Source organism: Dromiciops gliroides, chromosome 2 (assembly GCF_019393635.1).
Source record: "Dromiciops gliroides isolate mDroGli1 chromosome 2, mDroGli1.pri, whole genome shotgun sequence".
In the NCBI taxonomy this organism is placed as follows: Eukaryota; Metazoa; Chordata; class Mammalia; order Microbiotheria; family Microbiotheriidae; genus Dromiciops; species Dromiciops gliroides.
In genome coordinates, this window is record NC_057862.1 from 372132176 (window position 1) to 372204264 (window position 72089).

Sequence of the window (72089 nt, forward strand, 5' to 3'; positions counted from 1 at the left end):
GACTGTCAAAGTATCAAGTTCAACCCCCTTATGGAGCCAGAGAAGCAGTTTGACTTGGGAGATAAAAAGCTGACCTCAGTTCAAGTCCTATTTCCTGCACACTGCTGTGTAACCCTAGATAAGTTACTTAATTTCTCAGTAAGCCAGGCAACTTTCTTTTAAGACCATAAGTTGCAGGTATAGGATATGCATTGGTAGAGAAATTTTCTTATACTAATGAGATCATAAATCCAGTTTTTAAAAAAAGGTATATACCTATAAGTATACATATTGTCTCCCTCAGATACAAGGTAAACTCCTTGAGGGCAGAGACTATTTTTGACTTTTTCTCATGGCACAAAGTAGGTTCTTACTAAAAGTTTGTGGGGTGATAGTAACAAGTGAATAGATGACTTTGAGTTAGTCACTCCGCCTTTCTGGACTTCAGTTTCCTTCTCTGTAAAAAGAAGGTGTTGAATTTCCTTTTTGTTTTTTTTAATTTTAAATTATTTTTTAGAGGTTGAATTTCTTTTTTTTTTTTAAAGCTCCCTAATGGAAATGGTGAGGTTGAATTTCTAAGGGACCTTCCAATTCTAATAATAGCTAGCATTTACAATTTACATAGCACTCTAAGTTTTGCAGTGTTTTTCAAATATTTCCTTTAATCTGCACCTCAACACTGTAAACTAGGTGTTATTATCTCTACTTAACATAAGAGGAAACTGAGGTTTTCATATTACTCTCCTTTATGAACATTATGTTCCTACCAAATCAGCTTTTCTTTTTCTTTTCTTTTTTTTTTTTGCAGGGCAATGGGGTTTAAGTGACTTGCCCAGGGTCACACAGCTAGTAAGTGTTAAGTGTCTGAGGTTGGATTTGAACTCAGGTCCTCCTGAATTCAGGGCCGGTGCTTTATCCACTGCGCCACCTAGCTGCCCCGTTCCTACCAAATCAAACTACCAAACAATAAAATCCATCTGTAGCCTCCATGCTTTCTCACAGGGGCATCTAGCCTCCATGGCTGAAATATAAGCATCTCTTCTTCTTTAAAAAAAAAAAAAACAACACTGGGGGTGGAGCCAAGATGGCAGAGGAGAGGCTGTGACTCCCACAAGCTCCAGATAAACCCATCCACTCACTCCTGAATAATGCCTTAAAAAACCAAAACAAAACAAAAAACCCAACAAAACTCAGAGTAACCTTATGCACATAAGAACTGAGTGAGACTATTTTTCAGCAAAAGAAGGCAATTGTGATCGCCTGCTGATCAGACTGAACAGCTCAGCATACAATCCAGACCCAGCCAGGAACAGACAGTGCTCCCAGTGGGCCTCAGAGAATTCAGCACCAGTGGCTTTTTCTGAGGCTCTGATTGTGGACTGGTGAAGGGGTTTGGCAGTAGACCGGCTTGAAGGGGAGGCAGTCTCTGTTGGTGTTGGGGTGAAGAGCCCTGGTTCTGAACCAGTGGGCTGAATCGAGTGGTGGTGACCCAGTCGGGGAGGAGCATGGCACACCAAGCTTCAGAACATAGAGAATCAGAATTTAATCAGACTTCTGTTTCCGGGTCAAAGACAAAGCAGCTGTTACTCACAGGCCAGGCAGGTTGAGAAGAAGCCCAATCACCCCCTGGGCCACGTTGTAGCTCGGAACAGTGTGTTCTGTAAATATCACTACACTTTTTTTTTTTTTTTTAGTGAGACAATTGGGGTTAAGTGACTTGCCCAGGGTCACACAGCTAGTAAGTGTAAAGTGTCTGAGGCCGGATTTGAACTCAGGTACTACTGACTCCAGGCCAGTGCCTTATTAATTTTGAATTTTTAATGCTTTTTTAATTTCTTTTTTTTTTACACAGCTAGTAAGTGACACGTGTCTGCAGCCATATTTGAACTCAGGTCCTCCTGAATCCAGGGCCGGTGCTTTATTCACTGTGCCATCTAGCCGCCCCCAATAGTACTACACTTTAAGAAGGAGTTAAAAGTTGAGAAATAGGTGGCCAAGGTGAGCAGGCAGAGAAAGCAGCAGACCATTAGAAACTTCTTTGGGGGAAAGGTAGACCAGAATTCACCCTCAGAAGAAGATAATAAAAAAGTCAAAGCTCTAACATCCACAAGTATTTTTTTTGGGGGGGGGCAGGGCAGTGAGGGTTAAGTGACTTGCCCAGGGTCACAGAGCTAGTAAGTGTCAAGTATCTGAGGCTGGATTTGAACTCAGGTACTCCTGAATCCAGAACTGGTGCTTTATCCACTGCGCCACCTAGCTGCCCCCAAAGCTCTAACATCTAAAGCTTCCAAGAAAAATATGAATTGATCTCAGGCCATGGAAGCACTCAAAAGGGACTCTGAAGAGAAAGTAGGAGAGATAGAAGGAAGAGTTAGAGAGATGGAAGAAAGAATGGAAAGAGAAATGAGAGCAATACAGGAAAGTCATGAGAAAAAAGTCAACAGTTTGAAAAGCCAAATGGGAAAGGAAATAGAAAAGCTCTCTCAAGAAAATAATTGCCTAAGAATTAGGATTGAACAAATGGAAGCTAGTGACTTTATGAGAAACCAAGACACATTAAAGCAAATCCAACTGAATAAAAAAATAGAGGGCAGGGGCAGCTAGGTGGCGCAGTGGATAAAGCACCGGCCCTGGATTCAGAAGTACCTGAGTTCAAATCCGGCCTCAGACACTTGACACTTACTAGCTGTGTGACCCTGGGCAAGCCATTTAACCCCTATTGCCCCACCAAAAAAAAAAAAAAATAGAGGGCAATATGAAACATCTCCTTGGAAAAACAGCTGACCTGGAAAACAGATCCAGGAGAGATAATTTGAAAATCACTGGACTACCTGAAAACCATGACCAAAATAAGAGCTTAGACACCATCCTCCAAGAGATTGTCAGGGGAAATTGTCCTGATATTCTAGAAGCAGAAGGTAAATTAGAAATTGAAAGAATTTACCAATTACCTCCTGAAAGAGATCCCAAAAGGAAAACCTCCAGGAATATTATAGCCAAATTCTAGAGCTCCCAGGTCAAGGAGAAAATATTGCAAGTAGATAGAAAAAAGGAATTCTAATACTGTGGAGCTACAGTAAGGATAAAACAAGATCTAGCAGCATCTATATTAAAAGACTGGAGGGCATGGAATATGATATTCCAGAGGGCAAAGGAACTGGGACTACAGCCAAGAATCACATACCCAGCAAAACTGAGTATAACTTTTCAGGGGGGAAAATGGGACTTGAATGAAAAAGAGTACTTTTAGGCATTCGTGATGAAAAGACCTGAACTGAATAGAAAATTTGACTTTCAAATACAAGACCCTTGAGAAGCATAAAAAGGTAAACAGGAAAAATAAATCATGAGGGATATTAAAAGATTAAACTGTTTATATTCCTACATGGGAAGATAATACTTCTAACTCATAAGATCTTTCTCAGTATTAAGGCAGCTGAAAGGAATAAGAGGGCACAGATGTGAATTGATTATGAAGGGATGATATCTGTAAAGCATTTATTTTTTTGTTTATCCTTGTTTTTTGTGGAACAGGCAGAGTGGGGTGGCTTATGTCTGGGGATGGATATGGGTTCTGGGCCTCCTGGGTCCAGGACTGGTGCTTTGTCTACTGTGTCACCTAGCTGACCCATGATGACATCTTCAAAATAAAGTTAAGGGGTAAGAGGAATGCACTGGAAGGAAGGGAAGGGGAGAGGTGGATTGGGGAAAAGTAGTTCATATAAAAGTTATAAGAAAAAGCTTATGGAATAGAGGGTAAGATAGGGAAATAGCAGGGGAGTGGGCGAACCTAACTCTCATCAAAATTGGCTCAGAGAGGGAATAATTTACACACTCAAGAGGGGATAGTAGTATATCTTCCCCTGTGGGAAAGTGGGAAGGGAAGGGGATAAGGGGGTGGGGAGAAGCAATGGAAGGAAGAGCAGATTAGGGGAGGGGGCACTAAGAAGCAAAATACTTTCAAGGAAGGATAGGGTGATGGAACATAGATAATAGAGTAAATATCAAGGGGAGGGATTAAGATGGAGGGTAATACAGTTAACAATAGTAACCGTGAAAGAAATGATGAGCAGGATGCTATCAGAAGGACGTATGAAAAATGCAAACCATCAACCAAGATAGAACCGATGGTATCTGAATACAGATTGAAGTATAATTTTATTTGCTAGCTCTCTTTCTAAAGGTATTTTGTCTATTTTCTTTCACAACCTGACTAATGAGAAAATGTTTTGCATAACTGCACATGTATGACATATTGAATTGCTGGATTTCATAGGGAGGGATGAGAGGGGAGGGAAGAAGAAAATTCAGAACACAAAGTTTTAAAAAATCAATGTGAAAAGTAATGATGGGCGAGGGAGGGGAAAAATTTAAAACTAGAAATCTTATAAAAACAAATGTTGAAAACTATCTCTACATGTAACTGGAAAATAATAAAATACTTTCAATATTTAAAAAAAAAAAGAAAAGTAATGATGAGCAGGGGGGAGTTCAGAAAGACCTGGAAGGACTTACATGAACTGATGCTGACTGAGAGGAGCAGAACCAGGAGAACATCGTGTACAGTAACAGCAGCATTGTGTGATGAACAATGGTGACAGATTTGCCTCTTTTTAGCAGTGCAATGGTCCAAAACAATTTCAAAGAATTTCATTATAGAAAATGTTCTCAACATCCAGAAAAAAGAACTATGGTTTAGGAATGCAGATTAAACCATGCTGTTTCTACTTTGGGGCTGGGTTTTTTTATTGTTTTTTGAGGTACTTCCCTTGTGCTCTGACTCTTCTGTCACAATATGACTAATGCAGAAATATGTTTAATGTGATTGTACATATATAACCTATATTAGATTCCTTTCTGTCATGGGGAGGAGGGAGGGAAGGGAGAGTGGGATAAAAATTTGGAACTGAAAATCCTATGAAAACAAATGTTGAAAACTATCCTTATATGTAACTGGAAAATAATAAAATACTAAACAAAAAAACAAAAACAAAAAACCAATACCCTTAACTATGCCCAAAGGGCTATAGAACTATGCATACCTTTGATCCAGCAATAACACTGCTAGGTTTATATCCCAAAGACATCCCAAAAAAGAGAAAAAAAAACCTATTTGTACAAAAATATTTATAGCAGCTCTTTTTGTGTTGGCTAAGAATTGGAAATCAAAGGAATGTCCATCAATTGGGAAATGACTAAACAAGCTGTGGTATATGATGATGGAATATTATTGTGCTATAAGAAATGACAAGCAAGATGATTTCAGAAAGATATGGAAAGACTTGTATGAATTGCTGTCTAGTGAAGTGATCAGAACCAAGAGAACATTGTGCACAGAGACAATAATATTGTTTGATGAAGAATTGTGAATGACTTAACTATTCTCAACAATACAATGATCTAAGACAATCCCAAAGGACTAATGATGAAACATACCATCCATCTCCAAAGAAAGAACTGATATTGATTGAATACACACTGAAGCATGCTATTTTTCACTTTCTTTCATTTGGGTTTTCTTATACAAAATGACTAATATGGTAATGTTTTACATATCTGTACATGTATAACCTATATCTGATTGCTTACTGCCTCTGGGAGTGGGGAGAAGAGGGAGGGAAGGAGGGATAAACTTTGGAACTCAAAACTTTAAATAAAAATGTTTATTGTTTAAAAACAAAATCCAAAAGCCCTTATCTTCCTTGAAGGCTTTGTTCAGGTGTTGCCTCCTTAAAATTTTCACTAGGGTTTCTTCCCTCCTTTATTGAAATGGGAATGGATGGTCCAGGAATCTAGATGATACCACTCTGTTAATGAATATAGGCTCCTGGGGAAGGCTGAGTCCCAGGGATTGTTTTTGGCCTTGGTACAAGTCCTCTGCATGTCCCAGAGCAGCCCTTCTGTATTCTCTCCCACACTCTTAAGGCTAACCCGTAAGTGTAAACCAGGTGCAAGAATTAGTTATGAATCATCAGTCAGTCATCATCAATGATGCCTTCACCCCTGCCAACTAGGAGTGTTGCTGCAGTTCCTGGTTTGGCCCAGGAATTCATTGTTGCTCCTCCATTTCTTCTGCGTGGTGCGTTCCTTGGGGCCTTGTGGCTCCTCATGGACAGCACAAGCTTCCCTTCATGGAACTGAACCCATGAGTGTCCAACTGGTTTATATATTTCCAACTTCCTACCCTTTTGTTTTTTCCATCTTCATTTCCAGACTGAACTCTGTGTTTTTTAAAAGGCCAAGGCCAAGGGTATATGGGCATAGACACATATGCATATGTATGTGTATGTACATATACACAGACATATGTTCCATGGACAAAACACTTCATCTCTTAGCTCCATGCCTTCTCTTCGGCTGGCCCCTATGCCTATAACACTACTTCCTCTATGACTATTGAGCTTGCTGGATTCCTTTAAATCAAAACTAAAATCCTACTTTATCCAGGAAATCTTCCCCAACCCCTCTTTTTTTTTTTTTTTTTTTTTGGTGAGGCAATTGGGGTTAAGTGACTTGCCCAGGGTCACACAGCTAGTAAGTGTTAAGTGTCTGAGGCTGAATTTGAATTCAGGTCCTCCTGACTCCAGGGCCGGTGCTCTATCCACTGCACTACCTAGCTGCCCCCCCAACCCCTCTTAATTCCAGAACCTTCACTCTGTAAATTATTTCCTATTTATCCTGCATATAGGTTGCTTTATATATATATTTATTTGCATGTTGTTCCTTCCAGTTAGATTGTAAGCTCCTTGAGGGCAAGGACTATCTTTTGCTTCTTTTTGTATGAACAGTACCTAGTAGGCATTTAATAAATATTTATTAATTTATTATATATGTACATATGAAAACACCTATATATCTATGTATATATATGCATATATGTATGTACATGTATCTCAAGTGTATGAACTAGCTCTGAATGTTGTCAAAAGGACCACAAATACCTATAGCAAGGATGCTTGTTATTTTCAGCTCCTCCTTGGTCCAGGAATTTCTCAGGTTGGTCCTATTTATTTAGCCTCAATTCCTCCACACACAGTTCCTTAGAGCAGTGGTGTCAAACAAATAGAAACAGGGACACTAAAGATACATAAGGATCCCTTTTGGCACATATTGACTTTAAAAATTACATATTAACATCTATATCTTAAGTGATATTTATCTAAAACCAGCAGTGAGCATTATCTGTAAGGGAGATAAGCTAGAAGCCTTCCCAATACAATCAGGGGTGAAGCAAGGATGCCCATTATCATCTCTATTATTTAATATTGTACTAGAAATGTTAGCTATTGCAATAAGAGAAGAAAAAGAAATTAAAGGAATTAGAATAAGTATTGAGAAAACAAAACTATCACTCTTTGCAGATGATATGTTATACTTAGAAAATCCTAGAGAATCAACTAAAAAACTACTTGAAATTATTAACAACTTTAGCAAAGTTGCAGGACACAAAATAAACCCATAAAAATCATCATAATTTCTACATATTACCAACAAAGTCCAGCAATAACAAATAGAGAAATTCCATTTAAAATAACTGTGAACAATATAAAATACTTGGGAGTCTACCTGCCAAGATAAACCCAGGAACCACATGACTAGAACTATAAAACACTTTTCACACAAACATTATCTATATCTAATTACATATTTATATATTTTGTTAGATATTTCCCAATTACATTTTTTGGGGGTCAGGGCAATGAGGGTTAAGTGACTTGCCCAGGGTCACACAGCTAGTAAGTGTAGTAACTGTCAAGTATCTGAGGCCTGATTTGAACTCAGATCCTCCTGACTCCAGGGCCAGTGCTCTATCCACTGGGCCACCTAGCTGCACCCCACCAATTACTTTTTTTTTTTTTTTGCTGGGCAATGGGGGTTAAGTGACTTGCCCAGGGTCACACAGCTAGTAAGTCAAGTGTCTGAGGCTGGACTTGAACTCAGGTACTCCTGAATCCAAGGCCGGTGCTTTATCCACTGCGCCACCTAGCTGCCCCCCAATTACATTTTAATCTGGTTCTGGCTATGCTCTCAGGAGTGCCCCCTGGCATTCTGTTTGACATCTATGCCCTAGAGAAGCAGTTCAGATATACAAGTCCAGGTGCTAGGAGTCATCAATCAACAATTATCATTATTGTCCACATGTCAAGAAGACATAAATATCTTAACAAAAGACCACTTCAGAGGCAGCTAGGTGGCACAGTAGATAGAGCATTGGCCCTGGAGTCAGACATTTGACACTTACTAGCTCTGTGACCCTGGTCAAATTACTTAACCCTCATTGCCCCGCAAAAAAAAAAAAGACCATTTCAGTGAGGAATGAGGATGTAGGAAAAGTTCTTTTTTTCTTCTTAAATTTTAATTAAATTTTATTTTATTAAATTTTATTTCAGTTTTGAATTCTCCCCCTCCCCCACACACTGAGAAGGCAAGAGTTACAATATCCATTATACATATGAAGTCATGAAAAACATTTCCAGATTAGCCATGTTCTAAAAAAACAAAAAAGAAAGGAAAAAAACATACTTTAACTTGCATGCAGAGTCCATGTTTCATCATGAGTCCTTTAGAGTTGTGGTAGATCATTGCACTGATCAGTTATTCAATCTTTCATATATTGTTATTATTTACATTGTTCTCCTGGTTCTGTTCATTTGTAGTTCATGTAAGTCTTCCCAGGTTTTTACAAAACCATCCCCTTCTTCCTTCCTTCCTTCAGCAAGCAGGGTTAAGTGACTTACCCAGGGTCACATAGCTAGTAAGTGTCTAAGGCTGGATTTGAACTCAGGTCCTCCTGATTCTAGGGGCAGTGCTCTATCCACTGTACCACCTACCTGCCTCTTCCTTCATCATTTCTTGCAACTCAATAGTGTTCCATCACATTCGTGTTCAGCCATTCCACAGCTGACAGGCATCCCCTCAGTTTCTAACTCTTTGTGACCACAAGAAAAGGTGATATAAATATTTTGTACAGATCAGTCCTTTCCCTTTCCCTTTGATCTCTTTGGTATATAGACCTAGTAGCGGTATTGCTGGGTCAAAGGATATGTACAGTTTTATAGCTTTTGTGGCATAGTTCCAAATTGTTTTTCAAACTGGTTGGACCAGTTCACAGTTCTACCAATAGTGCATCAGTGCACCTATTTTACCACATCCTATCCAGCATTTGTCATTTTCCGTTTTTGTCATGTTACACAATCTAATATTTATGAGGTAATACCTCAAAGTTGTTCTAATTTGCATCTCTGATCACTGGTGATTTGGAGCATTTTTCATATGATTATTAACAGCTTTGAATTCTTCCTCATTAATTGAAGAATGCCTCTTTTTCTCATAAATTTGGTTCAGTTCCCTCTTTATTTAAGAAACAAGACCTTAATCAGAGAAACTTGCAAAAAAATTTCCCCAGTCACTATTTTCTTCTCATTTACCTTCATTGGTTTTGTTTGTACAAAAACTTTTAAATTTTATGTAATCAAAATTATTGATTTTACCTCCTGTGTCTTGTTTGGCCATGAATTCTTCCCCCATCCATAGATCTGACAAGTAATTTCTTCCAGGAGAGGAGTTTTTAATTTTGTGTGTGTCACTAGGCCTCTTTGGAACTCTGGTAAAGTCTGTGTGCTCTTTTTGTACTTTAAAAATGCATAAACAGGATAGAGCACCAGTCCTGGAGTTAGGAGTACCTGAGTTCAAATCTGGCCTCAGACACTTAACACTTACTAGCTGTGTGACCCTGGGCAAGTCACTTAACCCCAATTGTCTCACCAAAAAAAATGCATAAACAAGATTACAATGGAAAACAATTACATTGAAATATAGTTGTCTGGGGGTGGCTAGGTGGCACAGTGGATAAAGCACCGGCCCTGGATTCAGGAGTTCCTGAGTTCAAATCCGGTTTCAGACACTTGATACTTACTGGCTGTGTGACCCTGGGCAAATCCCTTAACCCTAATTGCCCTGCAAAAAAAAAAACCCAAAACAAAACAAAACAAAAAGTTGAAGGAAGGGCGACTAGGTGGCATAGTGGGTCCTGCCCTGGAGTCAGGAGGAACTAAGTTCAAATCCAACCTCAGTCACTTATTAGCTATGTGACCCTGGGTAAGTCACTTAATTCCAATTGCCTCAAAGGGAAAAAAAAAATTGAAGGACCTCAGATTAAGAATCCCTAAAGCCTGATCACTTAAAGCTGAGTATACACTCTAGCTATAGACATGATACTATTATTACTCCTAAATACTTATCTGTATACAGGTAACATGCCCCAGTAATCTTTAAAATAGAAATTCCCCAGCTATATGGCACAGTGGATAGAGCACCGGCCCTGGATTCAGAAGGACCTGAGTTCAAATCCAGCCTCAGACACTTAACACTTACTAACTGTGTGACCCTGGGCAAGTCACTTAACCCCAATTGCCTCACACACAAAAAAAAGGAATTCCCCTTTTTTTTTTAAACTAGCACCTAGCACAGTGTCTTGTATATAACAGGTACTTAATAAATAATAGTTAAATTGAATTGGAAAATAGTTAATTATCCTGGAAATAAGGATAGCAATTCCCATTTTTTCTATATTGAGAACTTTCCTTACAACTGTGTGAGGAAAATAGTACAAGAATTACTATCCCATTTTACATATGAGAAAACAGAAGTTCAGAGAAGGGAAATGATTTGTCCAGGGTCCAGAGTCCTACAGCTGAGCCAAAAATGGAAACCCATATCTCATTTTGAGGGCTTGTGGTAAAGCAGAAAGCACACTGGATTTTTGGTGGTGGGCTCCAGTATCCAGGAATTCACACAAATATCTACCTTAAATGTCTGACTTTGGGAATCATTTCCTTTATAAGAGCCTCACATTTCTTATCTGTAAAATAGGAATGATAATTTGTTGCAATACACAGACTACAAGAAAAATATACGAGCTGTTATTATTTTCAGAAAACCGGAAAGCAGGGAGGGGGGAAGACTGAAGAAACTCTTCCCAGGAGAGCCAGGTCCTCATTCCTCTCCAGGTTGCATACCTAACTCCTTGGACTTTCTATACTATGCGTCCCCACCTTGCTTTTCAACCTTCCTATTTTTATGTCTCATTTACATTTTTAGACTGCACTTGAGGACAGGGATGGTCTTTCTGCTGGTATTCCTAGTGCCTGGCACATAGTAAGTACTTAATAATACATGCTTGTTTACTGGACTGGACTGCTCACCCTTCCGGCTTTGGTTGCTTCCCTGCTACCCTGGATTGCCTCCAAGTTGGGGGGAATTCAGCATGTGTAATGCATGCCAATGGCTGGGAATCACAGAGAATGTAACGCTCGTGCACAGCTGAGGAGAGGTAGGGCGGGGCGGAGTGGCGCATGCGCCCAGTCATTCGATTGCTAGGCTTGCCTCCAGCTGGGCCGCAGAGGGGGCGGAGCATGGCTGGGTGCGCGCGCAACGTCCAACAACGGCGGCGAAACTGAGGCTAGCGGCGGCGGTGGTCTGGGAGGTTGCCCCTACCCAGGACAGGACGGTAGCGCGCGCGCGCGCTCGTGCGTGTGACCATGGGGCGTCTTCATTTCACGCGGGACCCCATCCCGGAGTCCGTAGGGAGTGATATGCTGCACTTGAACCAGCTCAGCGCGGAGGTGCGCGCGGCGCGGCCTGGGGGTGGGGGAGGGGGGCCCGGCCGGGCTGCCGGGGGGGGGGGGGGGTTGGGGGGGAGGAGGGAGAGGGGGGCGGGGCCGGTCCCGTCCTGGGTCTCGGGATGTGCTTCTTCCGCGTGCCTGGACTAATTTTATTAAGCGCTCGGGGTTCGCCGTCTTCGGCCCGCGGGTTCCCTTCCACGCATCACTAGGCAAGTCGCTTGCCCTCTCTGGGCTTTGGGGAGCCTCATTTGTAAAATGAGATGGGGTGAACTAGCGTCCTTCTATCCCCGAATCTTTGAGCCTATGAAGCCCAGAAAAAACAACCAAAGCCAAGGAGATTTTAGGGGTGGGAGGAGCGGGGGGAGCAGTGGGCGACCAAAGGGAGATCAGTGTAAGGAGTGACCTCTTTATTGATGTTGTGGGGCGACTGGAGTGACTTCAGAGATGGGGAAGTGCAGCCCGGGGTTAGGGGCCGGGTGCAATTGAACAGATAGAAAGTGTGGGGGAGCTTCTTGGGAGTGAACCCCATCCAGGCCAAGACCGACCTGGTAAGTCAAGGGTGGGTGCCCTGCCTCTCCTTTCCCGAATTTAGCTTTGGTGTAAAAGAGAATCATCTAAGAGGAAGGATCTGTTTGACTTAAGGTAATGTTTCTTACAGGCAGCCAGGTGGCAGCAGTGGAGAGTGCTGGATTCGAGTCTAGAAGACCCCAATTCATGCTCAGACAGTTAGCTAGCTGGATGAGCTTGGGCAAGTCACTTGACCTCTGCCTGCCTCAGTTTCTTCATTTGTAAAATGGAAATGATACTAGCCACAGGGTTGCTGTGAGGATCAAATGTGATAGTATTTGCAAAGCATTTTGCAAGTCTTGTATCCTGGACCCCCTTTGGCAGTTGAATGAAACCTATGGACCCCTTCTAAGAAGAATGTTTTTAAATCCATAACGTAGAGTTACAAAGGAAGCCTATTACATTAAAATACAGTTATGGGGCAGCTAGGTGGCGCAGTGGATAAAGCACTGGCCTTGAATTCAGGAGGACCTGAGTTCAAATCCAGCCTCAGACACTTGACACAACTAGCTGTGTGACCCTGGGCAAGTCACTTAACCCCCATTGCCCTTAAAAAAAGTTAAATTAAAAAAAATGCAGTTATGTAGAGATTTGGAACTCAAAATTTAAATATAACAGTGATCAAGTTGAAAGAAAAAAATGATTGCAGGCATGGAGTTAAGAACTGATAACTTACGGATGTCTAAAACCCCAGCATCCCTTGAAGTTCCAGGATTCTAACTCGTTTTGTGAGTTTCATGAACAGAAGCAGCTTTGATTGATTGAAAGGCCTATGGTTAGGGGAATTCTACCTTCAAATCCATCCCTATTCCCCCATGTTAGTTTTGTGGCCATTGGCAAGTCATTTAAATTATCTGAACCTCAGTTTCCCTCCCTGTAAAGTGGATGTGATAATACCTTTAGTTCTGTACTTAAGGGGATGTTTGTAACAAATGAGATGTCAACTTTATTATTATTATTACTGCATAACCTTTGTCAGCGATTTACACACAGTGGGGTATGGAATAAAAGTTACATTGTGATCCATCAGTAAATACCTCAATATTCTGTTAGTGGGATGTTGTGCTTCCCACTTTTCTGATTAAGCCTTTCTAGAAAAATTAAGATGATATTAAGATAATAAGGACAAGGTGAATTCTGTGTAAACTACAAAATACACCCAAGCACTAAATATGAAAATAAACTATATATCTAACAGACAATCAAAACTTAAGAACCAAATACCTTTTTAAAGTGAACACTTGGGGTGGCTAGGTGGCGCAGTGGATAAAGCACCGGCCCTGGAGTCAGGAGTACCTGAGTTCAAATCCGGCCTCAGACACTTAACACTAGCTGTGTGACCCTGGGCAAGTCACTTAACCCCAATTGCCTCACTAAAAAAAAAAAAAAAAAGTCTAAAGTGAACACTTTAGGGGGCAGCTAGGTTTCTCATTGGATAAAGCAGCAGCCCTGGATTCAGGAGGACTTGAGTTCAAATTTGGCCTCTAACACTTGACACTAGCTGTGTGACCCTGGGCAAGTTACTTAACCCTCATTGGCCCACAAAAAAAAATACTTAAAAAAATTAACACTTTATTAATATCTTTTTTAAAACATCATTCATTTTTGAATATACTACCATACCAACTCACCCAGTGAATCTTCCCTTGTAACAAAAACAGTTAAGCAAAACCTATTTACGTGGTGACTGCATCAGATAGTATATTCAACATCAGTCAGCAAGCATTTAATAAGGGCCTACTATTTGCCAGGCATTGCTCCATGTTACATTTATAAATACAAAAACAGTCCCTTCCCTCAAGGAGTTTACATCCAATGAAAATATGACCTATTCACCAAAAATATATATATTATAATGTATTTTATATAAATTATATCTAAATTATATTATATATTATATTATATATAAATTATATATAATATAATTTATTATATAATATAATATAAATATATTATATTTATATAATATTATATAAATATAAATAATATAATTAATGTATTTATATAATTATATAATTAATATAATAATTAATATAATGTATTATATATAAATGTATAATCTGTATTCATATTATATAATATCTCTATACATAAACATTGGATTTATATTGTATTATTTATAATTATAAATATATTAGAATATTTTTGTGAATATGTCATATATACATATATAAAAATTTTGGAGGGTGCAGGGGGACTAACATCTAGGAGAATTAGGAAAGGTCTCTTGAGGAGGTGGGACTTGAGCTGAGCTTCTGTACTCATAAACCCCACCCACCACTTCCTACCCCCCTTCCAGGAAAGAAAATAAGTTGCAATTGCTTATTTTCTCTGGGACTAAGATTGGTTATTACAGTTATAACACATTTGACTTTGTTAGTGTTCTTTTCGTTTACATTACTGTAGTCATTGTTTTCTTGCTTTTGTGTATAGTCATATAAATCTTACTATGTTTCTCTGAATTTGTCATTGTACCCTACAGAGCAGTAATAATTTATTGGTTTTTCATAATTTGTTCAACATTTCTGTACATCCATCTCTAGTCTCCTCTGAGTTTCTGCAAAAAATGCCTACTGACTATCGGACATTTCAACCTACCTGCCTCATTGGCATCTCAAATATAACATGTCTAAAATAACTCATATTTACTTGTAAAATTAATTTTTTCCCAATCAACAAGCATTCATTTTCTCATTCCTGACACTTCCCCAATGATGGAAAAAAGAATGACAAAACCCTTATGCAAATATGAGTAGTCAAGCAAAACAAGCTTCCACATTGGCTGAGCCCCCAAATTCTACATTTTGAATCTCTCATTTCTCTTGCAGGAAACTCTTATTTTTTCCTCCCAACCCACTCCATTTCCAGATTTCCATTTCTTTCGAATGTATTTTCATCCTTCTACTCATCCAGGTTTTTAACCTTAGAATCATTTTCCACTCCTCACTCTCTTCATTCTACATATCCAATTTATTGACAAGTCTATCTTCACCACATTTCTCATGCATTCTTTCTTTCTATTTACAGTGTCTTCACCTTACTTCAAATCTCCATCAACTCTTGCCAGAGTGACTGCACTAGCTTCCTTGCCTTAAATCCCTCTTTTCCAATCTGACCTCTACCAGGCCACCTAAGCTATTTTTCCTAAAGACTGGTGTGATAATGTTACTCCCATCCTTTGTTACTTGTAGGGTCAGATAAAAACTCTGTTTGGCATTTAAAGTTCTTCATCACCTTGTTACAAACTGTCTTTCTAGACTTATTGCACATTATTTCCCCAGCACACTAGGATCTGACCAAACTGGCTGCCTTGTTATTCCTGATACAGGACACCCTATCTCCCATCTCTGTGCCTTCGCTGATTTCCTCCTGTTGTAATAAACAATCTCCTCAACTCTTGTCAACCTAGTTTCCTTCAAAGCTTAGTTCAGATGCCACATTCTACACGAGGTCTTTCCTGACACCCCTCACCACCATTACCTAGTAGAAGCTAGTATGTATATACATACATACATACATACATACATGTATATGTATTTGTATAAATTGCTATCTTTATGTGCACTTCTCTCTTGATAGGACATTAGCTACTGGAGGGCAGACTTTTTCACTTTTGTTTTTGTATTCCCACTTCCTATTACTGTACCTGATGTATAGTACGCGGTTAATAAATGCTTATTGGTATAAATATTTTGGCACCAAAAAAACCCCCAGGTATTTTCTGTCTTTGACGCCCTTAGGATATATAACTAGCAGTGGGTCAAAGGGTATGAATAGTTTAATGACTCTTCTCCCATAATTCCAAATAGTTTACCAGAGGTTGGACCAATTCATATGTCCACAAACCTTAATTTTTTAAAGTAATATTTTATTTTTCCCCCAGTTATATGTAAAGACAATTTTTAACATAAATTTTTTTTTTTAAATTTCAGTGAGGCAGTTGGGGTTAAGTGACTTGCCCAGTGTCACACAGCTAGTGTCAAGTGTCTGAGGCCGCATTTGAACTCAGGTACTCCTGACTCCAGGGCCAGTGCTCTATCCACTGCACCACCTAGCTGCCCCCTTTAACATTAATTTTAGAAATTTGAGTCCCAAATTTTCTTTCTCCCTCCTTCATTTCTCCCCTCCCTAAAATTGTAAGCAATTTTATATAAAACCTTAAGTCTTAATGTAGAAAGTTGCCCTGGTATTACTGCCCTGGGGTTGGCTCCGGAGTTGGCTTTATTTTGGGGCCCGAAGCCTATCCCTTGAGGGAGCAAATACATCAAGGCTGTAAATTTTAAAGTTCAACTTTTTGTCTTTCATTCTACAAATACTTATTGAGTACTTAACCTGTGATGGCTCTGTGCTTACCCTTTAAAGGAGATGAATATGGAGAAGTCTGACCCTACCCACAAGGAGTTTGTGGTCTATCGGGGAGATAATACAAATGATAATTGTCTTATTAGCTTAATATATTATTGTATGTGAGTCTCTCCACCACCCATTGAGATAAATAATGCAAGTGTTATAAGCCTCATTTTACCGGTGGGACTGCAGCAGCACGCGTCCCACTGCTAGTAATTAAGCAATAAACTTTTCTTTTTGGTGCTATTGTGTACTGGTGCCTTGCTGGGTTACTGAAAGGGAAAAAAAAAAAAAGCAAAAAAATCAGTTCCTGCCCTCGAAGATCTTACATTCTAATGAATGAACCCTTGGGTGGTTGGAAGAAAAAAAAACATTTATTGAGTTCTTAACTAAATTCAAAACACTGTTTAGCTCCAGGAAAACAAAAAAAGATCCTTGTTCTTCAGGACTAAGCTCTTATTCCAAAGAAAGACACAACTCAAATTTAGGAAGGAGTTTTAGAATCAAGTCCCTTGGTCCTTAAGTTACTGAAGCCAAGCAGGTGGCGATTCATTTTCATTGGTGTAATTTAAAAAAAAATTTTTTTTTCAAATTTTCGACAAGTGTAAAATCGAGTGTTTACATACACAGAGCAGAACATAAACAGAAAATTCTATATGAAACCATGAATCTCCATTTCATACTGATGGCTTTTTTAATCATAAAAGTATTTTATTATTTTCCAGTTACATGTAAAGATAAGTTTTCAACATTGTTTTTGTAAGATTTCTAGTTTCAAATTTTTCTCTCTCCTTCCCTCCCACTCCAAGACAGCAAGCTATCTGATATAGGTTATATGTGTACAATAACATTAAACATATTTCTACATTAGTCATTATAAGAGAAGAATCAGAGCAAAAAGGAAAATCCTCAAAAAAGAAAAACAACAGCACCAAAACCAAAAGAAATAGTATGTGTTCAATCTGCATCCGTATTCCACAGTTTTTTGGGTTTTTTTTCTGGATTTGTAGAGCATTTTCCATCATGAGTCCTTTGGAACTATCTCGTACTGTTGTATTGCTGAGAAGAATCAAGTCTATCACAGTTGATCAACACACAATGTTGTTGATACTGTGTATAATGTTCTCCTGGTTCTGCTCATCTCACTCATCAACTGATGGCTTTTTTTTAAATGTATGTAATAAATTGTGCAAGTTACTTTCAAAACTGCCCAGCTTGGCTGTGCTTCCTTCTCTTTGCATTTTAAAAAATGCTACAATAGCCCCATTTTTTTCTTTTGTCCTCCCTGTCTCCCTTCCTTCCCCAACACTGCCCTTTCCATTAACGGAGAAACTAAGGAAGGGAAAAACCTTTGTAACAAATAAAGTCCAGCAAACCAAACCCATTCTGTGGCCATGACCAGAAAAGTATGTCTCTTTCTGCACCTTCTGCCTGTCACCTCTCTTACAGGGGATGAGGTCTTAAGACTTTGAAGTTTATTTTTCTTTACAGTGTTGTTGTCCTTGTATAAAGTGTTCTTTTTACTTGGATCAGTTCTTTATATCCTGGATTCTCTGAAATTCTCTTTTGTCATATCTTATATTCCATTATGTTCTTGTACCACAAATTTAGTCATTCCCCAGTTGCTAAGAAACCATCTAGGGTAACCCCTGAGATTCTTGTTCTTCCCTTGGTCCACTCCCCACCCCCAGGCCATTTACATTGATAAAACTGTTTCTGATGTTGCCTTATTTGGCGGTGCCAAGAACTTTGGTGAGATTTCACGCACACCCCCACCCCTCCCCTCCCTTTTGGTCTACTTTGGCTCTGGCTGCTTAAGAGCTCGGGGCTGCAGTAGTACCTGCACAGGTAGTTTGCATGTCCTGAAGGCTTTACTCTCCACAATGATGGCTGGATTGGGGGGGTGGGGTGACAGGGGCTAGGCTGAATCTGAAAAGGTCTCCTGAAGGTGGTGTGTGAGCCAAGTCTAAAAGAAAGCCCCATGAGTCCCCAGAATTCAAGCCTTTCTTTTTCTTTTCTTTCTTTTTTTCTTTTTTTTTTTGGCGGGGCATTGAGGGTTAAGTCACTTGCCCAGGGTCACACAGCTAATAAGTGTCAAGTGTCTGAGGTCGGATTTGAACTCAGGTCCTCCTGAATCCAGGGCCAGTGCTCTATCCACTGTGCCACCTAGCTGACCCTAAAAGGACACTTAATTTCAATAAAAGTAAGGGATAGGGCAGCATGATCATAGCCTTCAGATATTGGACTTTCATTTGGAAAAGAGACTTATTCTACTAGGCTTTCAAAGCTCTTCACCCCCTGGCCCCTTCCCAGCTCTTCCTTTTCCCATATTCTTCTTTTTTTTTTTTTTGGTGGTGATGCAATTAGGGTTAAGTGACTTGCCCAGGGTCACATAGCTAGTAAGTGTCTGAGGTGAAATTTGAACTCAGGTTCTCCTGACTCCCAGGCTGGTGCTCTATCCACTGTGCCACCTAGCTGCCCCCTTTCACATTCCCTTTGCCCTCCTTGCTGTTCTGTATAGGATACTCCATCTCCCATCTCTGATCATTTTCATTAGCCCACCCCCATGCCTGGAAAACTCTCCCTTGTCTTCTCTGCTCCCTAACTACCGTCTTCCTGTCTGGTCTCAGTAAAAAGTTTCATTTTTTGCAAGAGGCCTTTTCCAGTCCTTAATTTTAGTGTCTTCCCTCTGAGATGACCCCCAGTTTATCCTGTATCTATCTTGTTTGTACATCGTTCTTTGCCTCGTTCTCTCCCCCGCTCCCTCCCCTTCTCCTCTAGAGCAGAGACTGTTTTGTTGTTCAGAGCTTTGCACAGTATCTGGCACATAGCGGGTGCCTAATACATGTTGGTTGACTGACCTACTAGGTGGCTGTTTGCTAGGTTAATTTCAGATCAGCACCAAAAAAAAAATCTTACCAAGTTATAGAATTGTCCGAAAATGCAACAGTATTAGAGTTGACCATCACCAAAAGTCTTTAGGCAAAGGTCATTTGTCCATGTTGTGGTTAGAATTGGACCGGAGTGCCCCAAGAATCTTCTAGCTTTGAAGTTCTCTTATCCATTTGATAGTCATATATTAAGGGTCTGTGCTATCAGCTGTGTTGTGGGATAGAAGAAGTCCAGGATCAGTGCCCAAGGAGCCTGAAGTCTAATGGAAAATAACAGTGCTTTATATTCATTTGTCATCTCATTTAATCCTCATATTCTTGTGAAGTAATGATTACAAGTAGCATTATAGCCCTATTTTATGGATGAAGAAATTGAGACTCAGACGTTTCTGTGGCTTGCCAATCATTGGGCATACAACTCATGCCAGGAGGTATTCAGACCTGGGTCTCTGCTGACTGTCTCATGCACACAGATGGAGAAGCACTGTGAAATCAATTGGAAAAGATTGCTTTCAGCTGGGGTGGATCAAAGGGAAATATAGATTTATAGCTGGAAGGAAGCCTGCAGAGGTTAAGGACCAAGATGGTTTCTGAAGTTCTTTGTCTTTAAATATGTGATCCTATAATCCTAATGGGTCTCCTGCCCCAGGATTTGAATTTAGATCCTCTCATTTGATGTAAATCCAGCACTCTTTGTAATACTCTATGCTAGAAGAAACCTAGATCCTCTCATTTGATTTAAATCCGGCATTCTTTGTAATACTCTATGCTAGAAGAAACCTAGATCCTCTCCTTTGATTTAAATCCAGCACTCTTTGTAATACTCTATGCTAGAAGAAACCTAGATCCTCTCCTTTGATTTAAATCCAGCACTCTTTGCAGTCCTTTATGCTGGAAGGCACTTGGAACCCTTCTTGAAGGAGGTGGCATTGAAGCTGGGTCTTGCAGTAGAACAATAGAAATCCTGGTATCGCAGCCTAGAGCAGAATGGAGATTGAATCTTCACCTCAGTTCACAGCTTTATGTGGCAGCAAATGCCGTGTCAATACTTCCTGGTGCTGATGAGCTATTTTAAAAAATAACGTTCCTTCAGTGAACTGGATGCAAGTGGTAATTTGTTGTTGGGAAGAGATTTCAGGGTGTTGGAGGCAAAGGCTGGTTTGGGAAGTGAGCCAGGAGGAGGAGGGGGAGGAAGAGGTTGGTTGTTTGGGGCTGCAAGTGCTCTGAGGTCTTGCCTTGTTCTTCACTTTTAAGATTCTGCAGCCCTGAGTGGAGTTGAATCAGGAGTTTGACTCAGTAGATGAATGTACTGAAACTCTCGCTTTCATTTTCACAGCAGTTTGCAACGCTGACCGAAGTGATTTTCTACTTTTTGGTTCAACCCAAGGAGGTAAGGTCCTTTACTTGCTGACCAGAAGTGTTTGACTGGCAAGCTGTTGTTCTGGACAGCCTGGAAAGAAACAAAGGACTTTACCTCTTGGCTGAGAGGTGATGGGCTGGGCTTCATAACCTGGGAGTCTGGGGATAGAATTACATCTTTATTTCGATGCATTTGATTTCCTTTGCAATCTTATGTATTTTATCTTAAGCAATTAAAAGCAGGATTCTGAGGAGGGCTTCACTAAACTGCTGAGGGAGTACATCACAAAAAACAGTGAAGAATTAGAAGCTTAGAATGAGACCTACATTTTCAGATGTGGCTAGTGTTTCATTAAACCACATTTATTTGTTACAAAGGAGGGCTTTTTTTAGGGGGCAATCATTGAGTAGTAACAGAGAAAGAAGAGAGGAAAGAAGGTAGCATCAGTCAAACATTTCAAAACACAAAAGAAAAAAGTACAGAAGGGGACATAAGTAATTTTGGTACCACCTTTTAACATAGACTTTAAAAACAAGTTGTACATAATAGTAGCATGTGATAGTAGTTCATGATTTCGTTAACAAGCTTCTTTTTTGTTCATTGTATATTGAAGTGTTTGTGTTTGGTTATAATAAAAATAATTTTTTTAAATGTTAAGCGGTATGTTTGTGTTCTTCCTGCGCTACAGGTTGAAACATTCCTGGCTAAACTGTCTGATTTTGCTGCCACCAATCAGATCAGCCTTGGGCCCTTAAAGAATATAGTGAAAAGCCTTCTCCTAGTGCCTAATGGTGAGTGAATGAATATTGTTGGTCCTTGATGCTTTTGTTATTGATGTTACTATTCACTCTTTCATGTTGGAAATTTAAGACTATTCTCTCTCCCATAACATTCATATATTCTTTAGACTTCTGATTTTTTGAAAAATATATAAATTAAGCATTTATTTTCTATCCCTTTTACTTTCCCTGTTCTTCAGTTGAATGAAAAAGAAAAGAAAAAACAAACCCTCATAACAAATACAGTCAAGCAAAACTACTTCTCGTATTTGCCATATCTAAACATTCGTAGTTCTCATTCTTCATCTTGAATTCTTCCCTTCTCTATTAAGAGGTTGGTAACATGCTTTCTCATTGGTCCTCTTTAGTGGTGACTAGCCATTGTATTAATGAGAGTTCTTGAACCATTCTGTAATGATTGGAATGACGCCACCTACTGGAGACTTGCTGTGGAGACCTCCACCATGAGGAAAATGCCTCAGAGGCATTGTGGCTTTTCCTTGGCGTCAGGAAATGACGCTCATGGGTGCTGTCTATCAAGTCTACCAGCCAATCAACTGGAGGAGCCTCCTATGGTCTGGGAGGAGACAGGAAGGAGGAAAGGGAGCCTGCGCAGAGAGCGCTGGCCTTTTTGGCTTCCGGACTTGATGGTGGTGGCGGCAGAGGACTTCACAGGAGATTTGAGGAAAGATAGGAATGCCAGACTGTTAGAATTCTGTTCTCAATCTTTTTCTTTCTATTTTCCAATAAACCCTTAAAAACCTAAACTCGTTTTATCAGTGATTTTTAGTCAGTTTCCCCCAAACTGGGGGAACACATTAGAATCCACATTTAGAATCTTAAATTACACAATTCAGAATTGTGTCTTTACAGTATTGTTGTCATTGTATAAATTGTTCTACTGGCTTTGCTTAATTCACTCAATATTGCTTCATACAGTGTTCCCTGGTTTATTTGAAACTATCCTTTTCATCCATTCTTTTTGTTATTGTTGTTGTTTTTTAGTGAGGCAATTGGGGTTAAGTGACTTGCCCAGGGTCACACAGCTAGTAAGTGTTAAGTGTCTGAGGCCAGATTTGAACTCAGGTACTCCTGACTCCAGGGCTGGTGCTCTATCCACTGCACCACCTAGCTGCCCCCCCCCCCCAGGGTTCTTTATCCTATGCCAGGCTCCCTCTTCCCTCTCTCAAACTCCCCTGCATAGCACCCCTCTGGCTTTCATACCACAGTTCAGGTCCAAAGATCTCTAGTCAGGTGTAATCCTGGAGGAGCTTTTCTATCCCCAGCACCTAGCACATAGTAGGTGCTTTGTAAATGTTTGCTGAACAAATGACTTTTCTACTTCCGTCCACACTTATCGGTATTGTTTCATCATTTAATCATGTGGTTTTTCTTTTGCTACCTGTTTCACAGGTGTCTGTCTTGTATGCTTCTTGGGACCAGGAATTGTTTGGGTTACTCCACAGTAGAAGCTCAGTAAATATTGGTTGAGTTGAAATGAATTGAATGGAGGGGAAGGAAAAGCAGAACAGGACCTCCCTCCCCACCACTAGACCGTGTTATGTGTTTATTAGTTGAGATTTGTTCGTGACACTCAAAGATGACTCATTGGTGCAAGTGAACTTTGGCACTCACTCAATCAGCAAGGATTTAAGTGCCTCCTATATGCCAGCACTGTGATAGGCCCTGGGGATGCAAAGATAAAGACAGCCCCTGCCCTTAAGGAGCTTACATTCTATTGGCTTGGAAATAGGAGGACTAAGTCGCTCTCAGGAGGAGTACCCATCAGCCCTCTGCTCAGAACTCTTTAGTGACTTGTATTGTCACTCTCTTGGGTATCTAGGTAGCTCTCTCCCTGCCTTTCTGACCATGTTGTCTTCATTCATGAGCTCTGCAGGCCTGTTAGCTCAGCTAACTGCCTTTTCCTCTCCCACTTCTGTGCCTTTTTTTTTTTCATTGTTCTTTATGCCCTAAATAGTCTCCTTTTTTTTCTTTGGTGGATCTCTTTTATTTCACTAAAACACAACTGAAATGCCTTCTTCAGAAGGGTTCCTTCTCCTCTCTTCCGTACCTTTGTCTTTGGACCTCACAAAGCATTTTGTATTTATTTTACCATATAATGTTGTGGGTTATAGTTTCTGTTTTGTTCTTCTCCCCATTAGGCTATGACATTCATGAAGGCAGGATTCCTGTCATATCCAAGTAGAGACACTGTAGCCCTGAGCACAGTGCCCTGTACTCTGTTAGAACTTAGGAAGTGTTGGGTGAAGGCACAATTACATGGTCTGAACAGTTCAACCACCGGTCTCCTCAGAGTAAGGCCAACATATCAAATGAACTGCTCATTGTTGTAAGGGAGAAGGTTATTCATGCCTTCATCTGAGCCTGCCTGTAACTGACATTTTCTCAGGTTTTTATGTAAAAGTCTTAGTTGGTAGGAATATCCTTGACTTTCAGCAGATTCAAGCAGTATCATTTCTAGCCTTTCTTCCTGTTCCTTAACTCTCTCTTTACTGGCATTCTGACCGGGTCCCTTTTCCTATTTCCTTCCTTCCTTCCTTCCTTCCTTCCTTCCTTCCTTCCTTCCTTCCTTCCTTCCTTCCTTCCTTCCTTCCTTCCTTCCTTCCTTCCTTCCTTCCTTCCCTCCTTCCCTCCTTCCCTCCTTCCCTCCTTCCCTCCTTCCCTCCTTCCCTCCTTCCCTCCTTCCTTCCTTCCTTCCTTCCTTCCTTCCTTCCTTCCTTCCTTCCTTCCTTCCTTCCTTCCTTCCTTCCTTCCTTCCTTCCATCCATCCATTGGGGTTAAATGACTTGCCCAGGGTCACACAGCTAGTAAGTGTTAAGTGTCTGAGGCTAGATTTGAACTCAGGTCCTCCTGAATCCAGGGCCGGTGCTCTATCCACTGTGCCACCTAGCTGCCCCCCCACCATTTTCTCCCCCCAAAACCTGACTTTACTTTTTCTATTAGTCCCCTAAGCTTTAAAAAAAAAGGGAATTGATTTTAACTCTTCATTCTCCCTTCCCTCAAGTGGTTACCAAGTCCTATCAATTCTTCCTTCATAATATCTTCCTTTTTCCATCCCCCTGCAGCTACCCCAGGTCAGGCCCTTAATCATGTCAGTATTGCTGCAATAGTCTTGACATTCACCAAACACTGGGCACCTGCTCTATATAAGGCACAGTATTAAGTGCTCATGGAGCCACTGAGACAAGACCAGTTCCTTCTCTGAAGAAGCTCTTGATCCGACAATGGAGGTGAGATAGCTACAAATAACTATAATACAAAATAGATTAGAAGTGTGTGTGGGGAGGAAGTTGGTCAGGACATCTTTGATCAGTCAAGGTTGTTCTCCCTTCCCCACCCCATGCCCTCCACTTGATGAAATCACAGAAAGGTCAGGTAACAAAGACAAGATGGATGAGATATTAATTAGTGCCTTGAACAAAGTACAAAGAAGGATTGTTGTTTTGTTATCTTTTAGAAAATCAGGGTATTCTTACTTGGTGGAATTAAAAGGGTAGCTTGCTATTAGCTGGACTTTTAAAAGGCAGCTTGTTAGCCTTCAAGATAGTCTGGGCAGGATGTCTATATAAGAAGTGTAACTCCTGGCAATGAAGAGGAGAGGAGAACTAGCTATGCAGGAAGAATTGAGTGGGGATTGATACCGAATGCCAGTGTGTGGGGAGAGTTCTCTTTTCTCTTCCTCCTCACCCTTCCTTTTGTGAGGGCTCTGGTGGAGAGTGGAGCTAAAAATGTGCTCTCCCTTTGATAGATAGATGAATCTAGGCCTTTCTCTCTCTCTTCACCAAATTCTTATTCTCCTTAATAAATGCCTAAAAGTCCAAACTCTTTTTTTTTTTTTAAGGGAGGCAGTTGGGGTTAAGTGACTTGCCCAAGGTCACACAGCTAGTAAGTGTTAAGTGTCTGAGGCCGGATTTGAACTCAGGTCCTCCTGACTCCAGGGCCGGTGCTCTATCCACTGCGCCACCTAGCTGCCCCAAAGTCTAAACTCTTGCTAAAGCTTATAATTTATTGGCGAACCACTCATTAGATATTTTAGACAGACTAGCTAGAATTTTAGCCCCTTACACTTTGGACATGGCACTTTAAAGCAGAGCTAGTTGCCTGGTAGGTGAAAGTGCAGTGAGAAAGGAGCAGGCCCAAGGAGTCAAAAGAAAGTCATTAGGAGCAGCTCTGAAGAGCACAATCCCTGTGACTGAGAAGAAAGCCTGCTGTAGCTGCAGCAAAGTCAGGTGGGCAAGAGTGGAGCTGTGGACAGGAAGAAGCCCGGTGTGGCCAGCTGAGTGACCGGGGCAGCAGAGGGGCTGCACCCAGTGTGTGGATATCCAGAGGAAAGGAAGGGGGCGTGCAAATTAAATAAGGAAGACTTGGCAACTAATTAGATGTGAAACATAAGGAATGATTAGGTATTGAAGGTAATAACTTCAGGATTTGGCATTGGCTGACTAATAGGAGTGTGGTGCTGTTAGAATAAATATGAAAGTTAAGATGAAGGGGGAGCAGATTTTGGGGAAAAGAAGGTAACTTGGGGAGCTAGGTGGTACAGTGGATAGAGCACTGGCCCTGGAGTCAGGAGGATCTGAATTCAAATGTGACCTCAGACACTTAACACTTACTGGCTGTGTGACCCTGTACAAGTCACTTAACCCCAATTGCCTCACCAAAAAAAACAAAAAGAGAGAAAAGAAGGTAACTTAGAGTTTAGATACATTGAATGAGAAGTGCTGGGAGGATATCAAAGTATAGCTGTCCAGCAGACAGTTGGGAATTTGAGTGTGGTGCTTATGAATAAGAAGGGTCATGGCTAGAGGAGTAGATTTGAAATTCATCTTTAAGAGGCAGCTAGGTGGCACAGCAGATAGAGCACCAGCCCTGGAATCATGGCATGAATTCATGAATCATGAGTTCAAATATGGCCTCAGACACTTATTAGCTGTGTGATCCTGGGCAACTCACTACTTAATCCCTATTGCCTCCCCAAAAGTCCAACAGAACAAAAGACCTCAAATTTATCTTCATAGGGTAATTGTTGAAGCCATAGGGAGTAGATGAGGTTACTGAGGAGGGAAAAAGTAAAAAGAGAAGAAAAACAAAACTTTCATTTGGGGAGGGAAAATATAATTAGGCTATAGGAGCAGTTAGATAGAAGAGGAAATCTTGGAGAACCTGGTGTCACAGCATCCAAGAGAGGAGAAAAAGTATTCCAAAAGGGAGTGAGTGGCCAGTAGTGTCAGATGCTGCTGAAGGTTCAAAGATGAGGATTGAAAAGAAACCACTGGGGCAACTAGGTGGCACAGTGGATAAAGCACCAGCTCTGGATTCAGGAGGACCTGAGTTCAAATCTGGCCTCAGACACTTGACATTAGCTGCATGACCCTAGGCAAGTCACTTAACCCTCATTGTCCCACCAAAAAAAAAAGGGTAACTGAAAAGAGACCACTGGCTTTGGTGATACAGTGTTGGCAACTTTGGAGAGAATCATTTCAGTAATCCTGAGGGTTCAAAACCATATGGCAAAGAACTGAAGAATGAGGAGCTAATGAAGAAATGGAGGATAGAACTGGGACATTAGGTTGAGGTACATACCAAGGTCAAGTGAAGGGTTTTCAGCATAGCGGAGACCTGAACCTACCATAGTAGGTAAAGTAGGCTGGGAAAACCCATAATTGGTCTCCCACCTCCTGTCTTTCCCTTTCTAATCCTTCTTATATATAAATACCTCATCAGTTGTCTTAAAATATTCCTTTTATCATGTTGCTTCCCTGCTTAGAAAGTTCTCAGTGGCTTCCTGTTGTCTTAGAGCAGCATTTCTCAAACCTTTTGATCTCAGGACCCCTTTACACTCTTAAAAATTGCCGAGGCCCCTTTTCCACAAGAGCTTTTATTTATGTGAGTTATATTGACTAATATTTACTGCATTAAAAATTAAAGTACCTAGGGCAGCTAGGTGACGCAGTGGATGAAGAATTGGCCCTGGATTCAGGAGGGCCTGAGTTCAAATCCAGCCTCAGACACTTGACACTTACTAGCTGTGTGACTCTGGGCAAGTCACTTAACCCCCATTGTCTCCCCCCCCCCCCCCCCCCCCCGCCCAAAAAAAAGGGAAAAAATTAAAGTACCTTAGTACTATTATGAAAGTAGTTTTGTCCTCACTGACCCCTAAAAGGGTCTGGGTGACTCCCAGGGATCCTGGATCACACTTTGAGAACTGCCACCCTACAGGATCAAGATCAGACTTCTTTCTTTCTCTTCCCTATGCTTCGGTGATGCTGTTGTCTCCTAGTTCTCCTACCATTTGTCCAACTGTTCCTTCTCAGTCACCTTTGCTTCTTCATTTTCCACTCCCTTAGTGTAGGTGTCTCCTATGGCTTTATCAGGGTCTTCTTCTCTAGACTCCCTGCTGTTAAAGGCTAAAATTCTAGCTATACTGTCTAAAATATCTCATGAGTGGTTGCCAATAAATTAAAAGCTTTAGCAAGAGTTAGACTTTTAAGCATTTATTAAGGAGAATAAAAATTTGGTAAAGAGAGAGAGGAAGGCCTAAATTCATCTATCTATTAAAGGGAGAGCGCATTTCTAGCTCCTCCACTGGAGTCCTCAGGAAAAAGAGCGGGTCAGAGCGCCAGGCTCCCCCTTCTTCCTCCCACCAGCAAACACACTTCCTGACGCCAAAGAAAAGACACATGGTCTTGCCCTCAGAGATGTTCACCTCATGGCAGAGCTTTTCTACAGTAAGTCTCCAGCAGATGGCATCATTCCAATTGTTACACTGCTTGACCTCATCCAATTTCATTTGTTCAGTCATCACTTACCTCTTCTGCACATGACTCCCAAAGTTACACACCTGATGTTAGTGTTTCCCTCTGACTTCTGGCACCCTAGACAAGACCAGAGAGATGTACCTCAAACTTCATGTGTCTAAAATAGAAGTGATTCCTTTTCTCCCCACATCGATCTCCGCACTTGAAATTTCCCTCTTTCTTATGGAAGGCATCACCATGCTTCTGAGGACACAGCTTCAAAGTCTCAGAGACATGTTTTTTGACCCTTCTCCCTCACCACCTGGTATCCAGTCACTTGCCAGGGCCTGTTGATTTTAACTCCATAACACATCTGAGACCTGTCTCTTCTACCCTTAAGAAGCCACTAGGATGACCTTCACCATCTCTTTCCTGGACTGCTGTAATAGCCCAGACTTTTTTCCACTGCCCCACAGAAGAAGACATGGCCTATTGTTTTTGGTTTTTTATTTTATGATATATCTTTTCTTTCTGGTTAGATAAAGTTCCCCACACCATCTCATACCTTTTTATATCCTTAACACTTAGCCCACAGTCCTGTAGAAAGAGCAGCAGCTGTGTAACCTTGGGCAAGTCACTTATACATTCTTTTCCTGTTCCTGTTCCTGTTCCTGTATTAAATGGGGATGTGCTGTTTTTTGGGTTTTTTTATACAAAATATTTACACAGTATTTGTACTATTGGAAACCTTTTCCGCTATTATTGGCCATTCAGTTAAGGGTTTGTTGAGGGTCCTCAGAGTTGAGACTGCTGTTGTAGAGGTCTTTGCTGCTATAGGAAGCTTTAGGGGGTAAGATATTCATTCAGCAGAGTTATTAGTTCCTGTGTGCTAGTCATTATCGTGGGGTGAGGTATTCAAAGACAGAGAGAAACATTACATCAATAACTTTTCAAAAGCAGTTCCTTCTAAAACTCACTCCTCAACATCGACTTAGGGGTTACGCACCTTTTCGTTTGCAAGGAAAAGTCTTAGGCAAGTGTATGAAGAGGGCCAGACACATTCAATCATCATTTTTTACTTCACCCAGAAGTTAAGAGGTGTCCAGGCTGTGTCTGTCACAATCCTAGGAGCTGAGAAGCAAAGACCAAAATAGAATTGTGCACCTGACCTCAAGGAGGTTATATTGGCCTCGGGGGTGGGGTTGATAGGGGAAGGACTTTTGCAAAGATAAGTATCTGGGGAGCAGCTAGATAAAGCACCTGCCCTGGATTCAAAAGGACCTGAGTTCAAATCCTGCCTCAGACAATACTAGCTGTGTGGCCTGTATTGCCCCCACCCCCACCCCCCAAAAAAGATACGCAAATGCAAAATAAATATAAAGGGTCTCCTGGGTGGGGTGAGGTGGGGTGGGGTGGTGGGAATTAGGGAAGGTCTTACAAAGGAGGTGGCCCTACAGCTGAACCTAGAAGGGAAACAAGGTTGTAAGAGGCCTAAGTAGATACTAAACTGTGTGGTATCACTAGACAATCTTTTTAGTACATATTTATTGAATTCTTGAAACTGGATCTTCTATCTTTCTCCCCCTTCTTCCTCTGGTGTTTTTTCACAATAGCCTTACATTGGCGTCCTTCTTCCCTTGTGACACTAAACAAGCTTATGGAGATGGATGGCCCAGTATTTGCTAACTTTCCATCAAATTTTAGCAAAAGCAAAATCTTTGCTGTTCCCTTAGCTTCCCTCTGGCCCCTCACACTGGTACCAGGAGTTCTGACCAAAATGGCTCTGTCTTTGAAAAATAATCTCCTAGGGCTTTTCAGTAATGGCTCATATTAGCAGTCTCTTCTGTTAATTCATCTCCCACAGCCTAATGAGATTAGTGAGACAAGTATTACTGGCCCTGTATCACAGATGTGAAAACTTGAGGCTCCTACAGGTTAAATCATACAGCAAGTTAGAACTGGAACTCAACCCATATTGTCTTGATTCCTAGGCCAGTGTTCAGTGTTCTAGATCTTTCTGAAATCATCTTGCTTGTCATTTCTTATAGCACAATACTATTGCATCACCATCATAAACCACAGCCTGTTTAGCCATTCCCCAATTGATGGGCATTCCTTTGATTTCCAATTCTTAGCCACCACAAAAAGAACTGCTATAAATATATTTGTACAAATACATCTTTTTCTCTTTTTGGGGATGTCTTTGGGATATAAAACTAGCAGTGGTATTGCTGGATCAAAGGGTATGCTCAGTTCTATAGCCCTTTGGGCATAGTTTCCTTTCTGTTTTAGTCACATCGACCACCTATTACTGTGAGCATTGAACTAGGCTTCCTATCTTCTTGCTTTGAGCAAGGACCCACAGAATTTTCTGCGCTCATTGTTTTAGCAGAGGGTAAAAGTACCATGGATGAGGTTGATCCCTGAATTTTTTCACAATGGCTCAGTCTAGGGACCTTCCTTCTCTAATGATAATAAATGAGGTCCTGAGAAATAACCTTTCCTAGTGTTCCTGACCAAAAAAGCAAAGCTCAAATGAGAAAGTCTTGGTCCCAAAGCCTGTAACTCCAGCTCAAACCTATTCATAACTCCCCTCCACCCTCCCATGTCTTGGTCAGACACCAAGCCTTTTTGGCCCAGGCACTTCTCAAACAAAGCTGTCCCCTCAGGGAGGGGGCCTAAGAGAAGATCCTCTGCACACTTAGAGATTTAACCTCGACAGTGTTCCTCCCTCCTTCAAAAGATCTCTCCCTCAGACTCCTATTTTAATCTTATATGTCTATTGTAATTTAGTATGTAGTCTCTTTATCTAGCTCAGAGGTGGTGTGGCATAGTGGATAGAGAGGGAAATAGGAAGACTTGAGTTCAGGTGCTGCCTCTGACAAATTCTTGCTTTGTGACCTTGGGCACGTCACTGCCTTGTAGATGCTTCAGACAGCTCTCTAAGTTCCAGATCAGGGACTGACCAACATTGTTAGAAAGTATTTCCAAACCTGGGAGCCAGCTTTGCCAGTGAAATCCCATTTTTAGTCCTTGTACTTATTTGGAGGTGTGCATGGCTTAATCCCCTCCTAGACTGTTAGCTCCATGAAGGCAGGGGTTTTCTTTGTATACCTATATGTAGCTTCCATCACAGTGTAGCACACACAGTGAGGGCTCTGTTCAATGAATGGATGATGAATGAAGGGCAGAAAGTATTGGAGGCCCAGGAATTTAGTGCAGACCTCAACTATCCCCCTACCTTCTACCATCCTGCCAATGCACCTGACCCTGTATGGAGGGAACCCAGAAGTCCCTCTCCACTTAGACCCTTAGGTGCACCACCCCCACCCCAGTGGTGGTGGGCTGCTTCTATGAGACAGATACTCCAATGCATCCTCAAGATTTCTGAGCCTTTCCAGCCATCTTGTAGCTTAAGGGCTTTGGGCTAGCTCCCCTACATGCCCTATCTTCCCCATTTATAGTGTGAACTTCTTGAGAGCCAAGACTGTTAATTTGCTCTTTGTTATCTCTAGAGCTTACTTAGTACAGTGCTTCACACATACTATTTTTTAAGTTCATTTTAATAAACCCTTTGCAAAGGCAAATTTCAGGAATTATGAAAGATTCCTTGGGCCCTACAGAGTAGCCCCACTGGAGCCAGTGTCTTGGAGTTCAGATGGGATTGTTGGCTGACTCTTGAGACTGCCCAGGCTGCCCAAATGCTCATAGCACTTCCTGATATTTCGCCTTTCTCCACTTGGGACTTCCTTGTCTTGTCAGATTTTTGAGATGAAAGATTTCCTCTCTTTGTTTAAATGGTTTCTGTTCAGGTGTTTGCGGCCATAGGCATGGCAAGTGTTGGAGAAGTAAGGTGAGGAGGCAGTTTGGGGCCCAAAAGAGCTTATACCTTTACTTCTTGTTTTGTAATCCTCTTCTCGAGGTTTGGGAAGAGGCCAGTGGTAAAGTGGTAAAGGCCAGACATTTATTTGTGACTCTTCTACTGTAGGATTTTGGTTGAAAAGTTGGTTTCCAAAACCTAGAAAAGGTACAAACATTTATAAACACTTTGTCCCCCGAATTGCTTCAGAGACTTGCATCCTCTCATCCTGACTCCAGAACAAAGCCTGGAGGCTCAGCAGGGGCTGGTCCCCAAGGCTTCAGAGGGATAACTTTATTGGGTCTGCTAGGAAGGAACTTTAGAATTTCAGCTGCTGTTAGCCAGAGGGTTGGCAACTTAGCCACAAGTCTAATTCCTACAAGATTCAGCTGATATCTTTATTTTTTATTTATTTTTTTTTTTAGTGAGGCATTTGGGGTTAAGTGACTTGCCCAGGGTCACAAAGCTAGTAGCTGATATCTTTAAACAAATAGAATCTACAAAGAAAGGGGTTATGTCTCTTTCCCACAAGTTGATTAGGAGCTCAGTATAATCTATAAAACTTGAGTCTTGTAAAATCTCCTTTCTTGTTTTCCTCTGAGAATGATTTTGCCTTGCAAAATGTGATTTCTTCTCCTCCCACTGCCAACCTTTTTTTAACCTGTTCATAAGAAGTCATCCTTCAGAGACCCAGCTAGATTCCTGCCTCTTCTAGGAAACTTCCCTGAGGATCCATGTTAGTCCTTTCTCTTACTCCCTTTGCACCTCCAGGTCCTTGCCCAACCCCCTCATTTGACAGAGGGGGAAACTGATGTCCAAGGAAGAGAAATGACTTGCCACACCAGAACTAGAGCTTTGAATCATACAGCGCCCCAGTTCTTTTCATAGAAAAGTCAGTCTCCACAGCAAGCCCTTGTCTTCATCCCCATGTCAGTTATATTAAAAACCTCCGGAGGACACTGTATAGGACAGTTTATGTTACTTTACCTTTGTACCTGTCCCAGAATTTTCATGTAGTGGGCTCATAATTCATCCATGGTCCTGGATTCTAATTCAAGACTTGCCACTTTATTCCTTTGGAAAAATTACTTCCTTTCTCTGAGCCTTAGTTTCCTTCTCTGTAAAATAAGGGGTTGGACCAGATGATTTTTTATATCCCTTCAATTGCTGTGTGCCATGATCCTCACGTTTTTTTTATCCTCTAATACCTGGCTTGTACATTGCTTAATATGTGACTCAGATTGTCTTGTTAATTCTTGCCTGTTCCCTTTCTCCATTTTAGATTTTAAGCTCTACATAGGTCTAAGTCTTTTATTTCTTTGGTCTCTCCTGCACAGCCTAGGACACTCATTAAACCTGCAAAGGCTGACTGCTCTCAGGTTTAAAACGAGTTTGTCTTTCTGCTTCCTAGGTGCCTTGAAGAAGAATATGACTGCTGAGCAGGTCAGAGCAGATTTCATTACTCTGGGTAGGCCCTTTATTTGGCTCTGCTAAATATTAAGTGATTGGTGCCTTTTATTATGCTAATCCTAGTTCTTTTCTCCCTCAGGGCTCAGTGAAGAGAAAGCCACTTATTTTTCTGAGAAGGTATCTCAATTCCTTTTAATCAGGATTAATTAAGATTTCTTGTTTTATTTCCAATACTCCAGTGCATCAGTGATCTCATTCATGTGGATATTCATGTTTTACTTCATAAAAGGAAAAATACTGATTTGGAGAAGACAGTCAACCACTTTTTATCACTTCTGTTAGGCTTAATGGTTTTCACTCCATAGGATTGGGGAGGAGGCCCGGCAGGGTGCAGGAATTAAGAAGGCTTAGGTTCAAGCCCCATGTCTGATAAAAAGACTGGCTGTGTGACCCCCTGCAAGTCCTTTAGCCCCAGTGTCTCTGCCCTTCTGTCCCCTATCCCTAAGACTGTGTATTGTGGGGGCAGGTGCCTGACTCTCCATTTTGGTGAGGACAGTTTCCTCATTGGGCATTCCCTGTACCTCAGAAAATAAAAGGAAAAAAAGTACTGGGCTTAAAGTCAGGAGACCCTTTTTGAGGCCCAGAGTCTGACCTCTGGATCTATTAAAAGGGAGTTCATAAAATTTGCACTCCTCAGTAGGGTTGTTGTCAAAAAAGAACTTTGTAGTGCTGTATAAGGGTGAGTTTCTCTTATCATCATATAAATGGGGTGATGCTTTCAGTGAATGCCCCCCCCCACTGGATTTAAATATTTAAAAATTAAGAAGTGCTATTTCACTATTTTTATACTAGCCACCATGGCTATGTTGGAAAGAAGATACTGAAATTCCTCCCTCTTCCTTGCCCCCTTTCTGGATTGGGGGGTGTAGGCCTTCTTACGTCTGCTGAATCTCTTTTTGGGGATGGGGAGGGAATTGGGAAATGGGGGAAATGGTAGAAAGAAGAAATATTGTTTCTCCATGTGATTTTTTAAATTTATTTTTATTCTGGCAGTGGAAACAGAAGTCTCCCACACTTGCACGATGGGCAATAGGACAGACATTGATGATCAACCAGCTTATAGATATGGAATGGAAATTTGGAGGTAACTAGCCTGAGCCAGGTTTGAAATTAATGGGGGGAGGAGGGGAGGTGTGTGGATAAATTTCTTTGGAAGAAAGGGAACTTCAAATGGGGAAGATTCTGCCCTCTCATTGAAGGGGTTTTGTCATAATTCACTGGGGACCCTGCTGCCCAAGCCCAGCAGTGATTCTAACTCTAGCTTTGAAGGCACTAGTAACCTGCTCTGCCAGCTGGCCAAACTTCTAATTTTGCTGTCTCCACTTGGCCTGATGAGCCATTAGATGGTCTAGAGAATTAGGATCTTTCCAGTAACACTTGGGCCAGTGATTTGCTTGCTGTCCTTCTCATGGAAACCCAGTATGGCATAATTACATAAGAAGCAGAAGGCTTAATTTGTAGTTAGCAACACCTGGCTTCACATCCTGATATTTAAGGTGTCCTCAGTGACAATGGGAAAGTCCCTCCACCTCCCTGAGTCTTCTCATCTGTAAAATGGAATAATAACACAGAAAAGCGCCTGGCTCCTAAAACTGCCATCCAGTAAGACATGTGTGTGAATAAAGCTCTTCAAACACTTCCAAGCCCTTCAGGAGTGTCTCTTGGTACATCTCATCCTCTTGATTTTCCCTTCTGTGTCACAGTGACATCAGGGAGCAGTGAACTGCAGAAAGTGGGGAGTATTTTTTTACAAGTAAGTCTTCCCCCCCCCCCAAAAAAACCCCCACAACTTTTGGAAATATGCATGCTTTTGTTTTTTTATCTTATAGAACGAAGGTAGTTAGGATCAAATCTGCATTATATTTCCAGAGAACATTCATAGAAACAAATATAGGGAGTCCCCAGTCTTTAATGCTTAGCAAATTTAAGCTTCAATAGCTTTAAACTGCACTAATACTTATGGGACACCCCATAGATCCCTGACTTGTTATTAGGATAAAGGGCTTCGTGTATCTTAGTCATCGTGGGCAGGTTTTAAGCACAGGCCCCTTAACACCCCCTTGTCAAATAATGCTGTTGTGAGGATTTGGGCTTTGGTGAGAGGTTGGTTTGGACAAGATGACCTTTGAGCTGTCTTTCAGCTCTTCAGCTCTGGGATTTTCTGTGAGGTTAGAGGCACGAGTGACCATGATGAATGTTTTATGTAAAACGTTTGATTACCAGATACTGGGACACATTTAGGAAGCTTAGGTTTGGGAGGAGAATCAGACTGTTTGCAGAAACCGTGAAATTAAAAGCCAACAGCTTTGTATCTTGTTTTTTTCTCTGTCAGTTGAAGTTGGTGGTTAAAAAAGGAAACCAGACTGAAAACATATATATAGGTGAGTTCTAACTCCCTTTTCCTGAGCCCGCCTATTACCCAGAACAGAAGCATTTCTTCTCTGTGACTTGGACCCAAATTTAGGTTTTCTTCACTTGTGGAGGTCTTGTGAGAAGGCTAGGGTAAAAAGGAGTGGCAGTCAGCAGGTCTGGGTTTAAGAATTCGTGTCATCGCCAGTGAGTTATTTCCCTATTCAGAGCCTTAGTTTTCCCATCTATGATATAAAAGTCTTTGTTTATATGAGCATTTCCATTTAGAATAACAGTGATAATAGTAAGCTCACCAGACACTATACTAAGCACTTTACAAAAATTATCTCCTTTGATCCTCTCAACCCTGGGAGGTATTATTGTTGTTGTTATTACTATTATTATCATCCCCACTTTAAAGTTGAGGAAACTGAAGCAAACAGGTTTAATGACTTGCCCAGGGTCACACAGCTAGTAAGTGTGTGAGGTCACATTTGAACTCAGGTCTTCCTGATTCTAGGCCCTACCTATGTACTGCTTATGGCAACTTTTATAGGAGTCTCCAATAGGGGAGAATATGGGAGCAGGAACTCTTATCATTTTTTTCTTTTCAGGAAAAGTACCCTGCATATAGTAGGTACTTAATTGATGTTGAATAATAATAGCTTAGCATTTATAGAGTGCATTAAGGTTTGCAAAGCCCTTTGCATATATTATTTAAGCCTCACAACCACCATGCAAGGCAGGTGCTCTTCTAAATTTTTTTTTTTAAGTGAGGCAATTGGGGTTAAGTGACTTGCCCAGGGTCACACAGCTAGTAAGTGTGTGTTAAGTGTCTGAGGTCGGATTTGAACTCAGGTACTCCTGACTCCAGGGCTGGTGCTCTAACCACTGCGCCACCTAGCTGCTCCCTGGCAGGTGCTCTTCTAACCCCTTTTTACAAATGAAGAAAATGAAGCTGAGAGAAATTAAATTATTTATGTAGCTACTAAGTGTCTGAGGGAGATTTTGAATTGGAGTCTTCTGAAAACCAAGTTTAGTGTTCTAACTACTCTGCCCACCTAGGTGCCTTCCAGATTAAATCAAAAATAAGGTGGGGATAGCCTACAGGCTGGTTAGATTTTCAAAAAGAAGAGATAGGAATCAGGGATTAAAATTCTTCAAAGTTCAAGTCTATCCCATAAACACTGATTCAAACCTATTCTCTGATAAACATGGAAGGGTTGCTTATAAGGATGAAACAGTGCATCACTTTGCCTTCAAGAAGCTTATAGTTAGGGGAAACAAAAACAGATCCATAAATCTATTAATCAGCAAGCATTTCTTAAGGGCCTGCTCTTTGTCAGGGTTTGAAAATGCAAAGGCAAAAATGAAAGAGTCCCTGCTCTTAAGAAGCTTCCCTTGTAACCGAATAATACAAAACATTTAAAACTGTCTTTGAAAAAATCACTCTGAACACCAGGAAGATTGTCCTTTATTTTGTGGAAATCTGCCATTTCTCACCCTTTTATATGATTTTGACCCTTTTTGGGGGGGAGGGGGGGCATTTCAGTAGCTGTAGGCCCAATAGAAGGGAAGGTTTTTTTAAAAAAGCTGTTTATGAAAAGTAACCCTTTGAGGAGTCTATAGAAATTAGAAACCTTTATCTGATACTGAATTTTATTTCCCTAGAGTTAACCCTGCCTCAATTCTATAACTTCTTGAGTGAGATGGAACGTGTCAGAGCCAGCATGGAGTGTTTCTGCTGAAGGTGAAGGAAGAAGGCACAGAGAGATGTAACTTGCTTATCCTTGTGGCCTGCCCTGTAACAGCTCAAGGGCTGGGGTGTCCCTAGAAAGGGTCACTGTTCTGTACTAGGGAGTCCAATACAATTACCACATAAACTCATGACTCATGAAATAACCATTCATCACACAGACCATGTCTCAAATATTTAAACCATTGACAGGGGGAGAAGTGGAGCCAGTTTGTGACATTCCTCCTTTCCCACCCTCCAGAACTCCTATTTCTCAAACTTCCAAACTCTGCTGTCTAAATATAGAACAGAGTTAACTTGAAATTAGGCAGGGGAGGACCTCACTGTCAGTATCCTGAGAGCCAGAATCTGAAACAAAACCAAAAAAAATTGCATTTACTTTGTATGGTGGGGATTCTCTCCTGTGAGACCCTATTTTAATGATATATCTGTATGTAAACCCAAGAGCTCCTCTTTCAAAGACTTCTGTTTAGGGGAGGCCTTGACTCAGTCTTTTCTTCTGCATCTGCCCTGTGAAGGTTGTCATCTTCTGAGCCTCCTTAGGAGTCTTTTTCCCTGGCTGAGTTCTGCCTCATCTAAGTGTCTAATAAAGGGTTTGAAGAAGAGGCCTTGATCCTCTTGTTCATGCACATTGGATTAAAGCTCCCTCTTTTCTGAGGGTTTGTGATGACAGTTTGGGGAGACAAGATGATCAAAGTTTGGGTTGGACCTGAACAGAGAATCCAGGGAAAGCCCAGGGAAATCACTGTACTCTAAGGACAGGGCAGGAGCAGGAACAAGGCAGCAGTGCCTTCCGGTTAAATCCCTGAAGAAAAGAGGACATAGACTTGGAGCCTTTTCAAGACCTTGGAGGCCACGTGGTCTACCACCCTTTTTTGTAGATGAGGAAACTGAGGGCCAGAGAGGGAAAGTGACTTGCCCATCTCACACAGAGCTGAGATTTAAACTTAGGTCCTCCTACTCCAAATCTAGCATTCTATACCACAGTGCCACACTGCCTTTTCCACATGAAGAAGCTGTGTCTACTTTGCTATTGACATGAGACTTAAGTTTCCAGCCTAGTATATCACATCTCACAAATTGCTGATTAAAATATTTAAGAACTTGGGGCAGCTAGGTGGTGAAGTTTGCCTCACCAAAAAAAAAAAAAGAATATGTAAGAACTTGAAAGGGCCCTTGGACCACAGCATGTCCAGGCAAGGAGGGGTCTTAGAAATCATTTCATCCAGTGGTTCTTAACCTGGAATTCATGTACTTTATTTTAAAATTTTTAATCTTTTTTTTGGGGGGGTGAGGCAATTGGGGTTAAGTGACTTGCCCAGGGTCACACAGCTAGTAAGTGTAAAGTGTCTGAGGCCAGATTTGAACTCAGGTCCTCCTGACTCCAGGGGCCGGTGCTCTATCTACTGTTCCACCTAGCTGTCCCTTTTTATGATTTAAAAAAAAAATTGGGGGGGGGCATGGCAATGAGGGTTAAGTGACTTGCCTAAGGTCACACAGCTATGTGTCAAGTGTCTGAGGCCAGATTTGAACTAAGGTCCTCCTGAATCCAGGGCCAGTGCTTTATCCACTACGCTACCTAGCTGCCCCTATTTTTAAATTTTTTTTTGGTGAGGGAATTGGGGTTAAGTGACTTACCCAGGGTCACACAGCTAGTAATTAAGTGTCTGAGGCCGGATTTGAACTCAGGTATTCCTGAATCCAAGGCTGGTGCTCTATCCACTGTATCACCTAGCTGCCCTGAATTCATGTACTTTAAAAAAAAAGTTTATAACTGTTGTACTATACTTGATCACCTTTGGAATTCTGTGTATTTTATATTGTGCATTTTTAAAACATACTGAGAAGGGGTCCATAACTCATAAAAAGGTTGAGGATCCCTGATCTAATCTGACTCACAGTGGCTTAGACAATGTGTCTCTTTTTTTTTTTCTGTTCTCTCTTTTACAAGAAAATGTATGTGTTGTTTGATGTTTGTCAAGTTCACAATAATACATATATATATACATATGTACATATACATGTGTGTGTGTATCAGCTAATCCAACCACCTCCCATTTTACAGATAAGAAAACAGGTGCAAGGAGGAAATTACCTTGTGAAAGGATACACAGTGAGTTAGGGGCTAACCCAGATCCAGGTCTTCCAACACTGCTCATTGTTCTTTCCCCCAGCTGGGCTGCCTGGAGTTATTGTTTATCTCTTAGTGGTCTCACTCTTCATGAGAGCCAAGGACCAGCCAGGGATTGCATTTTTCATTTCTAGAGGTTTTAGTGTATCTACTATTGGCTAAACAAAGGCTTAAAGAGGCTTATGGACTAAGGCTGCTTTCACATCAAAGGCCTATTACAGACCAGCCTAGGGATGAGTTAAGTACAGATGAATCAAAAGCACATGAACTCAACTTTCCAATAAATACACGTGGGCTTCAACAAGGAGAAAGAACATACTCAGCCAAAGGCATTGTAGGTTTCCCTTGATTCTTCATTTTGCCAGCACTGAGTTACTAAAATGTTTCAGGTCAGTGTTATAATTTTCCCTCTGTCTTTCAGCTGACTCCCTGTGGTGTTCATGTGTAAATGTGAGTTTTCCTTCCTGGGTTTCAAGTGGTGGCTTTTTTTTTTTTTTTTGCTTCTGGATTTTCAGGGACAGAACTAAATTTGGTAAATAAGTACTTTCATTTTGGTTTCTTGGCCTCATTTTCCCCAACTGTACAGTGGAGGATCTGGGTTAGACGCACTCTTCCAGCTCCAAAATTAATGGTTTTCAGGCCTCTCCCAGCTCAAATTCTTTTCTTTTTTAAAGGCCCTTGCAATTCAAGTTCTTCTTAAGACCTCTCATTTCTGACATTGAATATTCTATGTTCCCTTCTAACTCTATTTTTTAAAATCCCTCTGAGTTTTGACAGTTTGTTTTCTAAGATCTCTTCCAACTTTAATATTATGTATTTTAAGATCCTCTAGCTGTTTTTTATGTGTTAAGGTCTCTTCCAGGACCGATACTCTCTGTTCTGAAGTCCCGTTCAGCTCTGTCATTCTTGGATTCTAGAAGTAGATAAGCACTTTTGTAATAGTCTCTTGGTTCCACTTTCTTCTATACCTGTCTCTACTTCAATTGCTATCTCATGCCTGGCCTAGTACAGTAATTTCTTAACTGGTCATCTGTTTCTAGTAATTCACCCTTCCAGCCCTTCCCAGTCTATTTTACATTTGATCACCATATTAATTTTCCATAAACATTGCTTTAAACATATTTCCCTGCTCCATTCTTTAGAGACTTCCCATTTTTCCCAACATCCACTCTTCTCCTTTGTGATCCCTTGAGCCCAAAAGGTGAATGCAGATTGATCTAGTTGTTCCCTGATCTGCTTTACTTTATTCAAAGTCTTGCTCATATCTCATCAACATCAAAAGATTCCTGTGCTTTGAACTCTCATTGTGCTTAACTGCACTGCCCACTAGCAATGGCAGACTACCTTGTGCTGTTATTCTTATATGTTATTTTATTTTGTCTTTGCAACTGGAGTGTGGATGAGTATCTGGTGGGTAAGGATTAAGCCTTCTGCTTTTTTGTATCCTTAGCACCTAGTAGAGTGTTCTCTTTGCACAGTAGGTATATCATACCTGTCTGTTGATGATGGGGTAGTCTATTCTAAGGACCTTACCCTAAGATCCTCCCTTGCCACAAAGTATGAATCCAATTGGACTTTAGTCTGCTATTTGTCTATAAGGCAGAATTGTAAGATTCGGAACCATGTTTCTTATTTGTTGCTTCTTCACACTTCCTAAAATGGAAAGGAGTATGCAGTAGACTCTCAACTAAAATTTGTTAGTTGGCTGATTAATGAGAATTGTGTCTCAAAGGATGCTTAAAACCACTCTTTTCTTTTTAATAGTATTTTTTCCCCAATTACATATAAAGATAGTTTTCAGTGTTCATTTTTTGTTTGTTTTTCTGGGGGGCAGGGCAGTGAGGGTTAAGTGGCTTGCTCAGGGTCACACAGCTAGTTAAGTGTCAAGGCTGGATTTGAACCCAGGTCCTCCTGAATCCAAGGCCAGTGCTTTATCCACTGTACCAACTAGCTGTCCCCAGGATTCATTTTTGTAAGATTTTGAGTTCCAAATTTTTCTCCCACCCTCCCTTCCCTCCCCCCTCCCAAAGCCAGCAAGCAATGTGATAGAGGTACAGTACAATCATGTTAAACACGTTTCCACATTATTCATGTTATGAGAGAAGAATCAGAACAAAAGGAAAAAAAAAACACAAGAAAGAGAAAACAACAACAAAAACAAAAGTGAAAATAGTATATGCTTCAATCTGTATTCAGACTCCATAGTTCATTTCTGGATGTGAAGAACATTTTTCATCATGAGTCTTTTGGCATTGTCTTGGATCATTGTATTGCTGAGAAGAGCTAAGTTTATCGAAGTTGATCATCACATAATGTTACTGTTACTGTGTACAATGTTCTGGTTCTGCTCATTTCACTTGGCATCAATTTATGTAAGTCTTTCCAGGTGTTTCTGAAATCTGCCTGCTCATCCTTTCTTACAGCACAGTAATACTCCATTACATTCACATACCACAACTTGTTTGGGCATCCCCATAATTTCCAAATTTTTTGCCACCACAAATGAGCAGCTATAAATATCTTTGTACATGTGGGTCTTTTTTCCCTTTTTTATGATCTCTTTGAGATATAGACCTAGTAATGGTATTGTTGAGTCAAAGGGTATGCACAATTTTATAGCCTTTTAAAACTACTCTTTTTAATGTCATTTAACCTCCATGTGTCTCAGTTTTCTCATTAATTAATTAAGGTGGTTGGATTGGTTGCTTGGTTTTGCTATAAACCAGCGTTTCTATAATTTTTCTGTCAACTAAATAAAGTCCAAACTCTTGAACCTGCTATTCAAGGCCTTCCAAAATCTGGTCCCACAATACCTATTCAAACTAATTTCTCCCAAAAGCAAATATGATCCCAACCAACAGGGATAGCCTCACTGTCTAGTAGTATCTTGTCATGCTTCTATGACAACCTTTTGAGAGAGGGAATATGTGCATTCCTACTTCCATTTTAGGGAGTTTGTTTATGACTTACTCAATTTATTTTTTTTGGTTTTGTTTTTTATTTTTTTTGCAGGGCAATGGGGGTTAAGTGATTTGCCCAGGGTCACATAGCCAGTAAGTGTCAAGTGTCTGAGGCCGGATTTGAACTCAGTACACCTGAATCTAGGGCTGGTGCTCTATCGACTTCGCCACCTAGCTGCCCCAATTTATTTTTTTTAAGATAGGGTTATTTAAGTGTTGTATTTCCTCTTCTGTTAATCTAGGCAATTTATATTTTTGTAAGTATTTATCCATTTCATTTAGATTGTTAGATTTACTGGCACATAATTGGACAAAATAGTTCTTAATAATTGTTTTAATTTCTTCTTCATTGGTGGTGAATTCACCCTTTTCATTTTTGATACTGGTAATTTGGTTTCCTTTTTTTTTTTTTTATGAGGCAATTGGGGTTAAGTGACTTGCCCAGGGTCACACAGCTAGTAAGTGTCAAGTGTCTGAGGCTAAATTTGAACTCAGGTCCTCCTGACTCCAGGGCTGGTGCTCTATCCACTGCACCACCTAGCTGCCCCAGTTTCCTTTTTTAAAATCAGCTTAACCAATGGTTTATTTGGTTAGTTTTCTCATAAAATCAGCTCTTAGTTTTATTTTAGTTCAGTGGTTTTCTTTCTATTTTATTCATCTCTCCTTTGATTTTTAGGATTTCCAATTTGAAGTTTAATTGGGAATTTTTCATTTGTTCTTTTTTTAAGTTGCATTCTCAACTTATTGATCTGCTCTTTCTCTATTGTATTGACATAACCATTTGGAGATATAAATTTTTCTCTAAGTGCTGTCTTGACTGCATCCCATAAATTTCCTACTCCCATTTTATAGAAAACAGCTTTGTAGAGGCAAAGTGACCCATCTACTGTCATATCAAGTAAATCATGGAATCATAAAGTTAGAATAGGAAGGAACGTTAGTGGCCATTGAGTCCAACCCATTCATTTTACTGATGAGGAAACCACAGCTTAACCATGTGAGGTAGAATTTGAACTTAAGTCTTCCTGACTCCAAGCCCAGCACTTTGCCTTGCTACCAGCTTCCAGCTGTAATGTTGAAACCAGCTTGTAAACCAGGTGCTCTGACTCCAGGGTTAAACTTTGCTACCTCAGGTCTTCCTTTAGTGCCCTTTCTCTTAGGATACCACCCTGCTCAATCCCACCTTGGTAAGCATGGATGCCCTTTCTCATACTCTGCTCTTCCCCAAAGTACCACCTTCCTGATCACTACTGCTCTCTCTTTCTGAACTCCCACAGTGCCTTTGTTAGCACTCCATTTTCCTGGTTTGTTTCTTGTAATTTTAACCCGACCTTGGTAGAGCTCCAACAAATGGGCCTTAAACCCCTGTGGGTGGAGGGCATTTGACAGAGCCTGGAAAAATCCTGAGTGCCCAGTCACCGGGGGCTTTCACACATTGGACTGGACACATTGCTTGTCAAGGGATATGGTCAGTTGGATTCATACACTGGTTAGATGATGAATCTGGGCATCTAAAGCCTTATCAACTCTTCAGTACTGATTCTGTGATTCCGAAGGCAAAGGGGGAAGTGACAGCTCCCCTGGGTCACAGCAGCAGTACAGGCTGGGTTTCTAGCTCTCATGGAGTCCACTTTTAGGTGAGGTAATAAGACCCCAGTTCGTGCAAAGAGGGCCCAGTGCTGAGCATGGCAGAAGGCCCTTCTGACTGGCCTCCTCAGGGAATGAATGAATGCCTTGTGAATGAGTTCGAATTAAAGCTAGGCCTCAGTGGATGAGTACTGCTTCAGTAGGTAGAGATTATAGGGTAGGCGCAGACAAGACATGGAGGTGTATTTAGGGGAAATGGACTAGGTTAGTCATGGTTACTAAAAGCTGTGGAACTGAGACATGCCAGGTTCACAGAAGGGCTAATGGTACCTGTGTGAAGCTAAGTTAGAGCAAAGCATTTGCATTCATTCATTCAACATCCAACAAGCATTTTTTTCCCCCAGAAAACATTTGTTAAATGTCTTCCTACTCTGTATGGGAAGTATGGAGCAGTGATTAGACACCTCTCCCCAGGGATGGAATCACCTAAATTCAAATCCCCTCTCTACTTTTCCCCTCCCATATGACTGGGACCTCGGGCAAGTCATATGACTTAACCTCTTAGTGCTCCAGAGGGGTCAAACACATGGCCAGTGCCTCCCATTGCATTGGAAAATACTTAAAAAATACAATAAGATATAGATACATTTAAAAATTAAGTTAATAAGCAGCCTGTAGGGAATATGTATGGAGTAGTGACCCACCCAATTTCCATTTGAGTTGTATACTTTGCTCTAAGCAACTCTCCCAAAACCACATTGCAAAGAAGGTGTAGAGCCCTGTACTCATAGCAGTTTTTTTTGTGAGTGCCCTGTACTAAGACAATCACAAATCCAGTCCCAACCCTCTTCTTGAATATGTGATGGGCCTGTGCTGTGCCAGACCTGGGAAATACCAGGCCAAAGACCAAGAGCCCCTGATCCCAAGGACCTTGTATCCTGATATAAGAATGTGTATAGAGAAGTAAATACAACATACCAGCAAAGCAATGTATGTATGTACGTATGTATGCATGCATGGGGAGGGGGCAGTGCCAGTACTTGAAGGTATTAGGACCAGGACTCGCTGTAGGAGATACCTCTTGGGCTGAGCTACTTTCCACATGGGGCCAGGATGCCTGGATTGTTCTACCAGAAAGATAAATTCACACTTCTCTAGTACCCAAAGCTTTACCAAGAACTTTCCCTGAAACAACCCTTTGAGACAGGTGGTACAAGTAGCATCATCCCTGTTTTATTCTTTATTTTATTTATTTTTTTTGCAGGGCAATGAGAGTTAAGTGACTTTGCCCAGGGTCACACAGCCAGTAAATGTCAAGTGTCTGAGGCCGGATTTGAACTCAGGTCTTCCTGAATCTAGGGCTGGTGCTTTATCCACTATGCTACCTAGCTGCCCTATCATCCCTGTTTTAAAGATGAGAAATTGAGTTGACTTGTTCAGGTAATAGAAGAGTTGGTTTTGCAACCCAGGTGAGTAGCTGGTCAGACTTGCCCCCTCTCCTCAGAGGCCTTGAAGAGAACATCTAAAACTGGGGTTCTTTAACCTTTTTATGTCCTAAACCCTTTAGGCAGTCTTCTGAAGCTAGGATCCCCTTCTCAGAATAATGCTTTTTAAAATAAATGTATAGTTGAGGGAAGTGCTCAAATTCAGTTAGAAGTTAGTAAAAATTGTGTGTGTGTGTGTGTGTGTGTATATAAATATAAATTTCTTCCAAGTTCACAGTCCCCCTGAAATCTATTCTTGAACTGTGGGGGTTCATTGGCCTAGGTTAAGACCCCTTCCTCTGAAGAAATGGGACATTGATTGGTGAATCTATAGGTATAACTGCATACTTGCCGGGACACTGCATTCACCCTCATATGCATTCTCATCTGTCTCCTAATATACATGGATGTGTGGGATAATTATCTGATGTAGTCAGAGGTGCCTGGGAGTTTTCATACCCTAGATCAGAACAGTTGTAAAATGCATTTAGATAACTTGTTTACTTAACTGTATAAAGGAATGTGCCTGCCTTCGCCTCAACTGGACCATTCAGGGTTGGTCTTTAGTTCTGCCTGGCAGAGTTGGCCAGCTCCTGGATGAAACTGTGTAACCAAGCCATGCGCTATAAGGCTACATTTGCAGACGTCTACATCTCTGCATCCTTTGTTTTGATAGCAGCATATTATTACTAGGTGAATTCTCAAGCTTGAGCTTGCATCACCATCTTCCAAATCTCCAAATCTAGCTTGATTTTGATTTCTGGATTCAGGAGAGTTGAGCAAGCCCCAGGTCCCCTAACTCCAGGTCCAGCCCTTTCTTCCAGAATACCTGGGTGATGGCCAGTAGCATTTTGCTCCAACAGTGTCTCTGTGCAGGGGTCCCCCCTGGGTCTCACAGACAACTAGGGAAGATGAGGGAAATGAAGGTGGTGTTATTGGGGGCTGGGGGAGAGACAGAAGGCCACAAGGGGAATTGCTGGTACTGCCCTGGGATTGTGGTTTGCCCCAGGCCAGGGGTTGGCCACAGTCTGGGGGTGGGGGGCAGGAGGGGGTGTCAGTTTTATGAATGATTTCCTGACAGGTAGAAAAGCTGACTCAGCTGACCTCCTGTGGTGTCCTATGCACTGCCAGTTTTTCCGGCTGCCAGTCAAATCCACTGAGCCGAGAGCTAATCTGTCCAGGCCAGCTGGCTCAGAGGGAAATAAGGGCCCCTTCCAGCTCGGTGGGGAGAACTAAACTGTGTATCTTTGGTGGTTTTTATTCTTTGGAGGTTACTCAGCCTGATGGGGGTGGGGGGGAGCAGCTTTGAAAGAAAGATCCTTCTCCCCCTTCCCTTTCCTAGAATTCTATTGTCAGGCCTCACACTCTCCCCCTTCCCCAGCAGAGCCCGGGGCCACTGCCAGATGTGCTTTTGGTTCTCAAGTCCCTGTGAGGTGCTCAGCCAAGAAGCTGAGGTAGACACCTGGTAGAGAAATAGAACTGAGCCAAAAATCTAGGTTTAAATCCTTCCTCTCTCTGGGTTCTTGGTCAATTTGCTTAACCTCTGCACCTCAGTTCTTTCATCTGTAAAATGAGAGGCCTAGACTAAATGATCTAGTACTATCTGCATGATCTTGGACAAGTCATCTGACCTCTTTAAACTGAGGAGGTTGGACTAGATAACCTTTTTTTTTTTTTTTTTGCTCAGGGCAATGAGGGTTAAGTGACTTGCCCAGGGTCACACAGCTAGTAAGTGTCAAGTGTCTGAGGTCCCATTTGAACTCAGGTACTCCTGAATCCAGGGCCGGTGTTTTAACCACTGTGCCATCTAGCTGCCCCACTCAGGTCTTCTTGAATCCAGGGTCGGTGCTTTATCCACTGCACCACCTAGCTGCTCCCTCCAATTACTTATTTTAAAAGGTTTGGGTTTTTTTTTTAATTTTTATTTGCAATTAAAGATATGTCTTCTTTTCCTCCTATCTTCCCTCTCCCTCCCCCTTCTCCCACTGTACCTGCCACCAGCTACGGAGAAAAAAAGAAAAGCAAAACGTTTGTTATAAACATAGTCCAGCAAAGGAAATTTCCACATTAGCTGTGGTTTGGGGTTTTTTTAAGTCTCAATCTGCACTCTTGAGTCTATCACCTTTATCAGGAGGTGGGCCCTGTGTTTCATCATGAGGCCTCTGGAGTTGTGGTTGGTCATTGCCAATTACTTTTTTTTTTTTTAAACAGCCGAGGAAGTTGTGTTTCCCAGAGGAGGAAGTAGCTTGCCTTTGGGCAGTGACAGGATTAAAAAAAATTTTTTTTTTTAATCTGGCTCTTCCCAGGGTTCTTTTTTCCTGCACCCCCACTCCTTCTTTCTCAGAGGCTTGTTTTCTCTCTGCCCCACTGCCCCCGTTCTGGGGCCAGGGAGCAATGATTCCTGAGCACAGATAATCAACACATTTATTAAATACCTACTGTGTGCCAAGAACTGGGCTAGGTACTGAGGATACCAATACAAAGAAGGAAACGATCAAGCATCCAAGGAGTTCATGTTCTAATGGAAGAGATAATAAGTACATATAAAAATATGTAGAGCTTAAATATAAAGTTAATAAATATAAAAATACGCAATGTAACTACATTAGTCATTAAACTAGTGGCTGGGGGGATTGGGCAAAGGTTTCAGAAAGGCAGAAGATGGGGACTGAGCTGCAACTTAAAGGAAGAGAGGGACACTCGGGTAGAGGTAAGGGGAGAGTGAATGCCAGGCATGGGGGATGACAGCCCAAGAGTGCTGCTGCTGAGGCTGCTGCTACTACTACTACTACTACTACTACTACTACTACTACTACTACTACTATTACTACCTACTACAACTACCACAACCGTCACCACCACCACCACTACTACTACTTACTAATAGTGCCTGCTGCCAACACTGCACTTGTTGGTATCCCGTGGTGTGTGTGTGTGTGGGGGGTGTTGTGTGCTGGTGGGAGCAGCATGGGTGTGAGAGTGTATCCAGGAGTTGGTGTGGAGGGTGGGACAGCTATGGGTCTGCATTGCTAATTCCCACTTTATTTCAGTGTTTTTAAAAAAATAATAAACATTTTTATTTAAAGTTTTGAGCTCCAAAAATCTATCCCTCCTTCCCTCCCTTTCCCCCTCCCTGTAAGCAATCAGATACAGGTTGTACACATACAATTATGTAAAACATTACCTTATTAGTCATTTTGTATAAGAAAACTTGAATAAAGGAAGAAAATGAAAGAAAGTGGAAAAAAAACATGCTTCAGTCTGTGTTCAGTCAATATCAGTTCTTTCTTTGGAGGTGGATGGTATGCTTTATCATTAATCCTTTGGGATTGTCATGGATCATTGTATTGCTGAGAAGTTAAGTTCATTCACAATTCTTCACTGAACAATATTTCTGTCTCTATGTACAACATTCTTCTGGTTCTCACTTCACTATACATCAGTTCATATAAGTCTTAAAGGCTTTTCTATTAATTTTTTTAAAGTGGATTCTAGGGGCAGCCAGGTGGCGCAGTGGATAAAGCACCAGCCCTGGATTCAGGAGTACCTGAGTTCAAATCCAGCCTCAGTCATTTACTAGTTGTGACCCTAGGCAAGTCGCTTAATCTTTGCCTCAGTATTCTCATGTGTAAAATGGTGATAAATATAGCACCTAACTGCTAGGGTTGTGAGGATCATTCTTGTAAAGAGCTTAGCATTATGCCTAGCATATAGTGTTTAATCAATGCTTGCTCTTTCCCTCCCCCTCCCTTCAAGTCCTTGGCTCCACTCATGGGTACCAGTGAAGAAGGTTAGGGTTTCTTCCCTCTACATCTTGGCTCTGTTCCTCGTGGCTCCTCAGCTTCAGCTCTGCTTGGCTCAGAAACTCCTCTGCAGGTCCAGGAACTCCTGTTCCACCCCATCGTGGAATTGGACTTTGCAATATCAGGACTAATGTAGAATATCAGTACTGGAAGGGGCCCTAGAATAGAGAATTTAAAAACTAGGAGAGACTTGAAAACATAGAATGTATGCTCTAGATGTTCCTTCAGTTTTGCTGGTGTGTGTGTGTGTGTGTGATTTATATATCGTGTTTATATATTTGCTAGCATTTCTATATTAAGGTTTGCAGAGTGCATTATGTACATTTTCTCATCTGAGTCTCACAATAATCCTATGAAATAGGTGCTATTATTTCCTCCATTTTACAAATGAAGAAACTGAGGCTGAGAGATTAAATGACTTGCCTAGGGTCAAACACTAAGTGCCTGAGGCAGAAATTGTACTCGGGTCTTCCTGACTCTAATACTCTAACCATTACTAGGTAGCACAGTGGAGAAAGCACTGGCCTTGAAGTTAGAAGGAACTGAGTTCAAATTTCACTTCAGAAACTTACTAGCTATGTGACCCCGGGCAAGTCACTTAACCCCAATTACCTTAAACATCGGGGCCATCTCCAGTGGTCCTGATATATATCTTACCACTGGACTCAGATGGCTCTGGAGGAGAGAGTGCAGCTGGTGACTTTGCACAGCTCTCCCTCATTTAAATCCAATTCACTATAAGTGACGACACCACCCTGATGTCATGGTCCTCTTGGAAAATGAAGAACAACAACATTATGCTAGCATGCCTACCACTTCTCTCTATTTCAAGGTCATAGTGGGAGGGAAGCCAAAACTAGATAATGTGGGCTGAAGGAAGGTAAGTGGTCGTGGGAGTTCTTAGGACCTTAATGAGTATCAAACACAGTAAAGAATGAGTTGATGGGCAGGGGACAGCTAGGTGGTACAGTGGATAAAGCACTGGCCCTGGATTCAGGAGTACCTGAGTTCAAATCTGGCCTCAGATACTTGACACTTACTGGCTTTGTGACCCTGGGCAAGTCACTTAAGCCCCAATAGCCCTGCCAAAAAAAAAAAAAAGTTGATGGGCTAACCAGGTCTGCAGAATAAAAGCTGCATTGTAATGTGATAGAGAACCACTGACTTTAAAAACAGAGTTGAACTATTTGGAGTTGTGAACTGGTTCCAGCTATTCTGGAAAGCAATTCGGACTTATGCTAAGGAAGTGATTAAAATGTTCATACCAAAGATCTCACTACATGGTATGTATTCCAAGGAGGTCAGAGGCAGAAAAAGAGATCTCATGGACTATTATAGCAATACTTTTTGGAGTAGCAAAAAACTGGAAACAAAGTAGACACCTATCAACTGGACAATGGCTAAACAAATTGTGGTAGGAGAACGTGATAGAATATCACTGTTCCACCTCAGTGAGCTTTTACCTCTTCCCTCATATCAATTTGCTGAAGTTCCTCCCTTCCTAATTAGGCCTAAATCAGTTGTTCTCTTCTCCTTGACTTTTCTCTGACCCCCATCAAGTGAAAGTGTTTTCACCAAAGATATTTGCCAGTTTTATGGAAAGTGTCCTCCAGAGTCCAAATGGAAGAGGATTTTCTATAGAGGATAAAGTATCTCAGACACTTCTGTTTGGAAATGATGTTATGTCGATTTTTTTTTTGGTGGGGCAATGAGGGTTAAGTGACTTGCCCACGGTCACACAGCTAGTAAGTGTCAAGTATCTGAGGCTGGATTTGAACTCAGGTTCTCCTGAATCCAGGGCCAGTGCTTTATCCACTGTGCCACTTAGCTGCCCCCTATTGTTGATTGAATCAATTGAATAGTACAGGGCCTCCTCAGGAAGATCTATAACTATTCCACAAGAAAAACCAAGTAGATGAAGAGGGCCTTATTGCCCAGGATTATGACGTGTATTTCGGTAGACTGAACATTGCAGTAGTTAAACTCCACACATACCCCTTAGATAGACGCTGTGGATGAATAATAGTCTAGGAACAGAATTGAATAAGAGGAAGAGAGCAGGCTTTATTACATTTTGGAAACTAGACATTGCTTTCAAAGACCCCAACCTGCTTGCTGATGCTATTGTGCCTCTGGTGGAGCTTTTATATCTGAAAAACATGGGAAAGACATTGAATACCACAATTTCTGAAGAATTAAAATCACAGGTTACCTAAAATGGCAAATGGAGACTTCTGTGGTAGACCTAAGTAAGCTACAGTCTATTACCAAAGATGATTTGCAGAAAAGAAATGCTGTAAAAGATGTTATCTGGCACATGTTTGATTGTAAAGGGCTAAGGGGTGGTCATGGAGTGAGAACAGGGGGTAACCAATAGATAGCTCAAGTCCTATGCTGGAACCCATGAAATCTTTTTAAAAAATTATTATTTTAGACATTCCCCCAAAAGAGAAAAAGACCTATTTGTACACAAATATTTCTAGCAGCTCTTTTTGTGGTGGCTAAGAATTGGAAATCAAAGGAATGCCCATTAATTGGGGAATGGCTAAACAAGCTGTGGTATATGATGGTGATGGAATATTACTGTGCTTTAAGAAATGACAAGCAGGATGACTTCTGAAAGGCCTGGAAAGACATGTATGAAATGATGTATAGTAAAGTGAGAGAACCAAGAGAACATTGTACACAGAGACAGCAATATTGTTTGATGAAGAACTATTAATGACTTGACTTCTCAGAAATACAATGATCCAAGGCAATCCCAAAGGACTATTGATGAAATATACTATTCTCCTCCAAAGAAAGAACTGATATTGGTAGAACAGACTGAAGCATGCTATTTTTCACTTTCTTTCATTTTTTCCTTTAATCAGGTTTTCTCATACAAAATGACAGATGTGGTGATGTTTTACATAATCATACATGTGTAACCCATATATGATTGTTTACTGCCTCAGGGAAGGAAGAGAAGAGGGAGGGAAAGAAGGATAAAAATTGAAACTCAACACTAAAAATAAAAATGTTTATTATTTTTTAAATACTATTTTAACTTTTTTTTAGTTCCCAATTCTCTCCCTCCCCCTAGCCCCTTTCACACCCATTGAGAAGGCAAGCAATACATACCCATTATACGTGTGAAGTCATGCAAAACATCCTCTGAAATCTTCTAAGCCCTAGAGGTAGAACTCCAGCAGGACAGGTGTCCCTCTGTGGAGGATCTCTATGGGAGGACATGGACAAGAAGTAATAAATGGGTTGCCATCTTGAGCATTGAAGGGAGTACAGGGATGAGACTACAGATCTCCTGAAATATTGCAACATAGCTTTACATTCTTCGGAGATCTGAAACCAGTATCTCTTTGTGCCATACCATTTAATCAATATTTTTTCTCTTCTCCCTTCCCTTCCTATTTTTGTTATGCTGTCCTTTGGCATTTAAGGCTCTTTGTGCTGAGCCGTTGCCAATAATCTTGATTTTGTCTTGCCATTGGACTCTGAAGACTCTGGAGGAGAAAGTGAGGCTAATACTTTGCACAGCTCTGCCTCACTTGTATCTAATTCAAGTCAAGACTTCATCCTTACCATACTGTTTCTACTACCATACTATTTCTAGTTTTGGGGTTTTTTTTTTCTGAGGTTTTCCCTTTTGCTCTGATTCTTCTTTCACAACATGACTAATGCAGAAATATGTTTAATTTGATTGTACATATATAACCTGTATTGGATTGTTTTCTGTCTTGGGAGGGGAGAAAAAGTTTGGAACTCAAAATCTTATAAAAACAAATATTGGGGCAGCTAGGTGGTTCAGTGGATAAAGCACCAGCCCTGGATTTAGGAGGACCTGAGTTCAAATTCAGTCTCAGACTCTTAACAATTACTAGCTGTGTGACCCTGGGCAAGTCACTTAACCTTCATTGCCCAGCAAAAAAAAGGTGGGGAACTATCTTTACACATAACTGGAAAATAATAAAACACTTTTAAAATTGAAAAAAGGCATCATCCTTGTGATGTCATTGGTCCTCTTCAAGAAGCATACAAGGATGAACAACAACAAGGTTCTTCATTACCTTGCCCCTTCCTACCTTTTCAGTCTTCCTACACTTTACTCCCCTCCACAACCTCTTTGTTCCTGCTATATTGACCTTGTTCTTCTTCCAATAGGATGCTCCATGTCTTTTCATGGGCCATCCTCCATGCCGGGAAATGCTCTGCCCCATCACCTCTGCCTCTTGGCTCAACTCACCTCCATTTTCCATTGCTCCAGTTGCTAGGGTCTTCCCTTACCTTCATCTACTCGATATCTTATAGGTAACTAGTTATTTCCATGTTGTCTCCTCAAATAGAATGGAAATTCCTGAAGGGTAAGGACTCCTTTTGGCCTTTCTTTGTATTCCCCAGTATATTTCTTTGTATACTTGGAGCATACAGTAATCACTTAATAAATGCTTGTTGACTGTTTAACTCAATTTCCATCATTGAAGTTTCAGTCTGCATCAGCCCAAGAAGAGCCAGAGCCATGCTGAAGCTGCACTATGATGCGCTGACCTGGTGGACAAAAGTCTTGTATTCTAATCCAGCCACTAGAGAAGTCTCTTTGCTTATCTGAACCTCATTTTCCCCATTTATAAAACAGAGGTGGCAATCCCTGCCTACCTCACAGGCTGCCTACCTCAGGGCTGCTATATCAAAGGGCATAGGAATAAGGATGAATCAAAGGCTAATAGGAAGATTACATCTGATGAGAGTGGTGACAGTGGTAAAGAACTCTGAATTGAGAGTCAGGAGAACTGTGTGACTTTGAAAAAGTTACTTGCTCCCTCTGAGCCTCTTTTCTGTGGTATAAAACAAACTTGTTGCATTTAGTGAATTCTGAGATCCCTTCCAGCTTGGACACTGTAGGAGGAAGTCTCTCCCTCCAGCATTTATCTTCAGCATGATTCCTGTTGAGGGCAGGAGTCCACGGATGTGTTTTTTTTTTTGTTTGCTTTTGGTGGGGCAATGAGGGTTAAGTGACTTGCCCAAGGTCACACAGCTAGTAAGTGTCAAGTGTCTGAGATCAGATTTGAACCCCAGTCCTCCTGAATCTAGGGCCAGTGCTTTATCCTCAGTGCCACCTAGCTTCCCCCCACAGCTGAGTTCTTAATGGACTTAGAAAGCTCTGTCTGTCAAAGCACAAACAGGCTTCTTGCTCCAGCTCGTTCTGTAGTTCAAACTACCCTTATTTTATAGGCCTGGCCAGTCCCTTGGGCCCTGATTTAGCACAGGAGGTAGGCACTAACTCCCCTCTGTAGACTCTCTGATTTAAAAGTTGAGGAACAGGCTGAGTGTGTTAACCCCTGAGCCACCAGGAACGGAAAAGGACATTTATGGACCATTTGCTTGGCTGGGTCTCAGAGGTTTCAGAATGAATTTCAGGCTGCTCAGGGCAGGGGATGTTTTGTTTGTTGTGTTTGTAGCCTCAGGGCTTGGTATAGTGTTTGAAGCTTAATAGCATGTCATAAATGCCTGGTGATTGATTAATGGGGCCAATGGGGAGAAGAAATTTATGGGACCTTCAGTTGAAAGCCTAATATCTGATACTGCTACAATTGACTAAAATTTCTTTACCCTAAGCTTGGCATAGTGGGATGATTACAGGCCTTGGAGTCAGAAAGACCAATATTATAGGCCAAGCTTTGCCACTAGTTAGCTCGGTGACCTCAGAGCTCATTCAGCTTTTCTAAGCCTCAAAAAATTGTTTACAATTTTAACAGCTTAAGTAAACTTTACAGTGGAACCCAGTGTAAATTTTAAGTGTAACCTTAGCTATAAACTGAAGCAGTTAGACAAGATGGTTTCTAAGGCCTTGTCTACAAGGCTTTTCATATTGCACATGTACATATGCTTTATAAGCACCTGCTCAGAGGACCTGAGCTAGAAAGCTAGCCTTTGCTCTATGTTATCTGTGTGATTTTGGGGGGGGGGGGCGGGGAGGCAATTGGGGTTAAGTGACTTGCCCAGGGTCACACAGCTAGTAAGTGTTTGGAGGCTGGATTTTAACTCAGGTGTTCTTGACTCCAGGGCCTGTGCTCTATCCACTGTGCCACCTATCTGTGTGATCTTGAACAAGTCAACAGAACCTCTCAAGGCTTCAGTTTCCTCACCTTTAAAATAAAGGTATTGGACTAGATCAGAAGTCCTTAACCTTTTTTTGTTTCCTAGGCTCCATTGGCAGTCTGGTGGAACCTATGAACCCCTTTTCAGGATAATGGATTTTAATGCATAAAATAAAATACATAAGATTATAAAGCAAGCTGATGATATTAAAATAGAGTGATCTGGGGCAGCTAGGTGGCACAGTGGATAGAGTACCGGCCCTGGATTCAGGAGGACCTGAGTTCAAATCTGGCCTCAGACACTTGATACTTACTAGCTGTGTGACTCTGGACAAGTCACTTAACCCCAATTGCCACACACACACACACACACACACACACACACACACACACAGAGTAATCAATATATTACTTTAGGTTTACAGACCCAGAATGCCTAAACAAATTGTGGCCCATAACTGTAATTGTGCTGCAAAAAATGACAATTGTGATGAATACAGAGCAGAATGCCAAGATTTACATGAACTGATGCAGAGTGAAGTAAGCAGAGCCAAGGAAATAGAATACACAATGACCACAACATTGCAAATAGAAAGAACAAACACCTACACACAAATCAAAAGTGAATGTAGACAAATGATAGAGAATAAGTATGACTCAAAAGAACAAATATGAGAAGATGCTCCTACCCCACCCCTTTACAGAGATGGGAGTGCCCCAAGCATTGTACATTACATATATTTTCATACTCTTTTTTCATGTATCCATCAGTTATGTGGCTTTTTCCCTTTTCCTTTTTTTTTCTTCCCAAAATACTTTTTTCTTTCTTTCTTTTTTAACATATGATGTCTCTCTGGGAGGAAGAGGAGGCAGGATACTGGAAGAAATCATGATGGTGTAAAAAAACCCAAAAAATATCAATAAAAATTTTTTTGTAATAAACATTTTTATTTATAGTTTCGGGTTCCAATTTTTATCTCTCCTTCTGTCCCTCCTCTCCCCTCAAAGTTAATGGATCCCAGATTAGGAACCCTTGGCCTAGATAATCTCTAAGGCCCCTTCTAGCTCAAGATCTGTGAGCCCTTGAGTTGCCTAAGGTTACATAATGAGTTAGTGGCAGAACCCAGGTATCCTGGTCGTGCCTGTATGTAGCCTGTGGCCTAGAACTGAAGCTATGTGTTGGCACAGACTGGACTCCATCTTTTGAAATTCTCTCTAAAATGTCTTTCTTTGGATCATTCCTCAACCTAGGGTTTTCCCCTAGGAACATAACATTTTAGCTCACTTCTAGGTGACCCCAGCAAAAGTAAAGGCCCTCAGCTCCCATGTAAGGTTTAAAGCAAATAAGCTACAAAATTTAGGACAGGCTCTCTATATAATGCATCAGAAATGCAAAGGGCTCACACTCAAACCCAACGTCACAGGCAATTTCTTTTTCTTTTTTTTGCGGGGCAATGAGGGTTAAATGACTTGCCCAAGGTCACATAGCTAGTATGTGTCAAGTGTCTGAGGTCGGTTTTGAACTCAGGTCCTAATGAATCCAGGGCCAGTGCTTTATCCACTGCGCCACCTAGCTGCCAAGCCCATCAACTGTCAAGGCAAGTCTTTTTTTTCTTGGAAGCCCCACCTCAAGGAACTGTGTAATTCTTTTTTTTTTAAAGCCTGGCTTTCTTTTTTATTTTTATACATTTTATTTTTTAAATAGTATTTTATTTTTTCCAATTACATGTAAAGATAGTTTTCAACATACATTTTTGTAAGATTTTGAGTTCCAGGGGGCAGCTAGGTGGCACAATGAATAAAGCACTGGCCCTGGATTCAGGAGGACCTGAGTTCAAATCCGGCATCAATCACTTGTCACTAGCTGTGTGACCCTGGGCAAGTCACTTAACCCTCATTGCCCTGCAAAAACAAACAAACAAACAAACAAACCAAAACTTATTCTGCTATCCTGAATTATGCTTGCCTTCTCCTTCTTCTCCTTCTTCTCCTTCTTCTCCTTCTTCTTCTTCTTCTTCTTCTTCTTCTTCTTCTTCTTCTTCTTCAATAATAATAATAATAATAATAATAACATGTAATAAACATTTTTATTTATAGTTTGGGGTTCCGATTTTATCTCTCCTTTCCTTTCTCCCCTTCCCCCTCTCTGAGGCAGTAAGCAATCAGATATGGGTTATACATGTATATAAAACATTACCATATTAGTCATTTTGTATAAGAAAACTTGAATAAAAGAAATAAAATGAAAGTGAAAAATAACATGCTTCAGTCTGTGTTCAATCAATATCAGTTCTTTCTTTGGAGGTAGATAGTTTGTTTAATCAATAGTCCATTGTGATTGTCTTGGATCATTGTATTGTTGAGAATAGTTAAGTCATTCACAGTTCTTCATCAAACAATATTGCTATCTCTGTGCACAAGGTTTTCCTGGTTCTGTTCACTTCACTTTACATCAGTTCATACAAGTCTTTCCAGGCCTCTCTGAATCATCCTGCTAGTCATTTCTTATAGCACAATAATATTCTATCACCATCATATACCACAGCTTGTTTAGCCATTCCTCAATCAGGCATTCCCCTGATTTCCAATTCTCAGCCACCACAAAAAGAGCTGCTATAAATATTTTGTACAAATAGGTCCTTTTCTCTTTTGGGGATGCCTTTGGGATATAAACCTAGCAGTGATACTGCTGCTTCAAAGGCTATGCACAGAAGCTTGCCTGCTTAAAAGGGGACAAGACTTCTCTGGATCTGTTGTTATTCAGTCATTTTTCAGTCATGTCTAACTCTTCATGACACCATTTGTGGTTTTCTTGGCAAAGATATTGAAGTGCTTTGTCATTTCCTTCTCTAACTTTTTTTTTTGGCAGGGCAGTGGGGGTTAAGTGACTTGCTCAGGGTCACACAGCTAGTAAGTGTCAAGTGTCTGAGACTGGATTTGAACTCAGGTACTCCTGAATCCAGGGCCAGTGTTCTATCCACTGCACCACCTAGCTGCCCCCCTCCAAATCATTTTATAGATGAGGAAACTGAGTCAAGCAAGGTGAAGGGACTTGTTCAGGATCCTCCCAACTAGAGGAGTCTTCCTGACTCCAGGCCCGTTCTGTGCACTATGGCGCCACCTAGCTGCAGATCTCTAGATCTGTACAACCCAGATAATTCACAGTACCAGTGAAGAGCAAGGTTGGGGTTTAATTCCTCTGCATCTTGGCACTGTTCCTTGCCGCCCCTCAGTTCCAGCTCAGTTTGGCCCAGAAACTCCTCTGCTAGCCCCAGGAACTCATGTTCTTCCACTAGGTATACTCCACTTTTTTTTTTAAGTAATTTTTTCTTTTCTTTTTTTTTTTTGGGGGGAGGGGGAGGTGAGGCAATTAGGGCTAAGTGACTTGCCTAGGGTCACACAGTTAGTAAGTGTTAAGTGTCTGAGGCTGGATTTGAATTCAGGTCCTCCTGACTCCAGGGCCAATGCTTTATCCACTGCTCCACCTAGCTGCCCCCTCTTCTAGTAGTTTCTAGCTTATCCCAGGAACTCCTAGAGGCTTGGTGATTGCCTCCATCTGGTTCAGCATCCCCGAGGCCTCATGGTTCCTTGGAGCACATAATTCCCTGGAGGGTCCACGTGGCTGTGCAGGCTTTCTTCCAGGGAACCTTCTATGGAAAACCGGCTTAACTCTGACTGACTGACATCTCAGCTCCCCTCCTCTGCCTCTTCAGTTTGCCCCCTCCTTCTTTCAAAGTCGAAAGCCCAAGGATAGATCTCAGGTATGAATTCACTATGAATCAGCACTTAGATCACCAGCAGCATGTTGTGGATGGGCAGCAAATACCCAGAAACAATTCACACTTTATGAAAAATTAACCTTATGACAGAATTTCACACCTCGTTAAGGATGATCACCAAGGCCAGAACAAAGTCATCCTGAGTAGGGACAATGAGTACTTTAGGCCTTGTTTGGAGAACCACTCTCCATCAGTGGGGAAGCCAGGAGCCAGGACAGTCCCTGGGTAGGTCCTTGACACACTCCATGGTGTGATGATAACATTGGCGCTGGGGTGGGACTGTGAATCTACGCATGTAACTGGAACAAAAGGTCAATGTTGGAAATAAGGGGGGCAGCTAGGTGGTGAAGTGGATAGAGCACCGGCCCTGGAGTCAGGAGTACCTGAGTTCAAATCCAGCCTCAGACACTTAACACTTACAAGCTGTGTGACCCTGGACAAGTCACTTAAGCCCAATTGCCTCACTAAAAAAAAAGAAAGAAAGAAAGAAAGAAAGAAAGAAAGGGGAAGGCAAGGCAAGATTGGGCTGTGGGGACCTCAGATACCAACCAGAGAAGCACGGGCAAATGGTTTGGCCTCCTAGAGATTTCTCAGCTTATTTGGAGGAAGGTGGTACCATACTGCAGGGCCTTAGGTTAGCTCTAAATCTGAAAATCTTTGTGACATCCATTAAAGCCTTGTAAGGAATGCAGAGCAGGGGTTATTATCCCCATTTTTTTTCTAGCCAAGGGAATGGGAGGTGGAACTGTTCCCATAAGGTATAGTGGGAGATTTAGGACTTGAACCCAGTTCTTCAAAATATAGTGGACAGCTAGATGGTGCAGTGGTAAAGCACTGGCCCTGGATTCAGGAGGACCTGAGTTCAAATCTGGCCTCAGACACTTGACACTTACTAGCTGTGTGACCCTGGGCAAATCACTTAACCCTCATTGCTCTGCAAAAACCAAACAAAAACAAAAACAAAAAAACAAAATATAGTGCTGTTTCCACTTAAGCATTAGTTATCTCCTTTGGAGCCAAACACATTGAGTCTAACCATGCCACTCTCCTGCTCAGGAATATTCAGTGGCTCCCAAATGCTCTCAGATCAAATATAAGACATTTGGCATTTAAAGCCTAGCACAATCCAGCTTCAGGCTATCTTCCTGGACTCAATTCACATAAGTCTCCCTCATAAAACCTACATTCCAGCTAAACTCCCTACTTGTCATTCTCCCAAACATCATTGCATTCTGCACAGGCTAGATCTCCCATGCCTGGAATGCACTTTCTCTTCATAGAATTCTCCTCCCCTCCTCCTAGAAGGCTGAGTTTCAAGATTTAGCTCAGGGGCTACCTCCTACATGAGGGGCTTTTCCTGCCCCCCTCCCCCTCAACTTGTTAGTGCTTTCCCCTTCAGGAAGTTATTTTGCAAATACTTTGTCCGGCCCCTCTCTGGGTTGCTCTCTACCTCATTCTTGCAGGTTAGGTCCCCCCAAGGATCATTGCCCCAGGTTCAAGGTGTTCCTGGGGGACCAAGCTCCTAAAACTGTGGTTCCAGATTTTCCACTATTGGGTTGGGGTTTTTCTCTCTAGTCAGCCAGAGTGATCTCAAAAGTGATCTCAGGGGCAGCTAGGTGGAGCAGTGGATAGAGCACCAGCCCTGGAGTCAGGAGTACCTGAGTTCAAATTCGGCCTCAGACACTTAACACTCACTAGCTGTGTGACCCTGGGTAAGTCACTTAACCCCAATTGCCTCACAAAAAAAAAAAGAAGAAGAAAAAGAAAAAAAAAGTGATCTCAAAGGAGGGGCATTCATTGGAATGCATAGTAAGAACATACAGCAACTACAGATCTGCCCCATAAACATGGAGCCAACTCTCTGGCAAATGCAAATTTCATCAACGGGAAGGTGCCCGAGTCTGGAAAGCATGGGGCAGAGGTCACTTAGCCCTCTGGTACTGCCAGGCCCCTCCTCATGTCCTCTCATAATATCCTCACAATGCTCTTGGACTGGGCATGTAGGTGGCTGTAAAATCCCTTGCTCTGGACTCTATTGAAACCCTTAGATACTGAAAAACAACAGAGTCAAGCCCAGGACCAATAAATTCTCCCTTTTTACTGAGCTGAGATCCTGGCTTAGGGGACCATTATCGTCTGGAAAAACAACCATTGGCTAACAGGCAGCTGTATTCTAGGACTGGTGTGAGCCTTGACTCTGGGGCCTGTCATCCACTGAGCAGGATTTTTAGCTACGAGCACAGGAATCTCTCCATTTTTTTTTGTCTCAGTCTTCATCTCCCTTCTCCTCCCCATTTCTCCTTAATTGTCTCTTTTTCTGTTTCTCTTTGTTTCTTTCCTCTTCTCTCTCTCTCCCCCTCTCTCTCTTTCTCCCTCTCTCCTCTCCTCCTCCTCCTCCTCTCTCTCTCTCTCTGTGTCTCTCTCTCCTTTATTCTGTCTCTCTCCATCTCTCTGAGTCTCTGTCTCTTTCTCTCCCCTTCCCCTCTATTGTCTTCTCTTTCCTTGACAGGACACTCCCATTTATATTATCTGTCTGTCTGTCTGGTTCTGTCCGTGTCTCTGCTTTTATTGCCTTCTCTCTACTTAACTGGACTGGACTGTCTATTTATAGTTACTTATCTGCATACCTGTTGTATTTCCTCTGTAGAATACTTGAATGTAGGGACTCTTTCATTTATGCCATTGTGTCCCTTGCACCCGGCACATTATTGGAGCTTAATAAACAAATGTTTGTTGAATTGAATCCTGACTGAAGAGGCACCAGACTCTATTGTGGAACAGTGGTGGTGGGAACTCTGGGAGAATTGAACAGATGGGCAAGAACCAAAGGCATCGAGTGATAACTGGGAAGAACTCTCTTAGAGAGTGTCTTCCTTTTGATAACTTTCATTTACATGGTCACAGACATCGTGTATATTATTCTCTTCATTTTACTTATTTTGTTTGCATTAGTTTATAGAAATCTTCCCAAGTTTTTAAAATTCCTCTTAGCTATAATTTTTTTTAACTACACAATGATAGCCCATTACATTCATATGCCATAGTTTATTCAGCAATTCCCCAATCGATAGGGATCCACTTTATTTCTAGTTCTTTGCTACCACAAAAAAGTGCTACTGTGACTATTTGGATATATATTATTTTTGTTCAGTAATTTCTCAGTCATGTCTGACTCTTTGTGATTTCACTTGGGGTTTTCTTGGCAGAGATACTGAAGGGGCTCACCATTTCCTTCTCCAGCTTATTTTACAGATGAGGAAACTAAGGCAAGCAGAGTTAAGTGACTTGCCCAAGGTCACACAGCTGCTAAGCGTCTGAGGCTAGATTTGAGCTCAGCAAGATGAGTTTTCCTGACTCCAGGCCTGGACCTCTGTCCATGGCGCCACCTAGCAGCCAAGGTTTATATTGTACCTTTGTTTCTGTCCCACTTCTTTGGATTGTGTGTCTTAGAAGTGGGATCCCTGGGTCAAAGGGTATGGACAGTTTAGTCACTTTTCTTGCATAATTTCAAATTGAAGTCCAGATTGATTGGATTACTTTATAACTTAATCAAAAGCAGTGTGCCTATCCTATGTACCTTCCCATGGGCTCTCCAGTGTTGTTGCTTATCTCCAATTTATCCTGCATCTTTTTGCTATATCGTTGTTTGCATGTCCCCAGCACTTGGCACAATGCCTGGCACATGGCAGACACTTCACAAATGCTTATTGACCGGCTGTGGTCTTACCAGGGAAGAGGGGAGCAGGAACATCATCACCTCCCTCATTTGGACAGTCCACTTCCAACCGTGCAGCTGATGATTACATTTTTTTTGGTGGGGCAATGAGGGTTAAGTGACTTGTTCAGGGTCACACAGCTAGTAAGTGTCAAGTGTCTGAGGCCGGATTTGAACTCAGGTCTTCCTGAATCCAGGGCGGGTGCTTTATCCACCTAGCTGTCCCTTATGATTACATTTTACTGTCCCTCCATGACACCATTGCCTCATCCTGAGCTTGCTAACTACTAACCCTCCCCCTGCCCCCTTCCCCCCACCCCCCAGGTCTTTGTACATAAACTATTTGCTATCTGCAGTCTTCATATACCCAAGGGCAATCAGTCACACATCTGGTTGTCAGGACCAAGATTAGAAATCCCCAGGATAGGAAGGCAGTAATATTGTGGAGATAGTCTGGTGTCTGGCTGGCCTGTAGGTACTCTGCCTGATCTGGCTACCTTTTGCCCTCTGGAGGGCCCCGGAGGAAGAGGGCAGCTGCAGGAGGAGTGGGCAGGACAAGGCTAGGGACAGAGACATGGAATGAGTTCCTTTTCTTAGCTTACCAAGTGCCCACTACCAGACTGAGGGTGTGGAGCAGCTGAGCCCCAGCAGGCACCTTGGAGGCTCATGAACAAGGTCAGCCAATGGCACGTTGGAAGGTTTAGGAATCCCCAGAGACCCAGCAGCTGCCCCTTGTCCTAGAATTAGTCACTCTGTCCCATTCTTCTGCAGAGGAAGGTAATGGCTGCTGGGCTGCACTGTGTAACTTGTGCACTTGCTAGGCTCCTACTGCTTCCCCTTTGCTTTTCAGATATGGAAACCGAGGCCACAGGGATTTTTAATTTGTGTGTGTGTGTGTGTGTGTGTGTGTGTGTGAATTAGGGTTAAGTGACTTGCCCAGGGTCACACAGCTAGTAAGTATCAAGTGTCTGAGGTCGGATTTGAACTCAGGTCCTCCTGAATCCAGGGCCAGTGCTCTATCCACTGTGCCACCTAGCTGCCCCCACAGGGATTTTAAATGACAGTAACGCTGCTAATAGAATTCTGCCTCTTGGAATCCCAAGCTTCCTTCAAGGCTTACCTCCTACAAAGCCCCAGTTGTTAGCACACTCACCCTCCCCAAATTCCTTCACGTTGCCTTTGAATAGCCTCAGTCTTTATCTTTGAGTATGTCATATTCCCCAGAAGGATGTCAAGTCCAGACACCTACAAGCTGTATGATTCTGGGGTAAATCATTAAACCTCTCCTGTTTCCTCATCTGTAAAATGGGGGTGAAAATAATAACATCTAAAAAAAAAGAAAATAATAACATCTATCTTCCAGAATTGTGGTGAGGATCAAATGAGTTAAGTGAAAACCTTAAAGTGATAAATAAATGCTTTATTATTATTATTATTATTATTATTTTGGTGAGGCAATTGGGGTTAAGTGACTTGCCCAGGGTCACACAGCTAATAAGTGTCAAGTATCTGAGGTCAGATTTGAACTCAGGTCCTCCTGAATCCAGGGCCAGTGCTCTATCCACTGTGCCATCTAGCTGCCCCAATGCTAGTTATTATTATAGGCTCTTGCACATGCCTGGGACAGATCCTGGCTATTGAAACCACTCTTTTTTCTTTTTTTTTTTCAAAAACCCAGCTAAATACCTAAAGTCCCATATTTTCTATGAACCATTCTCTTATCTCCACCCCACCCCTCTAGGGATCTCTTCTTTCTCAAATCTCATAGCATAATAATTTATTATTGTCTCCCCCAATAGACTGTGCGCTCCTTGAGGGCAGGGACTGTCTTTTGCTTCTTTTCTATCCCCAGCACTTAGCAAAGTGCCTGTCACATAGTAGGTGCTTTAATGTTTATTGACTGACTATTATAGCTAATTTTTCTTTCCTATCTTCTAGATTATAAACTCCTTATGTTCACATATGGTGCCTTATTTTATTGTATCTCCATGCCCTGCATATAAAATATAGTTCCCAGAATTTCAATGAAACCATAGGCCCAGTCTATCTCTGCTTTCCAAAAAAAAAAAAATCACCTTCTATTGGGAGAGATGTGCATATAAAAGTATACATACAAAATAAATCCAAGAAAAAACCAAACAAACAAGGGGCAGCTAGGTAGCACAGTGGATAGCACCCCCGCCCTGGAGTCAGGAGGACTTGAGTAAAAATCCGACATCAGACACTTAACACTTACTAGCTGTGTGACCCTGGGCAAGTCACTTAACCCCAATTGCCTCACCAAAAAAACAAAACCAAAAAAAACTCCACGATTGTTTTGTCTGGGGAGACAGAAGGAGAGAGAATAGTAGCTGATAGGGACCAGAAAGGGGTTTTATGTAAGTGCTGGGACTTGAGTTTTGAAGGAAGCTAAGGTTTCTAAGGGAGGATTCCAAGAAGGAGGTGGGCTTTGAAGAGTGGAGAAGGCATTCCCAGGCAGGCAAGACCGCTGGAAGGTGGGCCTGGCTCTGTAGTTTACCAGCTGAGAGACCTCGGAAGTGCTCGGGCCTCGGTTTCCCGAGATCGGAGCCCTTTTCAACTCTGACCCATATCTGTTTGTCGTTCAGTCGTTTTTGACTCTCCGTGGAATCCAATCGTCGTTTTCTGGCCATTTCCTTCTCTAGCTCCATTTTACAGATGAGGAAGCTGGGGCACACAGGGTTAAGCGACTCGCCCAGGGTCACCTACTAAGTGTCTGAGGCCAGATTTGAACTCAAGAACATGAGTCTTCCTGACTCCAGGCCTGGCGCTCTATCCACTGTGCCACCTAGCTTCCTTTTCCTTTTCAACGTTTCTGACTCTGTAACACTGGAAAGGGAATCCTCCCGGACTGACGCGCCTGCCCAGTAGGGGCCAGCAGAGGGCGCCAAAAGATCAGAGTTTTGACAGTTACTCCCCTTACTTGGTCTCAGGCTGAAGGCTTGGTCCCTGGACCAGGCTGTTCTGTTTTGCTTGGATTTGGGGGATTGCGGGGGCTTTGTGGGGCTTCGTAATGACTCCATGCCCCTCCTGTTGTTGAGTCATTCTAACACGGGGTCGCTAGGAGTCATCTGTCATCCAACTGGATTAAAATTCCAAACCATAGGTCACTGGGAGAAAAAGGGGTGGGCAGGGAGGAGAGATACAAAGCCCCCTTCTCCCTTTAATCACCTTTCATCAAATTCTTGCCTTGGTTAAGAACCTTCCTCTAGGCTTCTTTCTCTTCATAGAGAAGAAACACAGAAATGAACAAGTTCAAAAAGTTCTTGGCGACTATATAGCCTAATCTATTTTACAAAGGAGGGAAACAGACCTGGAGACTAGTTGTAATTTTTCCTTACATCATTGAGTTAACAATTGCTCAATTATTCTACTTTTTCTTGCTTTCTTCCAGCCCCACCTCTATATTTTCCTGAAAAATTCCAGCTTCAGGTATCTGGGTGATCAGCATGCCGTCATCTACCTCAAACCTTTAGCTAAAAGTCATCTTTATATCTGCCCTGGGAATCTCTTAGCACTTGGCTTTAAGGCCTTGAGGCCTTTGGATGCAGCCACCAGAAAAAAAGATTATCAAGACCATATTATATTATGAAAAGGAATTTAGGACCACAATAGTCCTGCTATCTCCTCACTGGGCTGCCTCCTCTCTGGCTATCATCCTTATTGACCTCCTACCAGATGCTTGGACTCTGCATCTGAGTCCTCTGCCTCTGACTGGTGAGTCTTCCTTGTCTTTCCTGGGTCCAGGCCTCCATTGCCACTTCTGGGCCATCTCTTCACCACGTCCTTACAAGGTGAAGCACACCCCTTTCCCTGAGCCCCTTGTATGTAACTGTCTTCCCCCACTAGATGTAAACTCTTTGAAGCCTGGGACTGTCTTTCTGTGTCATCCCAGACAAACTTCTCATAGTGCCAATTTAATTTTATTGTTGGTTGTGTCCTACTCTTCACGACTCCATTTGGGGGTTTTCTTGGCAAAGCTTATTTTACAAAGAGGGAACTGAGACAAACAAGGTGGAAGTGACTTGCCCCTAGTAAGTATCTGAGGTCACATTTGAACTCAGGACTCAGGCCTGGGCTCTGTCTACTGCACCACCTAACTTCCCATGCATTTAATAAATGTTATTTATCTATCTATATCAAACCGGGTCCTTTAGCAAATCCTTATCAGGCAGGGGTGGGGGTTGGTAGATATAGTGTTGTAAATTACCAGATTGGAGCTTGAGGACTCCTGGGTTTCCAGGTATACTGGTTCTCTCTCCTATATCTCCCCTCATATTACATGTATGGGTCACAATGACAGGCCCTCTGCGATGGAGTAAGCTCAGAATTTTAGATAACTGACCTCTTGTATAGACATAGGTCATGTGTTGAAGACTCTATCTCCCCAGGGTCACACAGCTAGTAAGTGTCAGTATCTAAAGCCAGATTTGAACTCAGGTCCTCCTGAATGCAGAGCCAGGTGCTTTATCCACTGTGCCACCTCGCTGCCCTGAAGACTCTATCTCAATGCCATATTGTGTTATTTACCAAAGGACAAACCTATCACCCAAGATCAAATAGGATAGGGAAAACACTAGGGCAGCTAGGTGGAGCAGTGGATAGAGCACTGGGCTTGGAATCAGGAAGACTCATCTTCATAGTTCAAATCTGGCCTCAGACACTAGGTGTGTGACCCTGGGCAAGTCACTTCATGCTGTTTGCCTCAGTTTCCTCATATGTAAAATAAGCTAAAGAAGGAAATGGTAAACCACTCCAGTATCTCTACCAAAAAAACCTAACCCAAATGGGGTTACAAAGAGTCAGACAGGACTGAAAAAAAACAACAGAACAATAACAACAAGGGAATCCACTATATAAGAAACAAAGATTCCTCAACTATGAATATAAAAATATATAAACCTTCGGTCTTTTCTAGCTCTAGGTATAGTGCTCTGCACATGGTTGGCATTTAATAAATGTTGAATTGAATTGAAAGATCATAGAGCAGGGGCAGCTAGACGGTGCAGTGGATAGAGCACCAGCCCTGGAGTCAGGAGTACCTGAGTTCAAATCCAGCCTCAGACACTTAACACTTACTAGCTGTGTGACCCTGGGCAAGTCACTTAACCCAATTGCCTCACTAAAAAACCAAAAACAAAACAAAACAAAAAAAAGAAAGATCATAGAGCTTAGCATATTAGAGCAGGAAGGTGTTTAGAACATGGAATGACACCCAAAAGGCCATGGATTCAAATTAATTATCTTAATTTCAACCCAACAAATATTATATTAAATACCTACTGTGTACCAGACATTAAGCTAGGCACTAGAAATATAAAGATGAGGAATAGATTCAAATTAATTATCTTAATTTCAACCCAACATTTATTTAATCCTACTGTGTACCAGACATTAAGCTAGGCACTGGAGTATAAAGATGAAGAATACCACAACCTTCGCTTTTAAGGAACTTAGTACAATTTGGGTAGAGGGATCGAGCCAATCCTTCTTGGTATAACAGCAGCAAGTCTATGACATATGCATAGAAAGGTCAGGGTGCCCTGAGAGCTTCTGGGGAAGGGTCATGACTTCTGTGGCAGGAGAGGGGAGATTAAGTCAGACCTCCTGAGGGTGGTGGCATCTGAGAGTGAGCTTTGAAAGAAGAGAGACAGATTTCCACAGACTTTTGTGTAGCGGGTGGGCTGGGGTGGGGGGGAGGTATAGTGAGACTGGAGAGAGGCAGAGTAGGGCCTGGGGGAGGCTAGTACTAATCCAGTCTAGTGGAATAAAAAAATAATATCCTCCACTTACATATCATTTTATTTTATTTTAAAATTTTTTTGTGGGGGGCAATGAGGGTTACGTGACTTGCCCAGGGTCACACAGCTAGTAAGTGTCAAGTGTCCTGAGGACCAGATTTGAACTCAGTCCTTCTGATCCAGGGCCAGTGCTTTACCCACTATCACCTAGCTGCCCCCATTTACATATCATTTTTGGGTTTTCAAGCCCTTTACAAGCATTTATCTTTACATTCGTTATCTCACTGGCTCTTCTCAACCCACCCGCTGGGGTACCTACTGGTCAGGAGCTGTGTTAATTTCCTTGGTTTGGGAGCCCTTGAAGAGAAAACTCTCTCTTTCTGCTTAGACAGTCACTGTTTTGCAATGTAAAGTCTTAGCTTCCTGGCTCTAATTTAAGTGATTGACCCAGGGTCACACAGCCTGGATGTGTCAGAGAACTTGAATTCCAGCTTTCCAGAGCCTGAGGACAACTCTCACTCCACTAGGTCAGGCTGCATATTATATCAAGATGGGGAAACTGAGGCTTAGAAAGGTTCAGTGGTTTAGATAGGGTGTGTTATGGTAGAAAGAGTACTAACTGGCCCTGGGCTCAGAGGAACTGGGTTTAAATCTCCCCTTTGAAATTGTGTGTGAAGGGGGCAGGTAGGTGGCAAAGTGGATAAAGTACCAGCCCTGAATTCAGGAGGACCTGAGTTTCAAATCTAGCTTCAGACTCTTGACACTTACTTACTGTGTGACCCTGGGCAAGTCACTTAACCCTCATTGCCCAGCAAGAAAAAGAAAGAAAGAAAAAAAAAGAAAGAAAGAAAAAAGAAAAAAAATGAAAAGAAAAAAGAAATTGTGTGTGACCTTGGTTTGTCCACTAAGCCTCCTTGACTCCAGTTTCTCAATTTGTAAAAGGAGGGCTTGGATGAGATGGCTTCTGAAGTCCCGTCAACTCCAAATCCTTGATCCTCTGGTTTGTGGTCACACGTGTTGGAGGGAGAATTCAAACCCAGGTCTTTCCTGATCTAAATCCAATTCTGGTTGAATTGGATAGAAGATAGAAGATTGAGCTAGAGATTGTATTCTCTGTCCTCCTGTGTGACTGCAGGTCAGTTACTAAACCTCTCTGTGTCACCACATCCTTACCTCACAGGCATATTTCAGGAAGGTTGATTTTTTTTTAAAATACTGCCTTGAGTTCCGCTGTATAAATAATCTCCTCTATAAAACAAAGGGGTAAGACCACGGTCTCTCAGGTTCTGTGTGTGTGTGTGTGTGTGTGTGGTGTGTGTGTGTGTGTGTGTGTGTGTGGTATCTCCTGTGTTACTTCCAATCTGCCCTTCCTGGGGTGTGTGGGTGGGTGGGAGGTGGGGAGACAGGGAGGTAACACAAGGGTCTCAAGCACAATTCTGCCCACCTGCCTGCTTGTTGCATCACCCTTGCTCTTCATCCTCCCAGTCCCCCAAGGCCCTTATCAGGAAGGCAATTTGGGTTTGTGGGGAGGCAGGCAGAAGGGGAAGTTTCCTTAGGCCCCTGGGATGGGTGAGGGAAATAGGAACCTCGAGGGGTGAGGGGCCCAGCTGTGTGGGCCTGATTTGAGGGATGCTCAAGGCTGAGGGGGAGAGGGCTCCCCCTCCTATTCCTCCCCCCCATTATTTCTCCTCCCAGCTCTCTGACTCAATTCCGGAATCTCTCCTGCTCTCCGCCTTCACCAAGCAAGGCACCCGCACCTTTAATTAGAAAGCAGGCAGCCGTTTCCTCTGGATCTTTCTCTCATCACTGTTTAATTAACTGCACACACACAGACCCCCACCTTCTCCTCACACCTAAAGCTCCCCCTTCCCACAGACACCCCACACCCCCATCCCTCTCCTCGAAGTCTGCCTCTCCCACCCACTCCCAACAGAGCCCTTTACCCACAGACTCCTTCTTTCCTCCATAGGCTTCCCTTTCCCTCCACCCCTCACCCCTTTGCAGAGTTCCCCTAGGATTCCTCCTGCCTACACATAGGTCACCTTTTCTGTGCCCCTCCCCCACCCTCACTCCTGAGCGTGTCTCCCAGAGAAGCTGGGGCTGGGGGTGAGAAAGGGGAAGGTTTGGGGTCCCCAGTCCTGTTGGATCTGCCGAAGGCCCTAGGGCCTGCTCAGAACCATCCCTTTCCCTCTCCAAACCCCTCATTTGTGTGTTATTTTAGGGGAAAGAATAGGGAGGGAACAAGGTAAGTTTTAGCCTTGTTTATTCTAACGCCATCCTGCCTCAGGGGGCCTAGAGACCCTAGGGCTCCCCTGCCTCTGTCACTCTAATAACCCTCTAGTGGGGAGAGGAGGACCTTCTGCCCCCTTCTCCTCCCACCCCCAAAGTTCCCCTCTATCCTTTCCTGAGGAAATTCTAATCCAAAGAGCAGGTCCCTCTTCCCAGTGGAAGGTTTTCCCCCTTAAAGACGAATCTGCTTCCCTTCCAAGTCCTGCCCTCCCCTGCCCTCATTCACTCTGCCAGAAACCATTCCCAGAGCTCCAGCCTCAACAGATGGTCTTCCAGACTGAGGTCAAACTGAGGTCAAACTGAGGATTCTGAGTGGAGACCTTTGTGGAGGCCAAATTGAGTCCTGGGGTGGGGGGAGCTGGAGCCAAACTGGAAGTCCTTATAAAGAGACTGAGCTGAGGCCAAGCTTGAGGCCTGTGGGAGGCTGAGCTGAGACCTGTGTGGAGGCTGTAGCTGAGGCCTGTGGGAGGAGGGCTGAGCTGAGGCCAAGCTGAGGCCTGTGTGGGGGCCGAGCTGAAGCCTGTGTGGAGGCTGAGCTGAAGCTTGTGTGGAGGCTGAGCTGAGGCCAAGCTGAGGCCTGTGTAGAGGCTGAGCTGAGGTTTTTGTGGAGGTGGAGTTAAAACTCTATATTTCAGCAGCTGTTTCACTATAAGTAAAAGAGAAGAAAGGGGGAAATCATTTTGGGGAAAGTCCAACTTAAATCCTGGTAGGGTGGGGGTTGGGGTGCAGAAAGGGATAGGGAGACAGG

General features: G+C 42.1%; 1 protein-coding gene across 2 annotated transcripts; it reads left to right on the plus strand.

The window, feature by feature from the left end:
- Positions 1-11402: 11402 nt before the first annotated feature.
- Positions 11403-38916, plus strand: COMMD7 (COMM domain containing 7). 2 transcript variants are annotated; one of them, XM_043989360.1, is made up of 9 exons: positions 11403-11603; positions 20745-20798; positions 21457-21559; positions 33576-33632; positions 33714-33751; positions 34628-34718; positions 35338-35387; positions 35967-36015; positions 37655-38916. In XM_043989360.1, exons 1-9 carry the CDS (start codon positions 11520-11522, stop codon positions 37729-37731), a joined length of 603 nt encoding a protein of 200 aa, XP_043845295.1. In that variant the 5' UTR covers positions 11403-11519; the 3' UTR covers positions 37732-38916. The 2 variants fall into 2 exon arrangements, with proteins under 2 accessions (XP_043845295.1, XP_043845296.1); XM_043989361.1 differs by having other exon boundaries at positions 20748-20798.
- The last annotated feature ends 33173 nt before the right edge of the window (positions 38917-72089 follow it).

Coding starts and splice junctions, on each gene's coding strand:
- COMMD7 (XM_043989360.1), top strand. CDS start 11,520: ATGGGGCGTCTTCATTTCACGCGGGACCCCATCCCGGAGTCCGTAGGG. Junction 20,799..21,456: donor TTTTGGTTCAACCCAAGGAG/GTAAGGTCCTTT, acceptor CCTGCGCTACAG/GTTGAAACATTCCTGGCTAA. Junction 35,388..35,966: donor TGGGGAGTATTTTTTTACAA/GTAAGTCTTCCC, acceptor TTTCTCTGTCAG/TTGAAGTTGGTGGTTAAAAA.